Source organism: Callorhinus ursinus, unplaced genomic scaffold (genome assembly GCF_003265705.2).
Source record: "Callorhinus ursinus isolate GAN/ISIS: 27379988/994484 unplaced genomic scaffold, GSC_fseal_2.0 scaffold1, whole genome shotgun sequence".
Taxonomy (NCBI): domain Eukaryota; kingdom Metazoa; phylum Chordata; class Mammalia; order Carnivora; family Otariidae; genus Callorhinus; species Callorhinus ursinus.
In genome coordinates, this window is record NW_027397063.1 from 132,008,246 (window position 1) to 132,080,334 (window position 72,089).

The window sequence follows — 72,089 nt, forward strand, 5'->3', positions numbered from 1 at the left end:
TGTAAGGGACCACCACTGTTACTTGCCATCAACAGAAGGTATTTATAGAAATAAATACAAAGAGGAGCGAATAATGGCATTAGGCCCTAACTACATAATGTCTCCCCTCTTTTTGTGAAAATGGAGGTTGATAAGCATTTGGGAAGGTAAACACATACTGGCATCAATCTGAAACTTTCTACTTACCATAATCAGAATAATTTTATAGTATTGAAAAGGGAACACTATTCAGTAGGTGATTTAATGTCATTTAATGCCTTACCCAGGAACCAACCCCAGTTTTCTCATATGTCACAGAAGAGCATTTGCTGTGGCCTCAGCGATAGTTATCTACACTTTGGGAAATAAAGAACAAGAATGTTTTCAGGGCTCCTTCTGGTCCTTCAATTTTATGGAAAATTTTCCCACTTATGCCTTGAGAAAGCCACCTAATACCTAAATTAATGTACATTCAGGCGGTGCTCAGCCAGGCATGGGTGTGTCATAAACATTGGTAGTAGATTAAAAATATTTACCCCCGGGGTGCCTGGGTGGCTCAGTTGGTTAAGCGACTGCCTTCGGCTCAGGTCATGATCCTGGAGTCCCAGGATCGAGTCCCACATCGGGCTCCCCGCTCAGCGGGAGGTCTGCTTCTCCCTCTGACCCTACCCCCTCTTGGGCTCTCTCTCTCTCACTCTCTCTCTCTCTCTCTCTCTCTCTCTCAAATAAATAAATAAATAAATAAAAACTTAAAAAAAAATTTACCCCCCTTCGAAGGTACATCTGTGATCAGAACACAAGAAGGCAAGTTATCCAAGACACCTGTACATTTAACAGTTCCAGGGTCGCCTAGGTAGCTCAGTCGTTAAGCGTCTGCCTTCGGCTCAGGTCATAATCCCAGGGTCCTGGGATTGAGCCCCGCATCAGGCTCCCTGCTTGGTGGGAAGCCTGCTTCTCCCTCTCCAACTCCCCCTGTTTGTGTTCTCTCTCTCGCTGTCTTTCTCTCTGTCAAATAAATAAAATCTTAAAAAAAAAAAAATTTCCCTAAAGCTGAATATGTCTCCAGTGACTAGAAACAAACACTGGGGAAAAGCCTGCCTGTCAAAACAGAACACAGCTCACATCAGCTCAGAATAGTGTGAGGAAATTTTGCTGGCTATTTTCTACCAGATAAAGAGCACTATCACTTCACATCTGGAGTTTATCTGTGATGGTAAATTGCCTTCCAAATGTGCCTTTTTGCCTCCCCAAAATATTTTACTTATATAAAGAGATAAGACAGACAATTCCTAGGGAGAAGGAAGAAGATATGCTGAAAGATGTGTATATCTGCTTGTTCCTTGCTAGCTTTCCCCAAACTGTAAACATTAAAACAATGAATAATGTATTGGAAAAATAACAGCTGATTAGAAGTAAGACACCTTGATAAAAGTACTTGAGAAGTGTTCTCTGTTGACTGGCCTCACTAGGGTCAGCAGCAGCTCCCAGATACGCAAATACTGGTAATTTTCAAATGAAGGGGTCCTTTCCATTTCCAATTACCCTCCTGGGAAATTTCATTTGAAAAATTTACCAGATACAATTATCACCTCCATAAATTCTGCTGTCCGTTTCATAGACTTGAGAGTCCATGGAAAGCATGCATAAATGATTTAGTAAAGCAAGTGACCAAATGTCAGACTTAGTTTTAAGTTCTATTTGAAGATACCATACCAAGAAATCAGAAGGCGCTAATAGGAAGGTCAAGGAGAAAAATCCCTGCCAGGGAGTCCTTCATGTCCAGTGTGAGTATATATCATCTAAACTGGGATGGATTTATAAAATTAAGAAGAAATGTGTCAGTGAGGTAATAGAATGTTACAAACCACCCCAAGATTCATTGGCTTAGAAGAAAAATTATTTATTATTTCTCTTGAGTTTTTGCATTGGCTAGGGGTTGGCTGATCTAATTTGAGCTCGGCTGGGAGTAGCCCCTGCTTTGTGTGTCTCTCATTCTCCTCCTGGGTCCAACAGGCTTGTCTAGGCATGTCTTTCTCAAGGTCCATGGCAGAAATTCAAAGGTGTAAACTCAATAGTGTTCATGCTTTTTCAAACTTCTACTTAAATCAGTATTGCTATCATGCCACTGAGCCAAAGCAAGTCACATGGCTGAACCTAGAATCAAGGAATAGGGAAATACAGCCCCCTCTTTGGTGAGCAGAACCACAAACTCAAATGCCAAACAACACGGATGGATTGCATTGACTGCCCCAGTTGTTTAGGGAGAGAAGAGAAGCATTGGTGTCATAGACTCAATCTATCTCAGGATACAATTAATAAACCAAGACATCCTAAGTAATCTGCCTCAAAGTGGGTATATATAGAAAAAACACTTACAATAGAAAAAGATGCCCTTTGTCTTTCTGAAAAAGAAGCTTTCTGAAGTTTTCCAGTTAGAATATGCCAGAATATGAGTTATATGAGTTAGAATGCCAGAATATGAGTTACAGTCATGAAAATGACCCAAACTTGACAAGCGAAGATCTAATGCGCCTCCACACACACCCCCGCCCCCCCACCACCCAAACAGCACCCTGCCAAAGCAGCTACTGTCAGTAAGGGAAATGGGCTAAGGGAGGCTAAGATTGGTTACGGAGTTTACCCAAAGGTGTACAGGTAGTAACTGCAGACAGGAACAAGTTCAAAAACTTGTTCCACAAATAGCAGCCCAGGAGCCAGGTGTGCTGGCTTCTATCTAATCCTCTGATCTAAGTAAGTATCTAATCATGGAGAAGGCTTTTAACCTACAGATCCCCATCCAAAAGAATGGCATAATGAAATAGATCTTGAATACTCTATGATTGTCGACATCCAGTGTTAACTTAAGGCGGCATGGTTGGGGCAGACACTGTTGGTCACCTAACCAACAGTCATTTCCTACCTGTCTTCCTTACTGGCCGAGACCAACTTCCACTATAAAACCCAGTGAGATTGTCTGAGCTTCTCTTCCAGCTGGAGCATGATCGTGTGACCAAAACTTGGCCAAGAAGACCCAAGGAAAAGTATGCCATGGCATCTGGGAAAGATTTTTCCACCAGACAGTAAGAACGGTGTTTAAGGAAACGTCTCCTGGATCCCTTTCCCATCCTCTCCCTGCCTCCCTTGGACTCAGCTCCATGAACTATGGCAGCCATTTTGTACCAATGAGGCAACAAACTCAACACACTAAAAATAATGGAATGGATGGATGATAAAGAATTTTAGTTATTGGTGAAATCAATTACGGGATCACCTTTTCCTGATTTTGCATTATAGGAAACAATAAGAACCCTGTCTGTATATGTTATTAATGTTTTATGCTATTACTTGCAGCCCAAACATCTTACACAATACATAGATCTAGTAGAAACAATTGTGGATTCTAAACTAGCAGTCTTATACTTTATTTGCATATGAATCACCACAGAAGCCTGTTAAAATGCAGATTTCTGATGCAGTAGATCTGGGATGGGGCCTAAAATTCTGCATTTTTAACAGGCAAGTGATGTCGATGCTCCTGCTCTGCAGACGATCCACATCACACTTTGAACAGCAAAGTGCTAACTCACATGTGGCTATTGTATGACATCGATCAAGTCACCTCACTTCTCTAGGCCTCAATTTTCTCAAAGAATCTGATATCTTATGATTCTAAGTATTGGCAGAAGAAAATGTGATCGTTTCCTCTGCAAATGAAGATACACATGAAAAGTGAACTGAGAAAGCATACACACTGTGATTTATTTTAAACTTTCTGCTAAGTGGTCATTAATCTCATTACTTGATACAAATTGCAATCAGGATGAGGGCACATATGCCAGCGCTTGTTTCCATGACTGTCCAATGGCCCCACCTACATGGAAACATCATGGGAACAGAATATTAAACTGTGTTTGCAGCTGCTCCCTAGAACCTCATTATGAATAATATGTGTGCTAATCAGAAATTCAATTAATAGAGATTTGAAAAGATTTTGAGCAATACATCCTTTTCCCTGCCCCATTCTCTTGCCATGAGAGTGAAGAATGAATGTGGTTATTTTCATAACAAAAAAGCCATCTGCCTGTAAGGGTGATTGCAGCTTGGTACCCTCTGTCCCAGGTACTCTCCACAGCCCACTCCCAGCAGTGTTGGTCCAACACTGAAATCTGTCTGCTTTCACGTTTGAGCATTTTGTCTTTCTCTCCTAACCTCACTGCACTTACTTACACAACTGGTCGAAGATAACCTGCCCTCCCGTGGTACCCTTCCTACTAGAGTCTTGGACTCTAGCTCCTTTACTATACCCTGAGACGTGTCAGGTTCCAGGAAGCAGTGGAGCTCTGTTATACCATGAGCAGGCAGATGAGAGATTTCTTGTATTTTTTCTTATATATACTTTTTTCTTTTTAATAGACTATTAATTAGAACTGGTTTAGATTAGAGAAAAATTGAGAATATAGAGAGTTCCAGTTTCCCTCACATTAGTTTCCCTTATTATTAATGCCGTGCATGAATATGGCACAAATAATGAACCAATAGTGATACATTATGATTCACTAAAGTTCATAGTTTATTTAATTTACCTTGGTTTTTTACCTCATTGTCTTTTTCTGTCCAGGGTTCCATATTACAGTTATGTTATGTCCCTTTAGGGTCCTCTTGGCAGTGGTCATTTCTCAGACTTTGTTTAGATGACCTTGAGAGTTTTAAGGCGTACTGGTCTGGTATTTTGTAGGATGCTCCATTATTAGAATTCATCTGATATTTTTATCATGGTAAGACTGGGGCTATGGGCTACTGGAAAGAAGGTCAGACAGACAGACAAAGCGCTATTTTCATCAAACTCAATCAAGTGTATATACTAGCAATGTGATTTTGAATCATTGATGTTGGCCTTGACCACCTGGCTGAGGTAGTGTTTGTCAGATGTCTCCATAATTAAATTACTCTTTCCTCCCATTTGCATGCTGTGCATTTTGAAAAGAAATCCTTCTGGGCAGCCTACATTTAAGGAGTGAGGGTTTAGGCTCTAGCTCCTTGAAGTGGAGCTCCACATAAAATATTTGAAATTTTTGTGTGAGGCGGAATTTTCAATTCTTACCCATTATTAAACTATTCAATCATTAATTTATGTCATTTGGAATCATGTATACTTATTTTATACTTAGTTAAAGTCTAATGCTACTCTGTTTTTTCCCTTCAAGTTGTCCCATTTTTGGCCATTGGGAGCTCTTTTAGTTGGCTTTTATTTCCCTTTGGCATGTCTCCATTACTGTGCGCTGTGTGTGTATCTTCTTTTCTTTTCTTTTCTTTCTTTCTTTCTTTCTTTCTTTCTTTCTTTCTTTCTTTCTTTCTTTCTTTCTTTCTTTCTTTTTTTGAGTCCTTTTTTTTACTTTCTGGTGATAAAGATGATTCAAGCTCATCTTGTATATTTCTTCTCCAAGTCATAGAATCAGTCATTTCTCCAAATAGCCCTGGTTATTTGTTTTGGAGAACAGTGTTAGAAACCAAGGTCTGGGTTCCAGTGTGTTTATTGCTATTGGAGTGTTAATTCTTTTAGGCCCTCTCAGCTGACAGAAAAAAAAAAAAAGTGTGTTTATACTAATCCATGTATATACACATATCTGTAACTGTTTATGTATGTAAAAATATGTATCTATATGAAGCTAAACATAACTTCATTCTGATGCCCCCAACTCTAATCCATTGCCATATGGATCATTCTAGCCTCTTCTTCTTGCTTATCTGGAACCTCCCACTCCAATAGTGAAAGAACTGGCCCCCACTATCTGTTACCCATTCAATTAATTCTTCAATTCCAATATATATGCATGGCAGTATCAGAATTGTTAACCTGAATCCCCGTGGGAAACCACTTTATCAACTAGGGTACAATTTTTTTTTCTTTAGTCCTATAAACTCAACTCATTTCCAAAAATACTTAGGATGGCACCTTTTCCCCTCATTGGCTCCAGTGAGGTAGTTTCATACGTTGTAATATAGTTAGATTCTCTTGTCACTGTCTATATTCCTTCTTGAGGTCCCAAGATTCTTTATTTATATCTTTATATATTCAATGGTAATTTGGAGTTCAAAGTAAATAGTGTAGCTCAATGTTCCCCACTTCACAAACCTTTCCACACAATGATTCCTCTGTTTTTCATTTCATTTCATTAAAGAATTAAATTATAAAATCAGACTATATGACAACTATTAGGAGTCTCAGGGGTTTCCTCGCCTGTTTAGCCAAGGAATGGCAGGCCAAACAAATCATTTTGTTTGTCCAAGGACTAGGACGCAGCTCTCTTGGTTCCCAATCCAAAGCTATTTTCCTAACACTGCCTAATATACAGGGAGAAGAGTAATTTCTCTAAGGGAAATCAAGCTGTGGTTAGTTCTGCTATAGCTAACTTCCCGATTCCCAGTGAAATTGCAGACGGGGGCTTGTCACACTGTGGCTGTTTACACAGTGCATTTTCATGTGAGTTAACTATTCCTCTTGTCCCGTAAGAGCATTCAGGTCTACCCAGGCATAACATGGTCACTTCCAGGGTAGCCTCTAAGCTACCATTGGACTTGGATTGAATTTTCTTTCCAAATCTTGTGAAAAGGAAGGGAAGATGAAGTGTGGATCTTTTTGGAGTCAACAAAAATCATAAAACCTTAGTTCTCCTTGCTCAGAGCATCAGCTCCAGCTTTGCCTCTTTCTATAGCCTTCCCAGATTTCATCTCTCTCTGCCCCAGAGTATCTTTTCTCTGTGTTTCTATATCCTTTGTCACACTACCTTCTGTCATTAGACATGAACTCTTGAAGTTTGGGACCACGGTGTGTATGTCAATTCCCTCCACGGATGACTTTATATGTAGCAAATAAGATCTTTCGATTAATATTAGTTTAGGTAATTAGTAAAGGATGAATGGAATTAGAAACACCATTAAAAAGTTAGAAACATGAGTGAGATGGGAAAATGAGAAAGCCAATGCCAGCCACGAGAAAGACGAGAGAAGGATGAAAAAAGAGTAGGATTGGACTTGCATTAGCTACTCTAGGGCCTGGAGAAGAAAGGGCGTTCAAGCTACCTGGGAAGGAGCCCATACACTCCACAAAAACAGATAGGGGATGATCATGAATGTATAGTCCTTCTAGAATGCTAACCACTGTGACATCAGTAAGGATTCTTCTGTGTCTCCAAGGTAGAGGGTGATCATAGACTTATGACATTAAGGTTGGAAGAAATCTAAAAACAATCTTACCTACCTCTCTCTCACTCATTGCTCTACTTTGAACTGCCCAGCACTGTAAATGGAAGTCAGAGTATCACAGGTCCCCTCGTGCTGCATGAGAAGGGATTCTTGAGAGGACCAAAGTTCATGAAAGCCAAAGCTTCGTACCCCCATTTGAGGCACCTCTTAGCCAAGAGACAGAAACTTAACTTTGGGGTTCAAAGTCACAGGACCTCAAAGATCTTTCCATAACAGTGACTGGTGCCTTCATAGGGACATGGGGAGGGTGACAGAATTTGGACTAGGTTCAGATGAAAAAGCTGAAAAAAAAATGAGGTTTTTTTATCATTGATAATGGACCCTAGGGTAATCAAGAACTGAACAGAAGGATGAAGGGGACTACTAATTGAAATTGCTTCTGAAAAGTAAATAAAAGTAATAGATAATAGATAATAGCCAAAATGTCTACAGACATGAATGCAAATCTGGCCACTTCCACTCACTAACTGGGTGACTTTGGACATGTTACCTGTACTTCCCTAGCCTTATCCTCATTCCTTGTAAAATTAGGATAATGATATTTATCCGGTAAGCTTGTTATAAGGGTAAAGCGACAAAGAATCTGAAACACAGAGAAAGAGTAGTTGTCATTGTTACTATCACCATCATCACCATCAGCAATCACCAAATCAACAATCGCCAAAATTTACCAAGTATTTATTGCTTGCTAAATATTGTACTTGGTGTGTGACACGTAATTGTTACTGTTAGTATTATTGTTGACCAGTCAGTAATATCAGAGGCTTATGGATTTTCCTTGTTATAACTGACCATCAAATCAGACTGGTTTTCTTCTACCTTGAGGAATTTGTATGAAGCAGCCTAAAAGCAGGAGAATGGTAAGTGATCCCACCTGTCTTTTGCATTCTTTTGATTCAAAGTAAAATGAGATAACCAGGGCAAAGCGAGTTATGAGATAGATAGGAAGAAAGGCTGTGGCATTTATACATTTCCCAGTCTTCTGAGAGATAACCTTCAATGTCTAGTGCCCTATATCAGTTCAGAGAGCTAGTTTTATGAACTGATTTCTTCTTAGGCCCAGATAGCTGCAGCCTTGTGTCTCTTTAGAGTGAGGGCTGCATTTCTCAGTTACTGGTAACAATTTCTCTTAAGGAAAAGGAAAGCAAATTGCCACTTAAAAAAAAAAAAAAAACCCTGCATAAATTTAGGGAGCATTAATTACTATTGCCCTTGGGCTTCTGGGAACTCATGCTGTCTTTCCATGGTGATTATCATGATTACATGCTATTTTAATTTTATATTTAGGTCTCTACAGAAATTGCAGATATGTCTCAGCTTAGCTAGAGGAGTTTTCAATCAAAACGAGTTAACATGTTTTTCCTTCTTCTAGATTAAACTCAGTAGGGTTATGTTCATCTTAAATCCATGATCACTTCCTTGGGCTTTTCAATGAGAAATTCTGGAGAGATATCCAAACCTTGTTATCACCATCTGGAAAAACTTATGTGATCATTAGGTCGAGGTCCTGACCTTCAGGACTAGGCTAGTGAGGAAATGGCAAAAAGACCGGGCTGTCCCCTTCTCCCTCACTGACCTGGAATAACCTGAAGCTAGTGCCAGACTCCCACTGGTTCCCATTATCTTTGTCTGATACAACACAGTAAGAATTTCCTGGTCAAATAAAGGGACAAAGAATTCCTGATGAGCCTGGGAGCCAGGAGAGGCTCATGTTTAGGGCTTTGGTGACCCTGGTGTTCCTTTAAATGGAGATATGTGTTGTCAAAGCCAAGTAAGGAGCAGAGGATTATAACAGGTTCCTGATTCTGCAAGGGCCTATTTCTTCTCTACTGACTAGGGCTTTACTTCCCAAACTCAGAGAATTTTAGGGCTGAAGGACAAGAGTCTGTAGTAGCAGAGATGGGTCAATGGCAAAGCAGAGTGAAGAACGCATTTAAAAACAGTCATGACTAAACCCAGGAAAAGGCCTGATCCACTGACTGTTAAACCAGGACCTATGAGCTCATCAAGTGCTATGGGTTTCCCTTTCAGATCCATAATATGTTGCCAAAAGAGCAGGTTTTTTTTTAAGATTTTATTTATTCATTTTAGAGAGAGAGAGAGAGAGAGCAGGGGGAGGGGCAGATGGAGAGGGAGAGGCAGAGAATCTCAGGCAGACTCAGCACTGAGCCTGACACAGGGGTTGATCCCACGACCCCAAGATCATGACCCTATCCTAAACCAAGGGTTGGACGCTTAACCAATTGAGCCACCCAGGTGCCCCCACAACCACCTTTCTAAATAACACAGTCTAGGTACCCATTTCATCTGTGTCAGAAAATGAACATCCTACATAAGCATCAAATAATTTATGATTTAAGCCACAATGGCAAATACATTTCCCTAAACACCAAGAATTGTTTTATACCAACTTTTCAAAAATAAGTGAATTTTATTTATGTTTTCCTTCTTGAAGCTGGTGACAGAAAGTTCCATCTGCGAAATCTATATTGGTACTAACAAGTTGGCTACACAGCAACAGAGAGAATTTATGCTGGCTTTGGTCAAATCTACCTACAATTTGGGGACTTTTTGCCTTTAAAAGCCCACACAACAAATCAGACAATTTCCACAAGGTGCCAGATATTTGTCCAGGAAGAGGAAGGCCCGACATAGCTAGGAGACTTGTGTCTAATCCTGTCTTACCACTAACGGGACACACGTCCTTCAGGAAGACACAGCCTTCCTGGACTTCAAGTCCCCATCTGTGAAATAAAGTTTTTGGGCTAAGTCAGTATTTCTCAGCCCCGGACATATTTGAATCACTTGGCAAGATTTTTTAAAAAGTGATGCCCAGGCCTTACCCTAAACTAATTACATTACACTCGTCAGGGGGTGGAGCTATTTGTGTAAAGTTCCTCAGGCTGAGACCCATGACGCCAGATTCTCCCTGAGTCCACACGATGTGGACATTCTGTCACGTTCAGTTCCACATCACCTTGGAACTTTTGGTCACCTCTGAACTTTCTCTCCTGTGGAAGGCAGAATTCTAAGAAGACCATCAATGAGTTGTACCCTTGTTTCAACCCCTGTGAGTGAAGATGGAGCCTGTGGCTTGCTTCTGGCCAAGAGAATATGGCAAAGGTGAGGAGATAGTCAATCTCATGATTATGTCACCTCACGTATCGTGGACTGGACAGAGAGATTCTCCTGTGGGTTTTGAAGAAGTAAATGGCCATGTTGTGAAAGGGTCTCTGTCATGGACTGAATATTTGTGCTCCCTGCCTCCAAAATTCATATGTTGAAATCTAATCTTTATTGTGATAATATTTGGAGGTGGAGTCTTTGGGAGGTGATTAGAGCATGAGGGTGATCATGATCTAATGATCATGAATGAACCTTCATGAATGGCATTAGCACCATTATAAGAAGAGGCTAGAGAGCCTTACTCTCTTTCCATCATGTGAGGGCATAAGGAGAAGTTGGCAATCTGCAAAACTGGAAGAGGGCTGTTATCCAACTCTGCTGGCACCCTGATTTCAGACTTCCAGGCTCAAGAACTGTAAGAAATACATTTCTGTTGTTTATAAGCCACCCAGGCTATAGTACTTTGTCATAGCAGCCCGAACCAAATAAGACAACAACTGAGAGAGCCACACAACCAGGAACTGCTACACCTTCCCTCCAGTCCCTGGCTGAAAACCTGCAAGAAAGCAGGGACCTCAATCCTACAACTACAGAGCTGAATTCAGCCCCAAACCATGTGAGCTTGGAAGAGAATCCAGAATTCCAGAAAGGGACGGCCTACACCAAGACCCTGTAGGACCTGTGGGACCCTGAGCAGAGGACTGCAATCTTTCTCCGGTCTCCTGACCCACAGAAACTGTGAGATAATAAATGCATACTGTTTTAAGTGGCTAAATTTGTGGTAATTTGTTACACAGCAATAAAAAAAAACTAATATGTCTTCCAAATGGTGCACTTATGCTCAGCGTGACAGCTCCTGGTGGTATCTTACAGAAAGGTATGAGGTATATTTTGGAGAAACCTAACTTGTAAATGCTGAAAAGTAAATTGTAGAATTAAGATTTTCAAAAAAGGGAAATAAATACATGTTTGAAATTTAGGTTATATTTCCTCAAATTCAAATGCTTAAAAATTTATTTTAAAAATTTATTTATTTTTAAATCAGGACAGACTTATGTTAATGGATTTGCTATCACAAAACCAAATGCCTTAACACTTATTCTTCCCATGTCTTGGCCTCAGGTTTCCTACTGGTAAAATGAGGTGAGTAGAGAAGTTTCCCTTCAATATTTATGATCCTAGGCTCATTTATGATCCCCTCAGCACAACGAGGAAGGGTAAGCAGTCTGAAGTGAGCCTGATCTGAGTTCAAATTCTGGCTCCATTCCTTATCAGCTGTAGATTTTGGCAAGTGATTTATCCATCTTACTAAGCCTCAGTGTCCTCATCTATAAAATGGGGTTAATAAAATTCCTCAATCTTCTAGCTTTGTGGGTGGGTTTATTATATGAATCAGTGGATACAATGGGCTCAATGAAACAAAGGACTGAACACATAGTCATGACTCAAAAACGGTAGTGGTGGCAATGGTTGCTTTTGTTAGGAGCTCTTCGCTTGATGGCATTAGGGACAATTTGTTTATTTTTAGCATCTGTTATGATCTGTCCTAGGAAATCGTTCAACAAGGCGCATTTGAGAACGTGGAGTTGAGGAGAGAATACAATGGTGGTACAAAGTCTGCAGAGGAGGGCAGTGTCCTGCTCCAAAACCAGCAGGGAGAGGCAACCTCTCTTATCCCCCTCCTCTATTTTCATTGCTTCTTGCTTCAACAGTGCTAAGGGCCAGCACCAAGAGGATGGACATGACAGAGATTAACAATACATTCTTAGTAGTTTATCTAGGTTGAAGAACAAAAACTTGAATTTATTCCCCATTCTTTAATTTGTCCCTGATGTTTTATTTCCCTTTTTGCTAGTAAAGCAGGTCTTTTCCAGGCAATATTCTGACCTACTTTCAGAAAGCAGATGTAGGTCTTTTGAAATCAGAGGATGGGTGGCTGCTTGACAGACTTAAAAGGTCTTCAAATATTACTGTGTTTGAGCTGCATCATCTAGGAAGACCATAGCCAAAAAAGGTACTCTTTGCTCAAGCAGAGCTGTTAAATAAATTCCCAAGTTTGCTTTTGAGAGTCTCACCCTAAATGTGGAGAAGAGAACTACAAAGTTGGGCCCCAAGAGAGACTTTCTACTTGGCTGACAAGAGTTTTCAAGAAAGTGGCCTGAAAATCCCCAGAGCCCACATTTATTTGGCAAAGAATGGTTTGCTTTTCAAAGGAGAAAGAAATCACTAAAATAAGAGATAACTTCCCTTTCATGGAAAAAAAAATTAACAGAGAAACAAAAGAAATTCTTAGAGGATAAGTACATGAAATACTAAAATATATTGAAAGATTCATTACCAGAAATTGCGTATGAGCTAAAAACAAAGGAGGTTAGATAAATTCATGGATATGAGAACCATAAGGAATCATCAGTTTCAAATCAGAGGTCTTGAAGGTGTTCAGAGTCTAAAATACATGTCAAAAACATCAAGCACAGCATCCCACAAAAGGTTCCTTGATGATGCCATCAGAAAAGCAATTCATCATGGATTGGTCCCTCTATTGCATTCTTATTTTCTTGGACACACAAAGGAATAAGAAAGAAGAAGACAAATGATAGGCTTTTTTTTTTTTTTCAAGATGCTTTTATCTAAAGCATACATACTTTAAATACATACTATGGTTTGTTTATTTGAGGGGCAATCTGAACAAAATTTGCCTTGTTCAGTCAGTGTAATTGCTGTAAGCTTTATGATAAAAATCAGAAGAAAATAGCCCAGGAGAACCATGTTCAGATGTACAATTGGCCCTTGAACACACAAAATAGAACATGACTGCTGGCCTCCAGAGATCGTCTCTGGTTCAGTCTGCAGATGCAAGGCTGAAAATCGAGTTGTCTGGAAGCCTAAGTGTTGGGGAAGGTCATAGAAAAGATGTGACCACCCATTGACCCATGAACTGGACCCAGGCCATTGGTGGCTCCACACGCCCTCCTCTGTCCTTGAAATGTGGGTTCTGCTTGCCTTTCCTACTCTCAGAGGCTGCTCCAAGCACGTAGGACACAACCTTAAGATGGTGATGTGGTGTTGAGAACACCTGCACAGTTTATATGACTGAACCCAGTTAAGGCCTCTATGTAAACTTTTAAGGTTTGGTAGGTGGGTGCAGGAGTCCCCTGTCTTGCTGCTGTCCAAGACAACCCTCATACATAAGCTCCCTTTGCTTATTAAACCTGCCTCCTGCCCACCTGGAATGCCCTGGCTCCTTCTTCTGTCTCTCCCTGCCCTCCACACACGGGGGCCTGTTTCAGATGGTACCCAGGAAGCTCCCAAGGAGGTTATGAACCAACACTAAGGAGGGAGAGATTACAAGGAGGAAAGAAAGACAAAAACAATTTGGAATTTGTGCTCAAGATGGCTTCTTGTCAACTCTTGCCATCATCAACTTCCTTGGGAAAAAAATGAATTTTAGGATATACCATTCACCTACAAATTCCGGTGGAGGGATCTCTCCACACTTGAACCAAAGGCATAGATCCAAAAGGCTGAATCAAGCAACACCAGGTGCAAGGAGGTTATGAAAATGATGTTCCAAGTTTTCCAAATGCACATCAACACTTTTTTCAGTATTTTTTCAAGACTGATATTTCTCCAACCAGTTAGAGAATCATTTTTTAAAACTTAATCATGTCTTGCACCAACACTGAATTTAAAAGAATAACATTAAGCATCTCCTTTCCTTCCTCGACTGCAGAAGACTTGGGATTTGCACTGAACTCCCACCATCAAGCCAAATGTGTGTTCAACAAATGCACTTAAACATTTGCTTTTGCCTTTCAACAAGGTCAGGTGAAACTTGTCCATAAATTTCTCCCATAATTCACAAAAGTGAGGGCCAAATGGATGTTTTCTGGATACATTATGATATATAGGAATTTAAAAATTTTATAAATCTATTATGAAGAGTCAAGCTGAAGAGCAAGAAGCAAAATGACCAACATACATATGAAAATCATTTAACCTTATTTATAATTTAAAAAAGTGGAAATGACATTAGGATAGCATCTTTCTCATAAAATTGGTAAAAAAAAATGAAAATATCACTGATGGTAAGGATCATGGACAATGATCGTATTCATATACCGCTGAGAGGACAAAGTGGTACAACCTGTCTGGGGGGAGATGTGGAATTCAGCAATATTTATCAAATGCTTAAAAAATTCACATACCCAGGGCCCCACCTGGGTGGCTCAGTTGGTTAGGCGTCCGACTCTTGGTTCAGTTCAGGTCCTGATCTCAGGGTCTCGGGATGGAGCCCTGCATCAGGCTCCAGGCTCAGGGGAGAATCTGCTTCAGATTCTTTCTCCCTCTCCCTCTGCCCCTCCCACTTGTGTGTGCTCTCTCTTTTTCTCTCTCTCTCTAAAACAAATAAATAAATCTTTAAAAAATTCACTTACCCTTTGGATCCCAAATTCCATTTCTATGACTATATCCTAAGAAAATAATTAAGGATGCATGCAAGCATTCAGCTTCAAGAATATACAGCACAGTATTTTTTTTATAATAGCAGAAAAGCAAAATCTAAGTTTTTACAATTTCCCCGTTTAGCAAAATATTGTATACCCATATAATGGAATAGGATTTTGGACCATTGAAAACTACACTGCAGATTTTTTTTATTGATATAGATACTTGTAGCATATTTTCCATTAAAAAAAGAGGTTACAAAAATGATGGCTTTATTATGGTAAAAAAGTGTAAAAGGTGAAAAGGTGCATAGGATTCTGACAGTGTTAAGTATTAACTGGGTCAGAGAACTCAGGAACACGGGGCTTTTGCCCTGGCAAGTTTCCCAATTTCTTTCAGCTTTTCCAAAGAAGAGAAATTCAAGGAAAAATTTCAAATAGTAAACAGAGAACCAATTTATTAACTGGGTCAGTGCCTGAGATGATCGTAAGACTTCTCAGTTAAAAGTGAACTGGTGGGAGGGGGTGGGAGGCGCCTGGGTGGCTCAGTCAGTTAAGTGTCTGACTCTTGATTTCTGCTCTGGTCATGACCTCACGGTTGTGAGATCAAACCCTGCATGGAGCTCTGTGCTGGGCATGTAGCCTGTTTGGGTTTCTCTCTTTCCTTCTCCTTAAGCCCCCCCACCCCCAGAAAGAAGAAAGAAAGAAAGAGAAGGAAGGAAGGAAGGAAGGGAGGAAGGGAGGAAGGAAGGAAGGAAGGAAGGAAGGAAGGAAGGAAGGAAGGAAGGAAGGAAGGAAGGAAGGAAGGAAGGAAGATGAACTGGGAACCTCTGTGGGGCCTCTGCCTCCCCACCACAGCCAAAAAGCAGGGATTTCACTTGGGCATGCATCCAGACAGAGAGGAGAGTCAGACCTGACTTAGCTTATTGATCTCACTGCAAGGAATGAGAGGACCCAGTGAGGGGAGCCTGGGTGGCTCATTTGGTTAAGCATGTGCCTTCGGCTCGGGTCATGATCCTCGGGTCCTGGGATAGTGCCCCACGTTGGGCTCCCTGCTCAGCGGAGAGCCTGCTTTTTCCTCTCCCTCTGTCTGCTGCTCTGCCTACTTGTGCTCTTTCTCTATCTCTCTGTCAAATAAATAAATAAAATCTTTAATTAAAAAAAAAGAAAAGTCAATGAAAGTAAACTACTGGGACCCACCCTTTAATGACAGTGAAGCGGCCCATTAGCAAACATGACCTCATGATTAACATAGAATTTCATCAGTAGAATTACCTTCCCTAGGTTGGAGGAGTAGGGAAGGAGGTGTGTGTGCACGTGGGATAAAAGGCAGACCCAGAGCCACAAAGTCCTGCCCATAAGACGTGGTTTCAGTAATCTTCTGCTGCATAACAAACCACTCCAAAATGCAACTGCTTAAAAACATGATTGCTCACAATGCTGTGGGTTGATGGGGCTCTGATGTACGGTTCTGCCCCATACAGTGGACCTGTGCTTACTCATGCAGCTGCATTCAGCTAAGAGCTCAGCTAATGCCAAAGCCTCCAAGTGGACTCCAGGGTCTCACCAGTCATTCAAGAGTGTTGCCCGAACCTTTTTATGCACAATGACTAGCTTTAAAGTAAAAGCATTCTAGGAAAATAAACCCTGTTCTAAAAATGTGCCTGGGATCCGTCTGACATCCAGTGGGACATTCAGACAGAAATGACTGTCATGAAGGAAGAGATCTATCAAGATCCCTAGAAACAAGGGCAGGAGGAACACTGGCTTGGTGTATGATGTAGACTAAAAAGAGTTGGAATTGGGCACCCTGGATTGGTTGGTTTGTGTTGTGCATCAAAGACGCATTCACAGGGAAGTCATTTACTATCTCCAGATATTCGAGAGCCTGGGAGGGGTAGTGTCTCTAGGATCAAAGCCCCAAATAGCAGGGCATCAAGAATAAGAAAATACAGTTCGTAACAACCCCAACAGGCAAGCTAAGCTCTTGCCAAGCTTCTGTTTGCGTCATGTTTGCTAGGATCCCATTGACAAAAGCAAATCACAAGATCAAGGCAATAGGAGGGGACGGAACAAGGGCACGGACGTGGGAGATATTGCCATTGAGGGCCATCACTGTAACAGCTCCTGCATAAATAATTCCAAGTGAAAGGATATTTGCCATGGTCAACAATGGTCACCCTTGGAGTCTAGACTTACACACTGTTTTGTCCTTTTCATCCTATGGATTTTCCTATTTTCAACAATGAATATGCATTATTTTTGTAATAAGAACAAAGCCAAAATTCATTAACAAATAAATACTACTGTCTTACATAACCTTCCCCAGAAACTGAAGCTTAAGAAGAGGATTCTTGTGCAAGTGATTTAGTGCCCCCATGAGGAAACCAACCATAAGGGAGTGAGAAAAGCAGGTTAGGGCAGGCGAAGGAGCTGAGCAAGAATGTGATCTCAGCCAAGGTTTAGCCTCAGCCTGAGACCCCAAGGAGCTCTGCAGGATGAAAGGTGCTGCGGAGCTGTCTCACCATGAGGCAATGATACAGGCTTTTGTACTCCATTTCAGTTAGCCATCAGCTGTGGCTAACCCCAGGCAGGAAGGCGTAATCTCTTGGGCATCTCCTGGAAATACAGATCCCATAGGGAAGACAAGTTGCTGAAGAAGGGTGCTGCTTTTGGTCCTTATTAGGTAAGCTCAGAGCAGTTGAGGGACACGTGCACCCACTCCATAAATGGGCCCAAAATATCTACTACAGCTACTCCAGCTTATTCTAAAGGGCTGTCTCTGTAACGCCTTACATAACTGCCTCCAATGTCTGTCATACACTCCAACTATGCTCTCTAAACAGAAAACAGACATCAAGTAATATATATTGGATGAATCAAGGGTAAATATGTGAAACACAACATTTCCTTTTTGTGTGTATACCATGTATCCTTAAATATGACTTCAGAAAGTGGGAATCTAGAGAGTATACCAGGAGATTATAGAGAAGATATCACTCTTTCTCTTTGCATAGCTCTACAACTGTGATGATAAGGCAGATTTTGCTACACTTTCAAACAAAATTCTCCTCTGGGCTAAAATCATGCATGAGAAGTTTTAAGGGGGAAGGATCATTTTTTCTAAAGGTTACAGGCCTAAATTATAAACTCAAGTCAATAAGTTAGACGTCTAAAAATTCTAAAAACAGGGGCAGATAATAAGAGTGCTTTCTCAACCAAAACCACAACCTTCCCTCTGCCACACTCAGAGAAAGCAGCAGAAACTAATCTTTCTCCCCAAGTGGAAAAATGGGTAATAGAAATCTACCAGCTGCCTTGAATTCTGTGCACTGACAGTATATTTCCATCAATCTCATTTATTTTTGTCTGAAGTCTTATTTTCAGGCCATTACATTCAAATACCGAATCAGGCCATATTCACCAAGATGCTCTGGGAGGAGGAAATGCCTTTCATTAGCAGGTATGCTTATTTTCTGGGTTTTACCATCAATGATGACATGTCTCCACTGAAGGAGGGAGGGATGATGGTTCATAGAATCTTAGGTAAGAAATTTGATAGAGGTTCATAGAAACATGGAGATGTCTAGAGGTCTCTGCTAGGTGAACTATGGACATGACAGAGAAGGACCTTGTCACAAGGGTTCCAACATCACTAAATGGAGAAATGGACCAGAGAGAGAGAGAGAGACAAGCATTCCAGCCTGTTATAGTCCAAGTGAGATGGGGTGGGAAGCCAAAGTCCCGCCCACCTACCTTCTTCCCAAACCCTACCCACCTTCAACAACTAACCTATATAACTGACCAGAAAGAAAACAATTGAGGCCCAGAAAGAAAAAAAGGAAAGGCACACAGCTCTACAGCTAGCTCGAGACAGCCAAAACTGTAATACAGAAATATTATGACCTTTCCACATCATTGCTCTCAACCATTGATTAAACATAATTTTATTCTTTTCAATATAGGTGAGATGTTTTAGACTTTTTTAGAATTTTTTCCATATAAAGCAATGCACAGAACAATAGATTAATAAATCTTTTAACAAATTGTTTCTTGTTTGAAATTTGGATAATTCAACTGCCCTCATTTTTCTCAGGTAAGATTTGCGGGGGGCATATATCTAGCAAACTAATTTTCTGTTTCCAAGCTTCTGGTTCCAATTCCTTCTCTCCACCCTCACTCTTTCTCCTTCTTCTTTCTCTCTTTCCTTCAATTCCCCTCTCCCCCGCCCCCACTTCTCACACTTCAATTAAAAGCTTGACAGATCAGTCCCTTCCCCTTCTCGCAGGGGCTCACCACAGGCCATCTGGTCCTGCGATTGCCAAAAGGGGCTGGTGACATCTCTGTGAGATTCTGTGGGATACGAGGAGCCTTTTGAAGATGGGCTGCTCTTCCTATGCCTGGGAAGTTGAGGGAGATAGCACTGCACACTGACACTCCCTCCCCCTGAGAAGCTGTCTTTAGAAGAGGGGTGAGATCAGCAGGGGTCCCCTGATGGGGATCTGCAAGCTGACTCCACCCGGCGGGGGGCAAGGAAGGGAGAGTATTCAAAGCCCTGGGGGCTCCTCCCCTGGGTGTTGCCCATCATCCAGCTGGCAGGATGCAGCAGCTGCCAATGGACAGGAAGAACATAGTCTAGTTTCTACTCCAAAACCAGAAGTTTCAAGCCAGTTCTAGCTACTTCACTCAGAATACTTTAGGAGAAATCCCATTTAATGGTGCATATCTGACTGCTCTGACCTACAAAATGGACAAACCTAATCTCATAGGGGTCTACCTAATCTACCCTGTATAATGTCTCTGAATGACAAGGAAATCATGACAGAAAAAGAAAATCTTTGGAAGACCTCCATTCATCATTTTGACTGCATCAAAATAGTGATTCAGTGTATCACTATTAACTCCGTGATAAAGTTTACACTCATCACAGGGGCAAGCAAAGCCCTCTGCAAGTCCTCCGCCTAATTGTCAGTAGTATTCCTTCCTATTTCCCAGCACGCACCCACCCACCCTGTCCTCTCAACCTTTTCAAACCTTTCTCTTCCTCTGCCTCTTGAAGTTTCAGTGTTAAGTCATAGAAGTTTTCTTCTAACCTATCTCTAATTTATTTGCACATTGCATTTAACTCGTTAGTCTTCTTAAAAACAAACGATAACGTAAGACGTAAGAGTCATAATCAAATAGGATGAAGTTGGTATTTATTTCCAGAACTGAATGTTCATTTAAAATTGACATCACAAATTTAAAAGACAATTCTGAGTTTCCGTTCAAACAGTAATACCTTGCTTGTTCTTCAACCAGTGAAAGGAGAGCTATGTCGGGAATAAATTTCAATGTAGTGCGCTCTTCCATAGGGTTAAAAAAACTGACAATTATGCATTTTCCAGGGTAATACCACACAGAATCCCTGAGAGGAAAAAACAAATGTTTGCCAGTACCTTCAGTGGGGGTACTCATGTTGGATTTTCCTCCAGGAGTTAATCGGGTGATTGGTTTTACAGAAAATTGGTGTTTCTGGCACTGTGTCCTTCCATAATAGTGAAGAACTATTTGAATCATGAGCAAATCAGAGCCCACCTGACCTCCTTGCTAATACTAACATTACAAGGTTATTGGGGCTTGTTAGGAACTGCAAACATGTCCACTACAGAGGCCCGGTGTCCTTGACTGTATCCCTTCCCAGAGCTTCTATAGACCACATGTCCTATGTCACACTCTGACCCTGAAATGATTTATTTCCTGGGCATATGATATGGGATTATTTTCTGGGACATTACTAATAAGGACCACCATCTATCATATATTCCCTTCTATCAGAATGTGTACCCCTTCTTCTTTGCACATATCTCTTCTCTTACTTTTTTTCTAATAAACGCTTCCCCCCCCCTTTTTTTTTAACTTTTAGAAAGGCTGAATCAGGGATTGATGAAAACCTGTTTTAGTTTGAGTTCCCCCAGACACATGATTCATGCCTTCCTCCTCCCCAAGACATAGATTCGAGAGCAAGTAGTTTATCTGGGAGGTGATCCCAACAAACATTCATAAGGCAGTGGAGAAGTGAGACAGGTAAGGAAAGAGCCAGAAAGTGTTCGATATCAATGAAGAGATCCTATGGGCAATTGGAGCTTAAATTGCTGAGGACCTCTGGGAGCAGTGTAGGACACATGCTTCAGAGTTACCCTACCTGAGGGGTGCAAAGGAAAGGGAATCTATACACTTATCTCCTCAGTCATTGGGGGAGTGGTAAATTCCACAGAAGTTCTGCCTACCTGGCAGAGGAAGACATTAAGCAAAATAACTGCTGGCAGTTGGAAGTTAAGGGGATGAGGGCCAGGAGTTGAGAGAGGAGTACGGACAATGTCTGCTACAAAGCTAAAACTCACTTAAGGGAAAAAGAAAAGCAAATGCATCAGGTAAAACAAAGTGAGAAAGATTAATCAGGAAAAAAAAAAAAAGCTCTGTTACAGAATCCAGAAGTCTAGTTAATCCATTCCTAATTTCCAACATAGAGCATCCACAAATTATACCAAAATGGTACTTGTGGAAAAAGAGGCACTATCCTCCACGTTCTGGTTGAAAATGTGAGCCTTCATCCCAGTCTTTCACAGTTTTAGTTCCCATCACCTTCCAATTCACACCTCTTTTCTTTTTTTTTTAATGTTATTTTATTATGTTATGTTAGTCACCATACAATACGTCATTAGTTTTCCATGTCGTGATCCACGCATCATTGTTTTCGTATAACACTCCCACACCTCTTTTCTTCAGGTAGGCCCATCTCCTTCCTGTCCAGTGCGCTCATACCAAGCTCATTGTAACCATCATGCCTTCGCTCATGCTGCCCAGGCTGCCTGCACTCCTCTCCACATCATGAAAACCTCCCCATCTTTAAGACCCAACTCAAACCTTCCTCTGCCCGATGAAGTCTTATCAACACTGATTGCTTGCTCCCTCCTCTGCTCTCCTTGCTAGTTGTGGTAGGCAGAATAATGGCCCCCAAGAAGTCCATATCTTAATTCCTAAAATCTGTGAATATGTTACTTGGCAGAGGGACTTTGTAGATGTGATTAACCAAGGATTTTGAGATGGGGAGATTATTTTGGATTAGCCAAGTGGACCTAATGTATAATCAAAAGTGGCTTTAAGAGACAGAAGAGTGAGAGTCAAAACCAAAACAAAACAAAACAAAACAAAAAAGCCTGAGGATGTGACCCAATTTGGAAACAGGGTCATGGGTCCTAAACTCAACGAGACCGGTGTCCTTCTAAGATGAGGAGAGACACACAGGGAGAATACCATTTGATGATGGGGGCAGAGATTGAAAGGATGCATGTAAAAACCAAGTAATGCCAAAGATTGTCAACAACACCAGAAGCTAAGAGAAAGGTGTGGAATGGATTGTCCCCTATAGCCTTCAGAGAAATCATGGCCTTGCCAACACCTTGATTTTGGACTTCCAGCCTGCAGAATTGTGAGAGAATGCACTTCTATTGTTTTAATTCACTTCATTTGTACTTTTGCTAACAGCAGCCCTAGGAAACAAATCCACTACGTTATGGATTTGCTGGGAAGATTAAATGTAATAGTAGATGTAAAGTCCTTAGACCAGACCCTTGGCATATTGGAAGTGTTAAATAAAGATCAGTTATCATCACTGCTCCATAATTTTTAGCCTTATTATCATTGATTTCAAAAACATTAGTAGAGAGACTATTGGCACTATCTCTTAAGCATCTCATGTGCAAAGATCACTTCTTATACCTCCTCACTGATAATAAATCTTTTTAAAGTTTCCAGTTTTAACTTCTAATATGAGAGACATATAGAGCTATAGCTCACATAAACAGAGGCTCTTAAGGGTTCTCAATAATATTTTAAAAATGTAAGCGGTCTTGAGAGCAAAATGCTTGAGAAATTCTAGAAGAGACTCTAAAATTAGAGGCTTTATTTATTTTTAATTATCCAGGCCCTTGGTCTTCCATATGTAGTTTTCACACAAAATCGATGGTGTCAGCCCTCTGGGGGGGTTGGATTTGGATAGTGATACTCTAAAAAATTATTTTATGCTTTCTTACTACTGGCTGAGGTAAGAGTATCTAAGTGTATCTTTGTACATTTGTGTGTATAGTTGGGCACAACAATTCCACCACTAAATGACATCCCAGTTGAGACTTGAAGAATGAGCAAGGGGAAAAATAAGAGTCCAACATGCGCATGTGTCAGAGAAAGTTGAGTTGCAGGGGAAGGAATAGAAATGACATTCACTACAAAGAGTCATGACCCTTGCAGACAAGCCAGTAACAGAGAGATTCATTCTGAAATTCTCTAACTTCTTTCCCTCTTTTTTTTTTGGTTATTTTAGGAGGCATCAAAATCACTTTTAACATTTTGTACAATCCCCAAATCCAGGCAAAACTATCCAGGCAAACATGCCATTGCTTGGACCATGGCAGGGATTTTCTTTTTTGCTCAAGATACCCAGATAAGAATCCAGAAAGGCAGGTATGGTATCTGAATCTAGTATTCCTCAGCAGAAGGCAAGCCCCGTCATTTTAGAAGAGACTCCAGGGTATCCTATGCTATGTTGCTCACCATTCACATCCAACCTGAGTCTTTAGAAACCCAAAAAGAGGAGCCCACTTGAACACAGCTAGGCTGTCAAGCAGACAGCTTCTGAATGCTGACCCAATTCTGACCATTGTGTTTCAGCAGATTAATTTCCCAATAGCCTGAGAACCCCTGGGTAAATGGGGACAAGACACAGCATTCTTTACTTCATGAAGAAAGTCATTTTGTGCATTCTTAATTCTTTCTTCATGGAAGAACAGAATTTATTATTAGTTGACTCACCCACTTTCTTGCCAGAGAAGAGAGGACACACGAGCTCTACTAATCCCCAAGCTAATTCCTTGCAGATGTGTTCTCAAAAAGGCCTGAAATATGGACCCTGATTGTCCCTGAGGATTGCCACAGTAACCTGAGAACTCTACTCAGAGAGCTGGACACTGGAAGGAAGGCTGGAACGGGGGCAGGGGGGAGCCATCTTCATGCAACACCGTAATTTATCATTTTCTTTTTTTTTTTTTTTTTAAGATTTCATCCATTCTTTTGACAGAGGGAGACACAAAGAGAGTGGGAACACAAGCAGGGGGAGTGGGAGAGGGAGAAGCAGGCCTCAAGCAATAGTTCCGCTTTAGCCTCCCTAAACCTCATATTATCATCCCTTTGGCAAGAGAGGCTTTGCCCCTAAATTCAATGGTTTTGATGAGGATGAGGAAAATGATGATTAGCTTATTGATCCGTGAAGTATTGTATTTTGCATCGTATTTTTTCTCAACCACTTTTCCATCCTTTAATACTAGGAAGATTCTACAATTTTATGATCACTTTCAGTTATTATAAGTCTAGATCTAGGACAGTTCAGTGTCTTCAGCTTAATCAGATGTCTCATCCATTTTCCTCTATATGAAATATTCCTTCATGCCCCCCTCTTTGTTTAGGACTCTCTCTCCTATTCTTTTTTTTAAGGTTTTACTTATTTATTTGACAGAGAGAGCGCACACACAAGAAGGGGGAGTGGCAGGCAACGGGAGAGGGAGAAGCAGACTCCCCGAGGAGCAGGGAGCCTGATGCAGGACTCCATCCTAGGACCCTGGGATCATGACATGAGCCAAAAGCAGATGCTTAACCCACTGAGCCACCCAGGCGCCCCTCTCTCCCCTATTCTACAGAAAAAAACAAACAAAAAACATGCAACATAGCCCACTAAGCTAAAGATATTTTTATAACGTAAAGGTTTCTTCCCCAGTCTCTTGATTTTTCATTTGTGTCTAATTTATTCACTGCTGGCTCCCAGGCACCTAGTACAGTACCTGCCAGAGATGGTGCTCAACAGATATTTACTGAACCAGTAATTGACTGAATGTCCCAGACCAGCAAAAGAATGTGGCCGGGGAACGGAGGAGGTTAGCAGAGCCAGTGTGGTAGCCCACACTTAGTAAGCCCTGGAAGGAGTGTCAGCCCACCAATTCTTTTTCAGCTTCACTTGGATTATGGGGCCAGTAACAACCCCACCCCCCATGTTATTTTACCTTTTTTCCCTCAGTCTTAGGTTCTAGTTTCTAATCATAGGGAAAGTCAGGCTGAATATTCCATTACAATAATGCACTTACAATAGCAACTCCTACTGTTTGCTCAGCCCCCCTGGCCCCCGGACATTGTTTCTGTTTTACCTTCATTTCTTACCACTACCCTTGCAAGACAAGGATTATAGCCTCCATTTTCCAGTGAAGAAACTGAGTCAGAGAGAGTTTAAGGAATGTGTTCAAGGTCACAGCTAGGAAGTAGAAGAGTTGAGAAATTCAGAAAAATTATGTCTCAACCTTTGGTGTGTCATTAGTTCTCAAAGTGACTACATGTGGAAATGAAAAAGGCCATGGAAATTAATGAATAACTTAAATACATATTTTTATCCATGCTTTTCATTTTACCTTATTCCTTTCTGCACAGCCTTCATAACCACCTTGTTTGTCCTAAAAAAACAAAACCAAATAAATTAATATGTATAAATAAGCTTCAATACTTTTGAAACATAATGGCTGTGTTTATTTCTCTCTCTCTCTCTCCCTCCCTCCCTCCCTCTCTCCTTTTTCTCCCCTTCTCCTTCTCCCTTTTTCCCTATCTTTTAGTTGAGAAGGTTTAGTTTAAACATAATTTATGATTCATGAAACATGACCATCATTGATCCACCCATGGTCCTCTTTTGGTATTATATTTATTATTTTCTAAATATCATCTAATATAACACCTACGAACTCAGAATCTAATAATGTAAAAACTAGAAGAGCACCTATAACTAGCATCTACTTATATGTTTTTGCTCTTTCTATATCCCAACACTCTATCAATCATATTTCAACTTTCAAAATGGTAACTCCATCCTAAAACTTGTGACCATCACCCCCTTGCTTTTTGTTTCTTGTTTTTGGCTGCATTCTCCAACAATGAAATGAAAACAGAATACATCTTTCTACTTACTTTGTTGGTCTTCAAAACAATGAATTCACTGGCCTAGTAAATAACTATTTCCAGCCTTTCCAGCCTATTCCAGTCTCCAGAACCATACTGTTCTTTAAGGTTAGAAATAACCAAACTTTAAAATATCCAGCTAGTCTTCCATAAAGCAAGAAAAAAAAATCACAGTGGCCTAGGCTCAAAATCTTAACGATATCTCTGACTTCAACCTCTCTCTCACCTCCAAATTCTATTTTGACTCTTTATTAGTATACACGTAGACTTGGAGCAACTTAACTTGAATTTATTATCCAAATTCTACCAGGCTTCAGATTAATTTTCTGAGGGATCTTCGTAAGTTACAAATTCTCTATGTAAGTACAAAACTGCAAAGACCCATCTTTGGTTTCCATAAGCCAAAACCTTCTGAACTAACACACCAGGGACTCCCTGTATGGGACAGAACAATTGGACCTCTAATAGTCCCAGGGCAGAAACCAAAGCAACCACACCCTCCAAGTGATCAGGCCTTTCAAGATTATATACACAAAAAGGCAACTATTTAAGGAACCACTTTGGGTCTCCCTCCAGGGTCACAGCAGTAAATACTTCGATGGACTGATAAATTTTTTATAACCTATCTAAATAATAATAAACACCCTACTAATATTAATCCTTTCAGAATCCTGGGGTAATTTCATCTGTAGGGAAACAACCAGGATTTGAAATGAGTAACCTTTAATGATTAAGAATTAAATGCAATTTAATTAAATTCTTTCTTTAAGGAATGATGGAGTGCTGGACTAGACAGAGCACTCCTGAAGACTAAGACTCATTCTCAAGAGTACTGTCTTAGGTCAGTTTTCCTAATTGGAGTCTGAGAGGGGTGTTTGGCTGTAAACAATTAACTGAGAAGGCATTCTTAAGGGAAAAACTTTAAGACAATGAGGGAAGCAAAGCAGGGAAGGGGATGGATTGAAGCACGGGATTCAGGTAAAGTGAAGCTTTGGTCTGACCACTGCCACCCATAGGCAGGGGAGGGCTCTAGATAAGAGGATACACGGTATCTCAGCAATGTCCCCCCTGACAATCAAGCTAATTAACATATGCATCATCTCAATTAGGCATTGGGGGGGGTAAGAACAATTTGGATCAACTCTTAGCAAATGTCAAGTATACAATACAGTATTATAAAACTAGAGTTACCATGCTGTACATTAGATCTCCAGAACTTACTCATCCCACATAACTGAAACTTTGTACCCTTTGACTAACATCTCCCCATTTCCTCAGCTTCTTAGCCTATGGAAACAACCATCAACCATTCTAGTCTCTGCTTTTATGAGTTCAACTTCTTTAGGTTCAGCATAGAAGTGAGGTTATGTAGTAGTATGTGCATGTCTTGTTTAGCATAATGTCCTTCAGGTGTATCCATGTTGTTAAAAATGGCAGGATTTCCTGAATGACATTCCAGTGTGTGTACGTGTGTGTGTAGATAAATAGATCTATATAACTCACATACTATTATCCACTCATCCTTTGACAGATACTTAGGTTGTTTCCATATCTTGGCTATTGAGAATAATGCTGCAGTAAACTTGGGGGGGGTGGGTGTGGAGAAGGAAATCCTTGTGTACTGCTGGTAAGAATGAAAATTGGTATAGCCATTGTGGAAAACAGCATGGAGGTTCTTTAAAACATTTAAAATAGGAAAATGCTCTTTTAAAAGTGCTCAGCCTTTGATCCAGCATTTCCACTTCTCAGAGTTTGCCTTCAATAAGCAATTAAGAGGGGTGCCTGGGTGATTCCGTCGTTAAGCATCTGCCTTCGCCTCAGGTCTCTCGAGCCCCACATCCAGCTCCCTGCTCTGCGGGAAGCCTGCTTCTCCCTCTCCCACTCCCCCCTGCTTATGTTCCCTCTCTCACTGTGTCTCTCTCTGTCAAATAAATAAATAAAATCTTTTAAAAAAAAAGAAGCAATTAAGAATATGATCAAAGATTGAGCTACAAGATTTGCACATTAGTATTGTTTATAATGGCAAAAATTTGGAAAAATCTAAAGCCCAACCAGAAGGGATTTATTAACTAAATCGTAGCCCATTCACAGAAAGGAACACTAAGTAGCCATTAAATGTTGTAGAGCAATATGAACTCACTTTAAGGAGCAATGTTTAAGTTAATTTTTTCAAGCAGGTTACAATAAAGAATAGTATGATATAATATCATTTTCCTAAAAGAAATTGATAATGTACAATAAATAATATATTGGCAAACCATATGTACCATATGTATTTAATACATGATATTAGATTATTCACCAGACACGTGGGTGGACCAATCGCTCAGTAAATAGACAGGTAGATAGCTCTGCAGCAAGCTAGAGAGCCCAGAAGGAAGTAAACGAAATTGTCACAGTGATCTTTTCTGGGATGCTGGAATTAATACAAGTGATAGTAATCTTTACCTTTTGTTTATCTGTGTTTTCTAAAGTGAACTTCTTTTACTTTTATAAAAAGAAAAATGAACTTGCCAAAAATGTATATTCCTAATAAGATGTGTCTATCAAATATGAAGGTAGTCCTAAAAAATTGGCCCCATGATAGCTACCACTCAGAGCCACTGCTCCTTCAAGTCACCCTCCGGAGAGGGGGTAGTTGCCACGGACTCGCACAACCTGTGTTGAGGCTTCTATCACGTGGCCATTTCCAAGTCACTGCTTACAGATCTTCAAGCCTTGGTAGAGCTTGCAACTTCCCCACTCTTCTCTTCATTTACATATGTAAGGATTGTTCACCCCAATAGCCCTCAGGCCACTTTGTTAATTTGCTGCACGGTCTTCAGCTTCCAGGTTACCTGGCACAAAAGCACAACATCAGAACTTGTCAAAGTGGCAAAGCCAAGGCTGGAGGATTCACGTTGTAGGCAATAAATTGTCCATCCCCAGGGACCTCTTTCAATACTTTCTGCCCTTGAAACTCCACATATTTACATTTCTGAATGGTACCATACTGCAGGAAATGCTATATTATGATTTGATTGGCAATAGCCCTCATGAGGAAGAATTATTCAACTCATGATAGATTTGTAGATGTGAAAGATGAAAAGGAAAGGCTTATTTAAGTATGTATGTTATCATGATCTCATCATGTTTTTTTTTAACTAGTAATAGGGAGAATATGAAAACAAATGATAGCACTTCAAAGCATTAAAACATTGAGTTACCCTGGCATTCACGAAATTAAATCCATATGGTCGTGATCTATTACTGAATTCCATCTGCCGGGTGCCTGGGTGGCTCAGTTGGCTAAGCGACTGCCTTCGGCTCAGGTCATGATCCCAGAGTCCTGGGATCGAGTCCCACATCGGGCTCCCGGCTCAGCAGGGAGCCTGCTTCTCCCTCTGACCCTCTCCCCTCTCATGCTGTTTCTCTCTCGCTTGCTCTCTAATAAATAAATAAATAAATAAATAAATAAATAAATAAATAAAAGCTTCAAAAATAAATAAATAAATAAATTCCATCTGCGGTTATTTTAGTAGGATTTTTGAATCATTATTTGCGAGATTAATCTCTTCTTTTCCTGCTGTCCTATTCAAGATACTTTTTTTTCTCTTTTCTGTTTAATTGATGATTATTACTTTGTGGGGAAAAAATAGAAAGCTTTTTTCTTTAAATCACAGAAGCAAAGACTGAAACAAAGATCCTGTGCAACCTATTTATTGAGAGATTTCTTCCAGAAGAAACCAGTGAGGCAGGGATGGAAGCAGGATAGGGCAGATGAAGAAATCATGCCACAGCCTCTATCTAATCCCATAGGGAGCTCCAGCATGTAAATGGTGCCACAGAGCTGGGCCACCTTGAGGCAGGGGGACTAGGGTTTGTCCCTTCACCATAGGGCGTCATTTGCTGTGGGATCCTCCAGGGAAATGAGCAGAACCTCTCAGGTATTTCTGGGTGAGGTGGCTCCCAGAGGCAGGCGCAGTTCTCCTGTGCAGGGTGCAAGTGTGAGCCATTAGCAGTCAATAGTCACACCAGCTCAAAAATGGATACTCTGGACTATGAAAAGAGATCAAGGTGAGACGCCAAAAGTATCTACTAAGTTTCCTTATTTTTCTGTGCTCTGGAATATTTAAGATATACTCCAAATAATCCATCACTTAAGGGACTGAAGAATTTATTAATGGACAGAGTATGAGATAGGTATTTACTGACTGGAAAATTCTTTGACCACATCCCCAGTTGTGTCCTTGACAACTGGTCTTCTTGGATTTTCTTTTTCTTCCAAAGTCAGCTTTAATTATTTGTATTTTCTTTTCTTTTTTTTTTAATTATGTTCAAGTAGCCAACATATAGGACATCATTAGTTTTTGATGTAGTGTTCAATGATTCATTAGTTTACATAACCATTACTTCACCCAGATTTTTAAACTGTTTATAATAAAGTTGCACAATGTAAATTACCATAATTTTTTTATTTGTTTCTTTAGTTGGGCCAGTCCTCAAGTTATGGTGGCTGCAGTATGGCACCTTTCCTTCTGGTAATTTCTGTCCACAAAATTGAGAGATTGTCTGCTCCCTTTGGGGATAATCTTTTGATCCTGAAAGAAGTGTCTACTTGATTCCACTTCTGGAATTCATTTCCAAGTCCTCTTTTTTTTCCTTCGCCAATTCTACTATATTCATTCTGCGGTAAAGTGAGCAGAAAAGAAATGCCCTCTCCCTGAGTCTTGATTAGCAGTGATGCTTGCATGTCAATGTGTAACAAAATGGACTGAATCCATTGTTCCAGTGTTTACTATAATTCTCTCTTTCCCAAGGCCTCTATTAGGCTGGAACTAGCGTCAATTAACAGCCTTCTTACTGTGCTCAGAAGCCTCCTAGGGCTTTATTAAAAGAGGCAATGACTTGATGCTGTGTCAATTTATCTAAACCCAAACAACATTTCCCCAAATTCCCTGCCTATGTGGTTCTAGATTAGGACTGGCCACAGAGAAATTTCATTGAGATTTGAGAAGTGGAACTGTATCCATAGTCATTTTGTTAAGCTCTTGAAAGTAGGTGTGTGGCCAGCCACTGATGCCGCTCATACACATTGTCATTGGTCTCCTGGCTGACTTGGATGGTGAGGGGCAGCAGCTGGGCTTGCAGCTCATTCAGGTTCTACCAGATCTTCTCCTTCAGCTTCTCTCTACACCTGGACCAGGTGTGTTTTCAGCTCCATGGGGAGGGGCACCAGCATCTTCTGTAGGCCACCTCTTCATTGGAATTTTATGAAGTGAGGGATAGACATGGGTATCAGCTCATCCTTGCAGGTTTCATTTTGCCCTTGGTCTCTGCCACTACATTCGATCTTCCCTTCCCAACTGTCTATCTAAGACCAGACACAAAGGCACCAGCCTTCCATAGACACTTAATAGGCTCCAAGACAGTTTAAGGTCTAATCCTATAGAATTTAGAGTAGGTTTTTTTCTTCTGCTTGATCTCTAAGTGATACAAATGGTCAAGCTCATTAGGCCTGGCTCCTTCTTACCAAAAAATAAATTTTTGTCTAGAAGCTACCGTAGAGCCCCTGAAAATCTACTTCTTTAGGGAGAATCTATAAATTTGTCAGATGCTGAGTCCCACAGCAGAGCCACTCTAGGTTTAAGCTGAGATCTCCTTGCTATGTACATTGTTTCAACTAAAAATCGTAACATTGTGGGACGCTTGGGTGGCTCAGTCGGTTAAGCGGCTGACTTAGGCTCAGGTCATGATCTCAGGGTGCTGGGATCGAGGCCCATGTCAGACTCCCCACTCAGTGGGAGTCTGCTTGTCCTTCTCCCTCTCCTTCTGCCCCTACCCCCCTGCTTGTGTGCGTGCTGTCTCTCTCTCTCAAATAACTAAATAAAAATCTTTAAAATAAATAAATAAAAATAAAATTCATGACATTGCAATGTAGATATTATTTTTCAACTTTATAGATATTAAAAAAACAAAGCTCAGAGGTATGTATCTGGCTTAAAGTGACACGGTTGATAGGTTACAGAGTAGGTCCATTTGAATCTAGGCAGGGGCTGTATCTTCCATGTTATGTCCCAAATCAGTCAAGACAGCCAAGGCAAGGCAATCAAAGACAATAGTCCAAAAACCCACTGGCCATAGAGACTCCCCGTCTTCAGTTTACTTCTTTGAAGCTTCAGCCTCCTCTATCCTGCCTTTCCTCCCAACTCCTAACATCTCCCTTTTGGGGGTGTGAGCCTTAAAAATACCTTAAATGTGCAGGCAACCAGGGTTTGGGAAATGTGGCCTGCTAGTTTTAGACACCTCCTTGCCTGAAAGAGTGCTAACTGGAAGTTCTAACTACCATCTTTCAACTCCACGCGGGCTCCAGTTGGTTCCTTGGTCCTTGTTCGTGTATTTTAAGTCCTACCTCCCTAATCTGTCTTTTGACTATTATACAGTTTTAGTACAGGAGGTGACCTTAGAGATAATTTTATAGAAAAACCTCTTTTTACAGGTAAGAATACTGAACTCAGAGAAGGAAAGTGATTCTTTCAAGATCACACTTTATGATATGCCATGAATATTGAAGGGAAACCCATTGTCTAATTATGATTAGAAGCTAAGGGAAGTGCCAAGGACCACAGCCACTTGACATGCGCTAGGCACATGAAAAGCTAGCTTATCCTACTTATTCTTCTGAAAAGAAGAACATCAAGTACCTTCAGGCCTTTATATTGACTAAACAGAACATTTTGCTGTTATACTTGGTTTAATCCCCCTGCCTCTAAAACCCATAAGAAGTCCATTTTTCCCCAGTGTCACAGCCAGCTCTGCTCTAACATTGCAGCAAATTAAAAAGTAATTACCTCAATAATGGGTTAGTTGCTGAATTTAATCACTCTGAAAAAGTACTTGACTTTTCCATTTATGGAATAATAAAATGTTGCATTTCTGTGTGGTCCATCATTTACAGGTCCCTAAGAATTTTATGCTTTGGTGACATCGACTGACATTAACGACAGAAACAAGTGGATGGATGGATGGAGCGAGAGTATCTACAAGAGTGGAAGAAGGCTGGGAACCAACAGGATCTAGGGAGCTAATTTTACACTTACCAAGGTAAGGGGTAATAACAAACAGAAAAACAAATCTCACATCCTGGGGTTCTCCAATAGACAAAATCAAATGAAGAGGATATAATCAGTATTTTTATAAATTTTATAAACTTATAAAATATGATTTTATAAATCATAGCCACATCCTCTCTCTTTCCATCTACTAGGTTTTATCCAATTTCTCCATTTTTGCCTAACCGTAGTGAAACTCCTGGCTAATTCAACTGAGTTTTACCTGATACAGAAAGTCAGGTTTTCCCTTTATGCCCCATTCTGCACAGGATTTCCAAGTCCCCTACCTTTTCTCCATAAGGCTTGTAAGTATCCAAAATCACTAAAACATCAGGTCATTTGGTGGCAGGTATATCTGTTAACCATGGCCATAATAGTGTTATGAAGCAAACAACCCCCAAAATCCATGCTTTAGGACAACAATGGTGTATTCTTATAGATCTGAGGGAACTGCAAAGTCACATGGCAGAGGACATGAATAAAGGTTGGGGTAAATAATTGGGACACAATCTATGATAGCAGGATTTTAAGCTTCCTATCCTAGAATCCCTTCCATTCTATTCTTTGCACTATAAGAGGGAAATTCTTCATTCTCACTCGTACTCCAATGACTCTTTTTTTCTCTCCAGATCACCCTATTTTTAGTTCTATCCTTTCTCTCTCCCTTCTCCCAAAGCAGGTTCATCTAAAACTCCCACAGGGAAAAGCCAACTTCATGAGGCTGCCCCTGAAAATTCAAGTTGGAAGCATCTTGAGCATTCATTTTGATTCATTAACTAGCTTTAGGTCTGGGCTTTTTATCTCTCTCCATCTTATCAGCCCTGCTTCTCTCTATGTGGCTTTATTCTTTACACAGCCTCCTTCCACGTAGCAGGCAAGAGGGCTGCCAGGAGCTCAAAACTAACATTCTCCAAACCCAACACCCCTTCTTCCAAAGTGTATACATTAACCCAACTCTGTTTGGGTCACTTGCTTATGCTTGTATCAATCACTATAACTAAGACAAAAGAATAATCTTATTAGCCAATCCTGATCATGTTCTCACCCTTGCAAAGGGTAGTAGGGGATTTTGCTATTACGACACCAGTAGGACCACATGGCATGGGAGAGGGATTATTCAAATGAACCAAAAGGATATTAGAAAAGCAAGCTGGCCAGACAAAAACTTTAGCTAGTGTAGTACATTAAAACTAAAGATTACAACACCTTTTTGGACCTATATACTACTCACTCCAAATATAATGGATCTTGCAGGATGGCTACTATTAATGCAAGGAATACCCCCCTCTCTTTCCCAGTTTCTGTATCCAATTATCTTCCATTTGCATGCATGAAAACTTTTTTTTTATGTAACTGGGAGAAGATAGAGGAAACTATGAGAGAAGAAGAAGAATATGAAGAAGAAAAAAAATGATACATGAGATGGGTTAATAGAAGTTCATTCCCCACTGATTTCTTCTCATTGATTTTAGAGTCCTTTTGGTGAGAGAAGTCATTAAAAGGGAAGTGGATCAAAGAGGACTTTTGATATTCTGGGTCCAAAGAAAAGTTCTTTGGGGTCCAATTGATGTGGAACACCTTTAGAAAGAAGGTTCATTTACATGCCTCTTTATGGAATAAAACACCATCTTTAGCATCCCAAGGACGAGAGGTAGTAGAAGCATCCAGAACCATTGCCATCCTCATTTTGCTGGGTTGGCAATGGAGGCTACTTGAAGCAGCTTATCAGGTCAGATGTGGCAAGGGGAAGCCAAAGTAAGATCAAAAGGTACTTGTGAGGCACTCTTCTGAGACTGCAGAAAATAATATCCAGTTTGAAGAATTATTCAAATACTAAACTAAGTCATTTAATGTTATTGAAATCTTTAAGTTAAAAGAATATTCAAAGTAGGATAACCAAAAGATTAATGGTGGCACTTGTTATAAACTATTGTTCTTTCATTCATTTTTAAAACATTCTTATTAAGAAATAGTTAACATACATCACTGTGTAAGTATAGGGCATACAGCATGATGGTTTGATTTACATATATCGTGAAATGATTATTACAATAGATTCAGCTAACAACCATCTCATATGGATACAATAAAAAGCAAAAAAATTCTCCTTGTGATAAGAACTCATATGATTTACTCTCTTTATAACCTTCCTATATACCATGCAGCAATGTTCGCTATAGTCAACATGTTGTACCTTATATCCCTAGTATTTATTTATCTTATAACTGGAAATTTGTACCTGTTGACCACCTTTCTCCAGTTTCCTCTCCCCCTACCCTCCATTTCTGCCCATCACAAGTCTGATCTCTTTTCCTATGAGTTTCTTTTTTGATTTTATTTATTTTTTTAGATTCCGCATGTAAGTGAGATCATACGGTATTTGCCTTTAGTTCATTTCTGCCAATAGAAACAAAAGGATAAATAGAGAATGAAATTTAAGAACATTAACTGTAGGGGCACCTGGGTGGCTCAGTCGGTTAAGCATCTGATTCTTGATTTTGGCTCAGGTCCTGACCTCAGGGTTGTGAGATTGAGCCCCATGGGGGTTCCACACTGGGCATGGAGTCTGCTTAAGATTCTCTCTCCCTCTCCCTTTGCCTCTCCCCCTCTCTCCCACTTTAAAAAACAAAACAAAACAAAACAAAAGAAAAAAACATTAACTGTATAATACACGTAATCATTAACTGTATAATATTGGTAATCACAAATATCTTATTTAAGGTAAGGTCATTACAAAACCAAAAAATACACATTTGAAAATGAAAAGAGCTTTTCTCTGCATATTTCTTCTTACATTCATTGCTTAATATGACAGATTATATTTTCATATTATTTAATATATCTCTATTGCAAATAGTAAGATCAGATGTAAATATAGCCATAATAAAAGCAGCAAAGCTTTTGTTTCCTCCCAGAGTCCAACATAAAAACAGAGCACCTAGATAGCAAAAGCCACAAACAACACCTACAACAAAACTAAGTGGCAAGATCTCCCTCAAATACAGCCAGGAAAACAAAGAAAAACAAAGAAAAGAATGATGAGCCTGGTGACAAGGACTATCCCTAGCACGCAGGGTGTTGATCAGACCAAGAAATGTATGAGACGAGCCTAGAAACTCCTACCATATAGTAAAGAAGATATCAAAGACCAACTGGTTCATGCGGAAACGCATTTGTGAGCCAAAATGAAGAAGCTCCCAATGGCCAAACTGGGTACAGACTGAGCTTCAGTAAAGATAAAAATTGCAAACTCCTCAGACACATCAAACCGTGAATTAATAATGACATAAAAATTGGTTACTTTCAAAGGATTACAGAAAACAAATTCATTAAAAACTGGCAACTAAATAAAGTTGCCTTTCTTATGTGAACTGTACCACTGAGCGACCAAACAGCAGATGAAAGGAAATATCTCTTAATAAAATGATTCTAGATCATAAATGCAAATAAAATGTTAGACTTAGAATATCACCATTTTGCCACCCCCAAGTAGTTAATGGATCGAAGCATCAACTCCTGCTAAGATAAGTGAATATGTCCCACGGGATAAAAGAACACATTACCTAGACTCTGGCCAAAGGGAATGAAGCTGAATCTGATAAAACTTCATTTTATTGTAAATTTACAGGAGATACAGAGGGACATAACTGAACCCCACCATCATTTTACAATCTGTAAAACCCAGAATGTGCAAAACTCTACAGGTCAAATGGCCTAGGTCAGTTAGCAGATAAAATATATGGAAAAGAAAAGGATAAAAGAGGAAATCTATAGATTTAAGAGGAGATTTTTTTTTTAATTTTTAGGTTATTAAACTTGGGTAAGTTTAAACTCCTATATTAAAGAATAAACCTTTGAGAGATGAAACCATCAATAAATGAAAGAAAATTATTATTCAAGAGTTAAGATGGGGCTTACTTTTGAAAAGAGGGAAGGCCTGCAGTTGGGAGAAGCACCTGGAAGCTTCCTGGGGTGCCAGCAACACCGTCTTTGTTGACCTGGCTGGTGATTTCATGGGTGCTCACTTTATAATATTTCACCAACTTGTACATTTGTTTTCTGTGGTTGCCTTTATCTGTATTTTCTTTTAAAATAAGAAGCACACATTACAAAATAATGAAGGGCAAAGAATAGAAATGGAAAATAATATAGAAAGGTTACCTTAAATTCAAGGCCGTCTTTTAATTGGAACAAACCAGAGGCAATCATCTTGGGGCAGAAAAAAGGAGACAGACTGTCAGTCCCTGCCAGAGATGAGACCCTTGAGACAGCCAAGGGTCAGAGAAGCTGCTTCAGAAATCTACAACTTCTACCAGGTAAAACACACTGACATTCCAATCCCCAGACAAACAAAGAAAGTAATCACAAAGATACTTTCAAAAATAAATTATCAATGAATATAGTCAAGGCAAGGGGTTGAGAGGATTTTACCCTCACTATAGAGATCATATTCATAAAATGGGAAATAGAATCCACTAAAGGCAAATGCACTTTGTTACCAACTTTTCCAGAACAGCTCTGTTGTGGGAGCCTTGGGCCGCATTTTGTCAGTCCTCTTAACAGAAGCTATCAAACTTTGTCATATACTTCTGAGCAATAGTGACTCCTTAGTAAGCCAATATAAACTGAGTAACCTAAACGGGCAATTCAACTTGTCTACCCCCTCCAGGATAGAAGGCATTCATACATTACCCTTTCTTTTTTTAATTGAAATATATCTGACCTATAATATTGTATCGATTTAAGGTATACAACATGCTGATTTGATACATTTATGTATTGTAATAGGATAGCACCTCTAGCATGTGACATAATTATCATTTCTTTTTTTGGGTTGCCCTTTTTTGAAGTAATTTATTCTCCATGTTAAGTCAGCTAAAAGGAATGTAACTGGAGTTCTTGCCCCAATGGGGCAAGCAGTTCTGTCCAGTCTTCCTACCTTGACACTTCCCAAGGCAAAAGACAAAAAGCTTAGACCAGGCTTAGTTGGGACAGATCGAGTTAGTGGCGCCATTTCTTTACCCACCGGCGTATCCACATCCTTTGCCGGGTAAACGAATAGTGCTTCCTCCCAGAGGCGTTCTCCCTACTTTCCTTCCCTCTTTTCATGTTGGTCTTGGCCAAGAGAATGGCCAAGACTGGATGTGGACAAGAGTGGCAACATGCCAATTCCAAGCTCAGGGCTTAAAAGGCATCACCTGTTTCCTTTTTCCTTCTTGCACTTCTGCCATTAACATGAGAGTTTCCCCAGGTCACCTCTGCCTTCTTATCTCAGACCCCAGGATGGCTAGACACAAAGGAGACCTGCGCCCAGTATGCAGTGAGAAGCTAAGCCCAGTGACATCCACAACTTGCAACAGAGCTGTCACCAAGCCGGCTTGACCAGCTGACCAACAGACACGTGAATAAGAATAAATGCTTGCTGCTTTAAGCCCTGGAGTTTGGGGTGGTGTGGTATGTAACAACAAGTAGCTGACACACCCACTATGCTGGTGATGTGTGTGATCATTCACACCTTCCTTAGAATGTCAGCCTTCGCCAGACTTGTTCCATAACTAAAAAGCAAAAGTGTGCCATTTTCCATATTTTGTTCTCTTATTTTGTCTTCTCCTTCAATTCTTGATTACACACTAAAAGAGAGGATAATGCGGGGCGTCTGGGTGGCTCAGTTGATTAAGCGTCTGTTTTCGGCTCAGGTCATGATCTTAGGGTCCTGGGATCGAGCCCCACATTGGGCTCCCTGCTCAGCAGGGAGTCTGCTTCTTCCTCTGTCCCTCACTCACTCCACACTCATGCTCTCTCTCACTCTCTCGCTCTCAAATTAATAAATAAAATCTTTAAAGAGAGGATAATGCAATCCAAGCTTCAGCAATACAATCCATGTATAAAATTCAGTACTATGTATATATATTCATCTTAGCCTTCATCCCTGGCCTCACCCTTGCTTTCTTTGCTCTCCTCCCAATGGTGTGATTGTATCCCTCGCATGGCCTGCAGGAGTGGAGTACACGTATTCCCCCATTGTCTTTTGCCTCTATTCCTAGATCAGGGTTGGAAAGTGGGGTGGAGGGAAGAAAGCAAAGGGAGAGGAAAGCCTTGTTCCTGTTCATGTTCCATTTTAAACTGCATCCCACCTACAGCCCATTTTGTCATTTTTGAACCATCACTCTTACCTATGATTCATTTTTGCATGTTTTGTCATTCCCAATTTTGCAATTTCAAGACACTACAAAGAAATATGCCAGGCGATAAAGAAGATTTTCAGAAGGAGAAAACCGATGCTGTCTTCCCCCACCAGACACATTACAAGGATGGAGCGAAATTTCCAACGATCCTCCTGGAGGCAAACAAAGTGCCACAAAAAGACATCCTCATAGGTCTCCCTTTCATGCTGTGAGTCAGGATGAAGTAACAGATGCCTCACATTCCTCCTGGGAGTGTGGGGCTCTTCCCCAGAGAGCAGCATCTGGCCAGACAGGGCTGGATGACCAGGCATCACCACCGAGAAAGAGAGTGACCATGACGATTGGTGCCACCTTCCCCTGGAAGTTTCTCTCCTTCGGGCTGGGTTACAGCCTGGTAGCTGCCATGGCTGGAGTTCACATTCCTGATGCTCCAGAGTACTGAACTCTTCTATGCGGAATATCCTAGACCTTGGAGGCAGGGAATATTTTGGATGATCACTTTTTCACAAAACCTGAACAAAAAGTTGCATGACTATGTCAACACAATTAGGAACTGCCAAAGAACACTTGTACGCCAAAGTCTTCGGTTACCCCAGAAATACCTACTGAGGGAATGAAGCTGAACATTGAATGTGCACCATTTGCCAAGTACTTTATATACCTTATGCTTTACTCAGTTCTCATAACATCCCTATAAAATATCTATTTTTATTCCCATTCTACTGACAATGAGGGCCAAGGAAATTCAGTTACCTTACTTAAGGTTAGACAGTTGATAAAAGATGAAACTACTCGTGGGAAAAACAGGACATCTTAACAATTTCGCAGAGTTGTTGTAAAGAGAAGATGCATTTTTTATATGACGTCACATGGTACTTAGGTGTGCAAGAAAGGCTCATGTCTTCCTCCTTACCCCCCAGTGCCCACTCAACATATAGCACTCTCCTCATTCACCCATTCACTCATTATTTCAACAAATTCATACCGAGTACCTTCTCTGTCAGAGACTGTGCCAAGCACCGGGATGTCCAGCCCTCAAAGATAGATACAGAGATTAAAAAAAAGAGGGGGGTTATTCTCAGATTACACACTATATACTCAGTCCATTTTGCAGGAAACCTTTTGATTAATAGGAGCTTCACTCTTGTTAAAGTAACCAGATTAAACCCAAGATGGAGTCACTCATGCTAAGTTCCAAACATCCTCAAACTAAACTTAACAAATTTCTAGGCTCAGATATACCAGAAAAGGAGGCTCTATTTCATCCAATAGGTGCTTGCCTGCTGGCACAAGGTACCTCACCCAGCTGCAGGACTTCCCTTTGCTCCCTGTAAAGAAAGCAACCCTGCTTCAACCAATGAGCAAATGCACAGTCTAACTTGCTTGTCCTTGCCCTCTGTGGTCTATCACCTTGCTTAGGCCTTCGGAGCTCCTTTCTTATCTGCTAGATCGGATGCTGCCCGACTCATGAATTGCTGAATAAAAGCCTAGTAGATCAGTAAATTGTCTGTGGAGGATTTTCCTTCAGCACTCTAAATATGGCAGCAGCATCTGCCAGACCATTCTGCCACCCAGGATTCCTGATCATCCCCAATGTGGGAGCCAAGCCCTGCTTTATTTCCTTAGGCCTCCAGAAGCTGTTTTCTCCTGGGAGAAGGTTAATGTGTGTTTGGAAAAAGGATAGATGGGCTCCAATCAAATCTCCACAGTCATCAGTTCATTATGTCATCTTGACTTGGAAACTTTCATTTAAATTCACCTCTCATCCACAATAATGATGATGGGATGCAATCAAGCCAAATATTAGCTCAAATCAGGGGTTTGTTAACTTCCTAATTAGCTCATTGTGGCTGCTGTGTATATAACAGGCAGACCCTAATGACAACCATTTAAACTTCCCTTTGTCTTACTCACTCTTGAGTATTTGGGTCTTTCTGTATTCACCTCCATAGCAAATCCTGCTGAAGCCTAGCATGGGCTCTGAACCAGAAGACTGATTTTCAACTACTCAGGTTATACTGCCCATATCCAGCACGGGGTTGCAACCATGCTCTTCTCTCTTTCAAAGCTCTGAGAGGCAACCTCTGCCCCAATGTACTCTGACACAACCTCAGGCCCATAGCCACCTCTCATTCATTCAATGAGTCGATGAACGAGTCTTTCAGGGCATCCACTGGGTGTCAGCTCTGCGCTAGACTGTGAGTAGGAAGGATGCACTCCTGTCCTCAAGGAACAGGTAATATCATTAGGGAGGCAAAGGTCACCAGGCACTTGCCATTCAATGTGACAGGAACCATGGTAGGGAGAGTAAGGTGCTGCAAGGGCCTGCAGGAGGGGGACCTAACCCAGCGCAGGGAGAGCAGAGTAGGCTTTCTTGAGGAAGTGACATTCTTCTCCTGAAGGAATTTCAGATTAAGCAGACAAAAGGAGTGTTTTGGGGGCAAGAGGGACATGAGTGAAAATGGAGAATGGGGAGAATATTTCAGGCAAAGGATGACGTGTATGCAAAAGCTTCAAAGGTGAAAAAGAGAATGGTCCTCTGTAGAATTTTTTTTTAACTTCAATATTTTTTAATAGAAGTTCTATCACAGGAGGAGAGTGGACAAGGTAACTTTAGGAGATAAGGACACTTATTCAGATCTCCTTGCTCCATGTGAAAGAATACAGACATAATTACGAGCCAGGATCCCCCTGTAGAGCATGCTAGAATAACAATGATTATCTATGCTCTACTTTTGGAAGCCTGGTTCATCGCCCTCTGTCCATATGTCCAAAGCCAGTTCAAATGGGAGGTTATTTCTAAAGATTTCAATTGAGGTCTTTATTAACCTCCTCTGCTAATATCATAACTGTTATCCCTGCCTTCATCCCCTCTATATTCTATTCCAGTGACACCTCCACCCTCAAAGAGCTACCCACTCTAGTGGGGTAGAGGAGATACATGTTCTCTGTAACCCTTATGAGCCCAGATACTTGTGTGGTCCAGTCTCAGGGTAATGCCATGATTAAAGAAACAGAGTGAAGTAATTAAAATAAATTTCATCACAAGTCAAAGTGCTTCTTGACTTAAATGTTACAACTAAAGTTTCTTAAATACTGAAAACAAGATCCAAAGACAAAGTATATGAAAAAACTTATTAAAATCCTCCCTTTCTTGACCGTCCACTTGATTTCATGTGCCATAGCTGATTCTCTCTTTAAACACCACCCTCCTGCTCCCCTTCCACCCATAGTTTCTAGTTTTCTTCTCTTCTCCAAGAAAAATACTTCTTCCAGATCTAGACCACATGTCTCTTGTCCTCTGTAACCTTCCCTCTTCTTCTCTCTCCCTGTTTTAGCTCTGTATCTGTTTAGATGCTTTGGGCTGTGAGTAGCAGAAAACCCGACTAAAATTGGTTTAAACAATGGGATCTTTATTATCCATAACAGAGACCAGTAGGTTTATTTCAAAAAATTTCCCCTATTTTTGGCTCACAGCTAAACTATGTCTCCAGGCTCCCTGTGGTTAGATGGGGCTGTCAATTTTTAAGTTCTCTCCAACTGAATATGAGTGGTAGTAAGAGGTCACTCTTCTGATTCTGGGCTCATAAAACCTCCTTAACGTACATTTTTTCCATGCTCTTTCTCTTTCCAGTGGCTTAATACAAAGGAGAAAGCAGAGCAACAAGATGGAAGAAACCTGGGTCCCTGAATGACTATAAGGAAAATGATTATCCCCACTGGCTTGAATATCATTATATGAGCAAGAAATAAATTGCCTTAAGTTGTTGAATTTAGGGGGTTTGATTTTTTTATAGAAACTTCGACTACCCTAATAAATTATTTTACTATATGAAAGAGAAGAAAAGAGATAGAAGGAAAAGAAATAGGTTTGAGTTGGCATCTCAATGATAACATCAAGGACTTGGGCTCTTCCTACTTTCTCTGTTCTTCTCTGCTCTGCCCAGTTTGTTGGCAAAATCTCCCACCACAGCTGCAGGATATCCACTGCTGCAAGCATCACACTCTCACCCAAATGGTCCAGAAGAAAAAAATGAAAGGATTTCTCATATATGTCTCTTTTATCAGGAAGTAAAATTTTCTCTAGAACCCCTCAGCAAACTTCCCTTTATTTCTCACTGGCCAGAACTGGGTCATACCCCTCAGTCATTAGCAAAGGAGTTGAGAACACCATGACTAGAGAGAGCTAACTGATTCATCCCCTAAGACTGGAAAGGGGCCCCTACCCTCTTAACTGATTGGTTAGCTACATGCCTGATACCTGACCAAAATTGGGCTCTGTTAGCAAAGAAGAATGAACTGGTGTTGTATAGGAAACCAACAGGGTGGCCACTTGTCCCTTCCCAACCTCCAAATTCTACATTAATAAGGCCCAATATATAGTCCATCAATGACAGAATCCTATCAGGAATTGGGAAATGTAGATGGGCAAAGTCAAAGTCTCTTTAGTGGAATGGGACAAAAGGGTGGGAACTTTTTAAGAGTTTACAATGTTTGTTGATAAGCAGGGCAGACAGTGTGGAGTGGTGTGCAAGAAACATGAATAAAGAACTGCAGGAAATTAGAAGCAGGAGAGAAAAACTACAATTGAAGAGACCGAATGAGCCATTTGGAACAGACCTTCAGGGTTAACGATACTGGAGGAAAATATGGGGATTAAATTAAAATGAAAGGAAAAACATAATCAAGCGCACAGAAGAGAAAATTCTAGGGAGACAGGAGAGCGAAGTCACAGAGAGGTCTAATTTCACATGTACCAGGAAGGCCGGGAGAGTGAGCATACAGAGAGCACTAAGAGGGAGGTTTCTACTTTGCAGCATATATTCAAAGCTCCTCAGCCAGAATATTATGAATCTGTGACACCTGACTTTACCTCAACTCTTGAGACTTCATTAGACAGATGTTCCCTGACAACACCAAACAAACCGGCGTTCCAACCCTCTCTCAGACCTAAAGAAGGTTCACTTCCCCCTCCCTTGCCACCTGGTATCTGCTATGATTCCTCTGCCAGGAAGGCCTCCTGACCCCTCACTTTAATTCTCTAATAAAAATGATGTGTGTTGTTTATAGATCAACTTTGCATTGAGCCCCAATGCTATGTAGTATTGTGCCATGGTCTCTAGCTACCTTATTTCATTTTATCTCATCCCAGTCTTAGGAGAGAGACACTAATATCTCCATTTTACAGGTAAGGAAATTTAGACTCCAGAAAGTTAAATAATTGGCCCATAATCATAGAGTTAGTATGTGGTAGAGCCAGGACTCAAAGCTAGATGTTGTCTCACTCCAAAGTTAATGATCTTTCCAGAACTCCACACATCTTTGTTGAGACAATGACTGTGCTACATTTTGTCGAAGAGATTTTCTTTTTCTCTAACTTTATTCTAAGTCTCCATGAAGATCATATAAACGTCAGATGTCCCAGCAGGCAGCAAGTCATAGGAACCTTTTAAAGCAGAGAAGAAACAAGAAAGAAAAAAAGGAGTTTGGCAGTGTCTTAGGGAGGGCTTGTAAAGATACAAGGAACAGAAACCCATTTAAAGAAATTCAGGAAAATGGAATTTCTATAAGGCTCCATAAGAATCTCATGGAATCCAATTGCAAAAAAGTGGAGCTGGACTCTTGGGAACTGGACCGTCCCCAGATCGTTAGTCTCTCCTTGTCGCTTTTCTTGTGCCCTCACTATCTTTAGCTCCAGGCTCGCATTGCCTATATGCTTCATTCTTCTCTTCTCTTCTGCAGAAAAACATCTGTGCTCACTCATGAACATACTAAGATGACAGAGTCTTTGTGTCAGCCTGACATTCAAAATCAGCTCCTCAGAAATAACTGACTTTATTCATCCTTTTTCCAAAGTCTCCATAAAGAAAATCTTTGTGGCCCATCTTGGTTTGATACTCTCCCCTAGGCTATTCACTGTGGCCTCATGAGTTGCAGGGCTCCCTTCTGGGACTTCAGGCAATGTAGATTCTCTAAGAGGCAGGTATGGCGGGCGGTGGGTGTGTTAGGGTAGTAAGGACAAGTCATAGTGTGGGGAAAATTATTTTGATGCCTTAGACTCTCCAGAAGGCTGCCACAACCACAGACAAAGACAAAGGGCTCAGAAATCTACATGGAAAAAAAGCAAACTACTTCAAGTTATAACTATATAGGGTTAGGACTGTTTTTTTTAACGATTTTATTTATTTATTTGAGAGAGAGAGAATGAGAGATAGAGAGCACGAGAGGGAAGAGGGTCAGAGGGAGAAGCAGACTCCCTGCTAGGCATGGAGCCCGATGTGGGACTCAATCCCGGGACTCCAGGATCATGACCTGAGCCGAAGGCAGTCGCTTAACCAACTGAGCCACCCAGGCACCCCAGTCACTATTTTTAAGTGAAAGAATACTTTTTATAATTTATGAAAGATGTTTAAAATGTGTTTTAAAGCATTGGGTAATATATAGGGCTCCTGGGTGGCTCAGTCAGTTAAGCGTCTAACTCTTGGTTTTGGTTCAAGTCATGATCTCAGGGTTGTGAGACTGAGCCCCACAGTGCAGAGTCCACTTGAGATTCTCTCTCTCCCTCTCCCTTTGCCCCTCTCCCCACTCTACACGTGCTCTCTCTCTATCTCTCTCTCAAATAAATAAATCTTTATAAAGGATTGGGTAATATAGAGCAGGGATCAGTTAACTAAGGCCCATGGCAGTCACTTGTTTTTGTAAATAAACTTTTCTTAGAACACAACTATGTCCATTTGTTTAAGCATGGTCTGTGGCTGCTCTCCTGCTACAACAGCAGAATTGAGTAGTTGTCAAAGAGACCCTATGGCCCACAAAGCCTAAAACATTTACTATCTGACCCTTTAAGAGAAAGTGTGTCAACTCCTGATATAATTATGCTGCTCTGTATAGGATCACAATTTTCAGTAGGTAATTTACAAAGTCATTTTTAACTTTTGGAAGGACCACATAAAAGAGACTTCCATTCTGGAACAGCAAGATGAGTCTGTTAGAGTACCATAGGCCTTTTGTAGAAAATGGCCTTATCAGGGTTAGTGTTGGGGACCTAAGTTAGGTCTGGTCTCAGGAAAGATAGAATTCACTACCACATGCCAGCACCTCTTCTATTTTTCACAGTACCTAAGGAGATATTTTGTGGGTTGGAGATAGATGATAAAAGCCTTCAATTGAAACATAATCTATTCCTCATTTTGTCTGTGTGTGTGGTTAGTATATCCATACAAGGTGTCACTTAACAAATTATCATTTTAATTCCTGAGGTATCCATAAATACCTATATCCTGAGCTTGAAACTACAGTATTTAATGTTAGAGTCCTTGCTCATCCTCTGACAATCCTAAAGTGTATCAGAGTTTCCCATCTGCAAAATGCAGGACTTTTATTGGCATTAAGTGTGATAAAAAATGTGAAAGTGTTTCCTTTTAAGCAGCTAGGTGCAATATAAAATAAGATGTTCTTAGGGCTGCTTATTTAACATTCCAGCCAATCTTTAATAGAGCCCTGGACAGTGACAAAACCCATTCTTACTACACCACACAGGGAGAGCACAAATGTTTACTGGGCAGCCCCTCTATGCTATTTCTGTTGAACACACTACCTCATGAAATCCTTATAACTACCTGATGAATAATCCACCCTGTGAAGTAGGTACTATTATCTCTATTTTACAGAAAAGGAGACAAACGTGAAATATGTTTCTCAGGGTCAATGAGGGTGACCAACTTATCCTCATTTGTTTGAGACTTTCCCGGTCTTAGCACTGAAAGTCCCACATCATGAGAAACCCCTCAGTCCTAGAAGAGCCACAACACTGGGTCACCGTAAGCACAAATAGAAGCCCCAGGCTTAAAACCCAGTTGCTAAGTGTCTATACTTAATGATCTTAATAGCTCACCTATCTACGCACTCACTAGTCCTCACTGAGTTTATCTTATTATGCTGTCTACATTGGAGGTATGTAGGCAGTAACCAAGAACATGTTCACCCACATGATGGGTTTCTAACCACTTCATAAAAATGGTCCTTTGTTCACAAATGCTAAACCACAACAGAGGAGGACCCTAGACAGCGCAATCCCCCCTGTGTGTTTGCTGTTGATTATCACTGGTTCAAGTGGCAATAGGATTAGCCCTCCTACCACTCCTGTTATCCCTCAGCAAAGGCCTAGAGAGATCAGAAGGCAGCCAGAACACGGACTGGAAGTGGCCAGAAGACAGAAGGCTGGACAGCAGTGAGCTTGAAATAAGTCTGGTTGTCCTATGTTCATTCCCTTCCTAGATGTATTCACTTCCCTTCTTCCCAGCGACTTCATGCTTTTCACTTTACCCTCCTGGAAACATGCTCCTAAATACGAAGCTAAAAGCAATCACTCTAAGGTAGAAAGAGAACTTGAAATCCTAAATATTACCTCTAGAAGGAGTCTTACATTCTAGCACAAACTGATCATATGAAAATATGAAAAATGAAAACACTAAGGACTATAGAGAACAATAGATTTTGCACTACAGTCATCTCTCACACTTACATCTTCAGGCCAAATCTTTCCCCTGAACTCCAGACTCATATATCCTACTACTTAGCAGACATCTCTGTTTGAATCTATAGTAAGTACCTCAGACTTCACATGTCCCAAACCAAATTCTCAGTTTTCCCTTTTGTACTGTATGATACAGGTCCCCAAGACCACCCTCAGGCTTAAGGATTCACTAGACGGATTCACAGGAATCAGAAGAGCTGTTATACTCACAGTTATGGTTTATTACAGTGAAAGGATACAGATTAAAATCAGCAAGTGAGGAAAGGTACATGGGATGTAGTTCAGAAGAAACCATATGTAAGCTTTTAGGAATCCTTCCCAGTGGAGTCCTATGGGGGCACAATTAGTTCACTCAGGATGGGGAAATTGATATATGACAACACATACACAGTATTGGCAACCAAGGAAGCTCACCCAAGTTTTGGTATTTGAGGATTTTGGAAAGGGGATGTTAATCATGTAAACATTCAGTGACCACATGACTGACCTCAGTTACTCAGCCTCCAGCCCCTGAGAGTAAACAGTCATTCACTGCAATAATAGTTTTAGGATAATCTTGTCTCTATTTTTGGTCTATTTTGGTCACATTGGTATAGCTGGTCCAACCAAACTTTTAGACATACAAAAGGGCTCTTATCAGGCAGAATATCCCAGGGGCTCAGAGGTTATCTCGAAGGAGCTGGCCAAAGACCAGTCCTGAAGACTAGCTTCTCAGCAGTGTGCAGGGTTTGAGCAGCTCAAACCTTCTGGGTTAACCCTTTCCTGCACACCTTACTTCCCCCTGTCTTCTTTGTGCCAATAGAACTTCATTTTTCCAGATATCCAAGCCAAAGCGGGAGTAAGTTTTGACTCATCAAATCCACTGGTAAATCTTGTTAGCTCTACCTACATAAGTTGTTCAGAATTTCAACCACTCCTCCCAACCTTGGTCCAAACTACCATTATATATCCCCCAGGTTATTGCAATAGCCTCTGGCCTATTCTCTATACCTCCATCCTTACTGGACTGCAATCCTTCCTCAGCACAGCAGCCAGAGTAGATCTTTTATGATGGAAGTCAGGTCAGGTTCCCCCTCTAATCAAACTCTCCACTGGCTTCCCATTTCAATGTCCTAGAGACCTCACACCTCCCATTCTCTTCTATGATTATTCCTCATCAAGCCATAGTGGTCACTTCATTGTTTTTTAAATATATATACCACACTCCTGCCTCAGGACCTTTTGGACTTGCTGTTTTGCTTACCTAAAATACTCTCCAGATATCGACAAAGATGAGTCATTCTTTCAGGTTGGTGCTCAAATGTCAGTATATTGGTAAATTCTACCTTGACCATTGTATGTAAAATGATAGTCCCACCATAAACTCATCACAGTAGCCCTTATCCTGTCTTGAATTTTTTAATGTTACTTGTTGGGGCCAAGGGTGAGCTCCTTCAAAATGTGCCACTCTGGCATATTGATTATTTTATATAAAAGTTACTTAAGAAACAGCCAATGCAAAAAGAACACTCTAACCGCCCCCACCACCTTTGTCTCCAGAAAGCAAGAAATAAATCTATCATGAGAAAGGCACTCTTCCTGTACCAGGAAGCAAAGAGATCCTTATGATCAGAGATAGGAAACTGAGAGCTGAGAAGGCTGTATAAACAATCCTTGTAACTTTTTACTAGTTTACTGCTTCAGCCCAAGTTCTGCTTAGATTTTTTACTCATTGAAACTCTCAAAGTTAAGTTCTCTTTGTCCTGCCAATTGCTCACAGATATATTGTCTCTTTGCCTAAAAAAGTATAAAAACTGTCTGCCCTGGTCATTTCTTTAGGTCTTAATTTCATTATTGGGCCTCCCTGTGTACATAATAAAACTTTGGGTTTTTCTACTGGAAAAACCTTAGACAGAGGAAGAACCTTAGACAGGGAAATTTCTTCCTCCCCCACATACTTATCATGCTACATCTTTATGTTACTATATATTTACTTGTTTATTTGTTTATTGCCATCTCTTACAACTAGATACAGACCTTATGAAGACAAGAATTTTGCTTTGCTCACTACTATGACCCATGTCTAGATAAATGCTGGATACATGGTTTCATAGAAATCCACAAAATAAATGAATGTGATCCCCAGACCAGCAGCAGCATCACTAGGGAGCCAATAAGAAATGTAAATTATCAAACTCCACCCCAGACCTACTAAATCAAACTCTGAGGGTGAAGGCTAGCAATCAATATTCCACCAGTCTTCCAGGCGATTCTAATGCAAATAATGTTTGAAAACCACGGCTCCTGTTAATACCTTACACACGTTATATACAGATAATGAAGTCGGGAAAAACAAAATTACTCCCTGGGGTGACACCCCTGGATTTTAACTGCGAGTGTGTCTGATTCCTGAGGCTGCCCACTTAATCACAATATGTGATGGTTGCATATGAGATTACTTACCTCTCAGAGAAGTTTTTACATTTCCCTCATTGGAAAGAGGCTACCTGCACTATTTCCTACTCTGAAGGCAAAGTATGCTCTTCCAAACAGTTGCCAGAATGAGGCAAAGACTAAGACCATGTCAGAAGCTACCTCCCTGGAGGCACAATTATTTTTTGGAACTCCTGTCTGGCCCCAAGATGTGCTTTGCATTTTCAAACAGCCAACAGAAAGTCCCCACCTGCCAGTTCCTCCAGCACACCTAACTGGGCGGCTCTCATCACCAACCAAGCACAACCACCACAGCCTCCTGGACATTGGTTGTTAAGAGAAATGAATAAAAGGAGCTCTGTGAACTTGTGAAAGGCTTTGGTGATAAAGCAGACCCACGGCTTCGATGATCTCCTCCTGTCTCAGCTCTCAGGCAGAAATGCCTACTGCTGGTGCAGGGAGAAGTGGTTGCTTAGATTACCTGCAAAAGTGCTCTAGGAAAGCAAGAAGCCTCTCCTGCAATCTGTGGCCTCCCAGCTGCCAGTGGTCAGCATGGCTCATCCCGCACAGGTGCTTTCTGACAGTTTAATCCTCCTTGGCTCCTCACTGTCCTCCATCTCTCTGCCACCCTTCCACCTTCATCTCCAGCCATAGGCTCTATTCCTGGTGAATTTTAGTAAGAAGAGGCAGCCTAATGTGCATAGCTTCTCCCTGGTGATTCAAGAACCAGAAGGACATATAAAGTTCATGTTCCACCCTGTTGCTCTCACACAAGCCACTTGCTTCATTTCCTCCTTAAAATTCAGTCTCACTTGGAATGTTTTCTGTCACATCAGGCAATCTTCGAAGGTTTCAAAATGCCAAGAGGAAATTGGCTGCACAGACCCAGGAACCTAATTCCTTTTATTTATCTAAATGCTAAGGACCACAGCTCAGCAGATCAGGAGAGGAGAAGGCAGGTGGGGGTGCTGCTCGTCTCGACTATGGTCAGGCCCCAGCTAGAAGTGGCAAAGGTGTCTACTCTTCAGCCCTGAGCATCATGGCTGTCAACTCAGCATCTGTTTCTGAGAGTGTGGCCACAAGGAAAACCTGTGACAAGAGCCAGGGAAGCCTCCATACGGTTAAATGTGCCATTTGGGGTCCTGGGGGCATATGGGAAATATCCATTGACCAAGGAACATGCATCCTACAACCAACTGGGTTTCAACCAAAGCAGTACTATGACTGCCTTTTGCCATGGATCCTTTCTAGAAAACCGGCCACATAAGAAATGGAATGAAATGAAATGAAAAAGTAAAATTAGTTAACATAAATAGTGTGCCAAATGCTTTAAATATATTAGCTCTTTATGTCATGCTCTTCAATTTCCTGAGAGGTGGAGACATGGAAGCAAATGAGCATTACCTTGGACACGAACAGATTTGCTTTCCAGTGTTAGCTCCAAAACTTACTCTTGGTAAGTCGGTTACACTTACTGGACCTCCCCTTGCAGGTGGCCAAAGGGGCCTCTGTGAGCACTGAAATGCCCTGGGGAGCTCAGAACATACCAAGGTCTTGCTCTGGGATGTAGCCTGGTCATTGGGACTTGTTACCAACTTTCCCAAGGGATTCTCATGCACTGGAGTGGGAGTGCGGAGATTTTAAGACATAAATGAGATTATGGACGTCAGACCCTGCCAGCTGCTTATTTAATGCCTCCACTACCGTCTTTGCTGCTCGTCATCCCTTGCAGCAGAGAGAGAGCCCAGAAGGAGAGCAGAAACACTCTAATTGTCTGACCATCAGACGTGCGGCATTGTCACATCCGGGCAGAAACATTATTTACATTTTTTCTAGGTCATCGGCCATATCCTGTGACAAGGCAACTGGCGGTAACTATCTTCAGCAGGAGAGTGTGTTATTGGACTTCGAGGTGATGTCAATGAGAGAACCAGAAAGGATGATATACATGGAAGGAATTGTTATTAGACCCCATAAGGAATTGGGGATGTGGATTCCCCCTTGTGGGAGCGCTGCAGATTCACGCCTCTAAAATTAGACATTGAATTAGCTCAAGAAATAAGAAGTTTAAATCCAGCCATGATAACTCCTTACTTATCTCCCAGCTGATATCATCCAATTATAATATTCTTCAGGTTGGGATAACTGCTCCCTAATTATAGAATCCTAAAAGGGTTTGAACTATTACTCCTGCTCTGAGAGCTGCCACCTGAAATTCTTCATTTTCTGTTCCAGCCTACACCAATTCTTGATTCCTGGCTTCTCAGGTCTCCATCAAATTTTATATTCATTTTGAAAAACAAACCAAACCAAAAAAAAAAAAAAGGTAACCTGAACATCACAGCATTGTGGTCACCTGGACTCTTCCTAACTTGATGGCTTTCAAACAGAGGGACAAATAAATTGGTAATGATGACTAGGAATAAGAAATAAACTTAGTTTTCAAAACCCAGCTGTGAATAGGTTGAGCATAAGAAAGCATTAGTCATACGTTAATTTGAAAATGCATCATTTACACTGCACTTTGGTAATGTTCAATGTGTTTGTGATTTTTAATTGGATGAACTAATTTATGTTTGGTAATTGTAAGGAGATATGTATTTTAGTTCTCTATGACAGCACATCTGTGTGGATGATGCCCCCAGCTTGGTTCGCTTCACGGATAATCCCCCAGGGCTCTGTGTGTCTAGTGATAACAGGCAGGGGAGGGAGGACACAGAACAAATAAAGATAGAAGATGAGTCCTGCAGACGGGGGGACAAAAAGTTAAGAGCCCCTACGGTAGCTCCGTGAACCAGGATAATACAAAACAAGTCTGTCCGAGAGCAGACCGGGAGAGAAAGCCTGGGAGGAACTAGATGGTAAAGGAGAATTCAGCCAGGTCCATGGAGGTATTAATAAGCTGAAATGGACAATAATGTAGAGAAATCCTAAAGGAATACTAATAGTAAGGACACACACACATACAAAAGCCCAAAATGAATTCTACCCAGTGCCTGCAGAATTAAGGAATGAATCATGTCTTTCTAATGGACACATACTGCTCTTCTTCCCTCTTCTGGTAATCCTAGTTCAGGAAGGATTGGGAATGGAATGCCCTGGGATTTCAGCAGCAAGGGATGTATGAACACACATGCCAGGACTAAATGGGAAAGGTCAGAGCCGGTAGGCCTAGCCCCCAAAGGCAGGCCCATGAGAGTCAGTTGAGTTGTAATAAAAATAATATTCATGATAACAGGTGATGTGCATCAGCTATGTGCTTAGTACTTTAAATGCTTTATTCTCATTTAGCGCTGTCAATAACTCTACATATAAGTTAAGATTCTTTTGGCCAGGGGTACCTGTGTGGCTCAGTTGATTAAGCACCCAACCCTTGATTTCAGCTCAGGTCAGATTTCAAGGTTGTGAGATCGAACCCAGTGTGGAACCTGCTTAAGATTCCCTTTCTCCCTCTGTCCCACCCCTACTCTCTAAATAAATAAATAAATAAATAGATAGATAGATAAATAAATAAATAAGGTTCTTTTGGCCAAAAGAAATAACACCTCTTACTCCAACAGACTTAACTAGAAAGTAAATCTATTCTCTCTGTAAGAGGATATCCAGTGGAAGGGCAGACTAGGTTGATCCAGCTTTTTAACTGTGTCATGCAAATACTAGGTATCTACCTGTTTCCATGCTCTTCCATCCTCAGTGTTGGTTGCATCCTCAGAGTGTAGCAAGATGGCTACAGCAGCTCTGGGTTGTCACGTCCAATATCTAGCTGGAAAAGTAACTTTCCTCGTGGCTCTCTCTTAAGAGTCGGGGAACTGGTCACCAGCAGATTTCCCCTCAATTCTCTGTGAACATTAATAGGCCATGTGCCCATTCATGAAGCAAGGATGCAAAGTTCACTCTCCCTGAGGGTCTGTGGAGGAAGGACGGAGACCCGGATGAAGCTGGAGTTCAGTTAGAAAGAAACAACAAAACTATGTCTACTACACAGAAACTGTTTTTATCCTCTGAAGGAGAAAATGAAGCCCAAGGAAAATTGAATAACTCTCCCAAGGTCACAAAGCTATCAAGGGAAAGAACCAGGAAATATTCTAGGGTAGTCTGACTTCAAAGCCCCTACTTCAGACTTTGAGCCACACTGCTGTGCGGATGAGACAGAAGAGGAAAGTTGAAGCCAAAAGAAACTACCCACGGATATCTAGCAGTAACACAGGAAAGCCAACACTTAATGCCATAGAGTTTCTCAGCATTTGGTCCCTTGTCATCTAGGATTCAAGCCAGTAGCTGGGTCAAAGGGAGCAAATCCAACCTCCTCAAAGAATTGGGCAAAAAGTAAGGCAGAGTATGAGGATTCCAGACATGGGCACAGGCTGAGACCCTGCAGGAGGGCACAGTGAGTGCCCAGGAAGAGAACCCAACACCAAGGGCCCCATGCCTGACTCTAGGCCCTACCGAAGGAAGCCCAAGGGAAAGTGAGACATGGCCCAAGGACCTGGGGTGCCAGAAGCTGACTGGGGAAGGCAGGGACTGATTCAAGGTTCTCAGCCCTTGTCCGTGTTAACACTAGCCACATGGGGGAATCCACAGTCCCAAATGGACCCTGCAATTCTTTAACACTTGTTCAGTGCACAACAAGCCACAGTCGCCATCTCTCACCTGTGACAACCCCTAATCAGAGACAACCTATTAAGCAGGAAAACACCTACAGTTGGAGGAGTAATGGAAACAGAAGTTAAGAAATAATAATAATGAGTTCAATGCAGGATTTTCTTTTCCTAGTAGAAAGGCTGATAATTGCTCAAACTCTATCCCATACCTCAATTAAAGATGCAAAGGTTTCCTTTAAGAATATACTAGAGACTAACAAGCATTGTCTTTGAAAACCACGGACAATATATTTATTCCATCTAAGGCCCCTGTTGGCTTCTGAATGCTCTTTTTCTCACTGCTTTTCTTAGCCATAAGGGCCCTCCTCAAATTCTCTCTGTCCCTGGGTAGGAGATGCCTCAGTGACCAGCCTTAAAACAACTTCTGAAGAGGCAAAGGCAAAGACCCAAGGCTGCTTTCCAAGAACACTATTCCTATAGAAAAGTTCTACACATTGCTTTTTTTGGGTAAAATCATTTATATTCAAATCACAATGAAGCAACACCTGAAATGGGAAGCTGAGCAAGAATCTGGCTAACCTAAGGTAACAAGGCCCCAATTTCTCTTTAATTCTGTGGACCCTTGGCAAACCTCAGGGGTGGGTGGGAGGTGATCTAAATTCTCTACCTAGCAAGGTAAAAAGTTTTCAATTAACCTACGCAAGATTCTCCTGAGGTTCTGTTCACTGCTGTCCTGTCCCAGCGTGCACATGGCAACAAGGACCTCCTGTTCTATATGCTCCCCTCCAGGGAGGGTTGCCGCAGAGAAAAAGAAAAGGTGGTGGCACAGCCTTGAACTTCAACATGCACTTCTGAGGTCCTTGGCAAAGACAGCTGCTTTTAAAAGGAAAGGCTTTCTTTGTGAGAACCTGGCTATTTTGAGTAGCAAAAGAAAAAAACACTTTATGATCAATAATAGATTTCAGGATGAAAAGCTGGCTACCCCCATTCCATTTTAGAGCATCTAGGGGTGGGGGTGGGGAAGAATAGACCAGGAAGAGATTGGGGGGTGGGGCAGAGGGCACATGGAACGTTGTGTAGAGAAGCTGGAAGGGACCATGTAACCAGGAACAGAGTTAGTGTCACAAGATTCCTCAGCATCTGCCTGCACGAGGAGGTCAGGTGGTAGCACCAGGGAGTTCTCAGGACTTGTCAATGTTTGGAGACCCTCTAGCATGTACCAACTGTCCTTCTCAGGTCATCAATAAACAACATTCACCCACAGCGGCCAGTGATGAGCCTGTGGGTCCTCCAGCAACAGTGGTCTCATTGGACCCCTCACCAAATGTGCTCAGTCTACATGAATGACGACACGAGTCGAATGACCCTTGTCAATGATTCAGGGCAAATCAGGAGCCCCACGAGTCTGAGGATAGGGGCCTGGATGCCTAGAAAGTTGCCGACAGCAAAGATGGAAAAGGCTATCCTGGGATGGAAGATCAGACTGGTTTGAGATGTCCTTTCAAGCCCCTCCAAGGGTGCAAGTCCCTGCCTTCCCTCTCCAGCAGGGTTGGTTTATAGCATTGGCCTATCGAGGTCAAGTTCACAATATCAGTTAGAAACCCAAAATGTATTAACAATCTCTCAGGAATGTCATAATAAACTGCCTTCAGCTCACACAAGTGCTCCCAGGATTTGACCCAAAAGACTGAGAGTCCTCCTGTTCCAACACAAGTAGCAAGATGGAGACCCAACTTTCCAACTAAAGTCTCAGTGCAGCTCAGCACACCACAGCCTGGGAAACTCCTTGTGAACTCTTGAGGCCTCACCTGTCAGTGAAACAACGACTTCACCCCACAGCCTCAGTTTCCCCTCTGTAAAACGAAAGGGATGGGCCAGATGGTCACTACAGTCCCAGATTCTATGATTTCCAGAGTCCTTGACTGGGACTCCAACAGAAATCTTTCGTTTTTATTTATTCTTGTCTCCAAGACTAAAAGCTGCAAAGCTAACGGGCAATCAACAACAACAACAAAACTCGAGAAATGCGGAGGGAAAGAAAACCACATCCATTCCAACTGCCTGATTCCTCATCTGTCACTATTAAAGAGGCTGCCAACAGCTGGAGTTCCACCGACATCGGCTTTCCCTAGCCTTGGAGACCCTGCCATCCTCCACCTAATGGATGGGCCCTACGAGAAACAGAGAAAACAGGAATATAGAGACGATCATCCTTTGCCAAGCTGTCACCGTAGGGCTGACAGATGAGTTTCCTTCTTGAATGTAGGCTATGCCTCAAATGTGAGATGAGCTCTTACTTCTGACTCTCCTTGGCTTGGGGCTCATCTACGATTCCTTAGCGACTCTGGCAAATGATGTGACATCCCGAGGGTTTCTAAAACCAGAGGTCATAAACAGACTGCCTAAGGACATGCTTTACATGCTAAACAGCCCACCTGGAGCCTTAATATGCTTTTTTAATTAATTGCCAAAGTTTGCAAAAGAGAGTAGGACCTGGCAAGTTCACTGGAGCCCAGCAGTAGCTGCCGCCTTTGGGGACATGTGGCTGCATTCTCCTCAGCCCCCGCCCTGCTCAGTTGCTGCCTGCCCCTTTAGGCATTTGAGTTTGTACACCCTGGTGTGAAATCACAGCCACAGAACAAAACCCACCTCCACCAGAGTCCTAGAGGATTCTAGACACTCGCAAAATATGGTTAATCAAATTTCTGGAAAGTTCGGCAGCTTCTCCATGACCGAGATGAAACTCCATTTAAGTGGTAGGTGAAGCTCTGTTGCGCAAGGACAGTTGCCAGCTTGTCTTAGATTCCTCAGAATATTTGGCCAAAAAAAAAAAAAAAAAAAAATGAGCTCAGTGCAGAGGGAAGCAAAGATTCCAAAGTGAGACTTTCCTGCAAGGACTTTACAGTGTCTCCAACCTCCTGTGAACTCTCACCCCACTTTCTCCACAACCCCTCCCTCCAACATGTTTTATACATCCACAGATTGTAGCTCTGATTACACTGTATTCTAATGATTTGATTAAAAATCAATCAACTCTGGGGGCGCCTGGGTGGCTCAGTCGGTTAAGCGTCTGTCTTCGGCTCAGGTTGTGATCCCTGGGTCCTGGGATTGAGCCCCACATCGGGTTCCCTGCTCCATGGGGAGCCTGCTTCTCTCTTCCCCCTCCCCACCCCGCTAGTGCTATCTCTCTCTCTCTCGAATAAAAAAATAAACAAAATTAAAAAAAAAATCATTCAACTTTGCTAACCTGGGGACTTCAGAGGAAGAAAACACTGCATCCTAAATACTTAGCCTAGTACTTGGCACATAACAAGTGGTCAGGATTTGGGTTCTCAGACCATCTGGGAGCTGTTTGGGCATCTACCATACTCAGTGCCAAACGCTGAGGCGTGTCCAAGGACAGAGCCCTGATCCACACTGCAGCACGTACACGTGTACCCGTGCCTGTGTGCGCAGTCACAGCTGGCCGTGTTCCTTGTCTCTGAGGTGGTAAATCATTAGAAATGAAAGAAAGCACAGCCAGATTAGATGCTGGTGCTTCCCGAGGAGCTCCCCTCCCAGTTGGCACCTTCCAAAGTTAGAATGTCAATGGCAGCCCCAATTCAACATCCCAGTTCCCGAGCACCGACCGCTCAGTCCTGTCGCCCTCAGACTTAGCCTCTGTGGTCAACACGTCACCCATGAGATAGTTCAAATTGCTTGGCAGACATCCAAGAACCCTCACAATCTCGCTCCAGCTGTCTAAACTCCTGCCACCTGTCCAGCTTATCTCTTCTCTATTCGCAGCTCTTAGGAATCCTCGACACTCCAGCATGCCCAAGCACCATGGCACATTGCCCAGAAGGACCATGTTTCTGCACCCCCAAGTCTTTGGTCCTGCTGTCTCTTCTGCCAGGAAGGCCCTCTCCCTGTTTCACCATCTGGCTGCAGCAGCACGCCGACCTCAGGCCCGGCCCTCTGGCATGGCGGTGGGGCTGTGGGAGCAGGGCTTGAACAGGTGGGCTTGGGTGCAGTGAACCGCATGCCGCCACTTCTGCAGGCAATGAAGAAGTAATCAAGGCTGTTCTGACAGTGGTGGACAGGGATGGCTCCAACACGCAGAATCATATGGCAGCAACAGTACCAATGACAGCCAAATGACAGGCCTGCTCGTTCCTGACCAGACTCTCCAATTTCTTCTGCCTGGTGCTTGAAATCAATAGTGCCCACATTGGACACAGATAACCCCCAAAGTTCTAGGAAATTCTGCAAGTGAAGTGGGAAGAGCTTACATAAAGATGTACTATTTCTTACTCCGATGGATCGGGAAGAGCTCAAGTGAGAAATGTGTGGAATATACTCTATGGAGCTAGATCTGTGGCCCACTCATGTGAATGTTCTCTCAACATGAAACATACCTGCTCCTTGCCTCTTCCTGGGAAAAATGACATGGGACTCAGCAAATACTCAAGCCAAACTGGAGATGCCCTATGGGGTGCAGACGGGGAAAATCCATGAAATAATGAAGTTTGCATTTTAGAGCATTTGTTATATGCTCAGCAGTTTGCTAAGAACATTATGGGCATGATCCCACTTAAAACTCACAACACAGCATAAAGCATGCCCGTTCTTAAAGTGGTTGGAGAGACACTTGTGTATCTGTGACCTGCAGAATTTTCTTTGGGTCGGGCAAAGCCAGGGCCAGCGCTAAGTCCCCTCTGATACAACTCTATGAAAAGGACTGTTTTCTCCTTTTTGGCCAGTCCAAGCCTCTCCCAGAGGGAGAGAGAAGAGAAGGTCTTGATAGTGCAGTCATCTTGCTGCTTCCCATTCAAAATCTGAAACCAAAGCCTCCAGGTGAGGCCATTGTGCCTGGGCGTGGGGTAGTATTTTCGTTGAAGGGAAGAGTCAGAAGGAGAGAACATGGAGTCATAAGGCCTTCCTGAAAGGAATCAGGGCCCATTCAGGACATTCCCTCTGTGATGTGGGCCTGCCTGCTCTACCCGGAAACATACAGCCTTGGGTCTCTCTGTCTGCTCGTATTAGCCCGGCAGCTTTGCAATCTCTAAAATGGAGGAAGGGCAGCAGGAAGGAAGAAAGCCCATGTTTATTGCACATACCATGTGCCAGGCACACCAGGAGGCATTGCCATGTGGGTTGTTTTGCTTGATGTCACAACTCTGTTAGGAGTTCATTGGACACTCAGGTAGTCAGGGCCAGGGTCCCCAGCAAGAAAGCAAAACAGCCAGGCCAGCTGAAACAAAACCGCACTAGCATTGTGTTTTACAGCTTAGATAAGACCCCAATAGCAAACTGTCTAGCAGCGTCTGCAAGAGTGATTTTTGCAAAATATCTTGAAACAGAACAATTAACCATAAAACACTGGTCACTATCACAAGTTGAGGCAATTAGTCTCCCGATGTCAGCCCAAAAGACAATCAACACATGAACAATATCCCAATGGGTAGACAGGTGCATGATCAAAGCCCTGACTGGCACACCTTTACAGCCAATCTGCAGGGGGTCCACAGTCAGGATGCTCAAGATAGTTCTGCAAAAGAGCTTATAAAAAACCCTAGATTTAAACACCCAAAAGGCAACCCTCTCAGGTCCCCTCCCTCTCCAGGAGCTTTATACTATTGCTCAATAAACTTTGTTTTGCTGCCCACCACTCTTCATATGGTCTACCTCTTCATTCTTCCAAGCGGCATGACCAAGAACAGGGGGTGCTAAGGGAACACAGATCCTATAACAACCCTACCAGGGACAGAGTGTTGTGCCCATTTTACAGATGAGCAGACTGTAATTCAAAGAGAGCCTCTGTCCTTTCCCTGCGTTAGGACTTTCAGAAGCTCGGCTGAGGGCAGTGGGGGGTACCTCCCTCTGTTTCTCACTCTGCTCCCAAAACTAGTCAAAGGAGAGGGAATTAGGAAAAGGGCAGCCGTGTGTCCCTGCCCCGGTAGAGATTTTATTCTAGCAGGCTCTGCATCTTGGGACATCACTATGGATTCTCAGAGGCTCTTCCTTCCGAGGCCATCACTGTAGGTGGGCAGTTCATCTCCTCCAGCCACCTGCTTCCATGCTACATCGGCGCCTGAAGAGATCTCTCCAGTATCTTGGAGGAAGAGTTCGGGCAGCGCTCTTTGAAAATGAGCTCCGGCCAGCTCCCTCCAATGAATCTACTTGCCTCCAGTGAGCACAGCCTTCTTCTTAGTCTTGTGCTTTGCGCTTCCTCCAGGAAAAGTGTTCCAGCCTTTTCTCTTCACTTCAGGTCCTTCCCGGGAGGATTTTACATCCCAGGCCTTATGTTGTACAAATTCCAAGGGGTGTGCACCAAGCTTTTGGAGAAGGTTCCCTGAAGTTCTTTCACTCGGCTTGAGGTGAGGGGAAGCGCCCCCCTCCTAACTCCCGAAGGAGTGGAGAGAAGACAAAGCCACAGTGCTCCACTTTCTTCAAGAAATGCTCCTCTCTGGGCCATTTCAACTTTCACCTTTCACAGATTACGTATCTGTGCTGACTGATACTAACTGCCCGTGGCTTATTGAGCCCTGGAAATGTGACTAGTTCAAAGTGAGATGTGCTATAAATGTCAAATTCACACCAGATGGGGAACGCTTCATTTTCTCGGTGACAAACAAAACAAAGCAAGCAAACAAAACACAGTTAAAAAAAGCTTCTTAATAATTTTTATATTGAAGACATGTTGAAATGATCATATTTGGGGAACACATTGGATCCGGTGAAAGATATTATTAAAATTAGTTTTTTAAACTTTTTCATAGGACTACTAGAACTTAAAATTACATAGGTAGCCCACATGATATTTCTGTTGGGTAGCACTGTTTTGGATGAATGATCTGGCTACACTGGAGGACTGGTTTCGTAGTCTCTTAGCCTGTCCTGCACAGACGGTCTTGCAACTCAGCTGAGAGGAAGCAGGATATGACTTCTTTTGTATTGTTCTAGGCTTTGGGGGGCCTAGAGATGCATTTTACATATGCATTTCTCTGGCGACCCCTGCAGCAGCTTTCACAAGATTCTTTAGGGGTCTGTCAGGCTGTCTCTCAAAAAAAAAAAAAAAAGTTAAGAATTCTTATTTAGTATATTTCTAATATATTCCAGGGACTAATGCGTCATCAAGCATTGAAACCAGGAAATAAGAGAAACACGGCAGATCCTTGGTCAGCAAGGCCAGTGTAAATCCCAAGAGCTTTAAGATATGCAAATAAACAGTTGCCTGAGGTCCATATATGGTGTCCCAGGACTGGGACTCTATTTTTTACTCTCATTCCGTATATTTCAGAGTCTACTGTCTTCAGGTTCTAGGTTTCATTTCTTTTTTTATTATTTTTTGTTGCATTTTCCCCCACTAAAATGGTAACAGAGCTACAAATCCAAAAGAAAGACAAACAGAGAAGAAAAGAGGAGGGGAAAAGAGCATTATTCTGGCCCTTGGAGTTAAAAAAACCTGGGTTCATTTTGGGGATCTTCCTCTTGGTTTCTATATAAACTTGACTGAAACGTTTGGTCTCTCTGAGGCCTTTTCCCACATCTCTGAAATGTAGAAAACCATGCTACATCGGGGAATGTTTTTGAGAATTAAAAAAAAATAATAAATTGGAAGAACTTCCAAGATGTTATTTTCCTCATTTTGATCTCATCAACCAAACACATACACTGGTGATATTTTTGTATATTTCCCTCCAAATAATTTTCCAATAAACAAAAATTTGACGGTAACGAACAGAATACAGATTGACTTTTTGGCATGCTTTCTAAACTTCTAATTTGAAATATCTTTAGACCTACAAGAAATTGCAAAAATTGTAGAGTCCCTGTACACCATGCCTCGAGATTTCCCTATTGTCAACATCTTACATAACCATAGCACATACACTAACATTTGTACAAGACTGAGCGAAACTACAGATTTTATTTGGATTTTTGCTAGGCTTTTAACTAATGTCCTTTTTGCTTATTTCAGGATCCAGCTCAGAATCCCACACTGCAATTTGTTATCATGTTTCCTTAGTCTCCTTCAAATTGGTAACAGTTTTCAGTCCTTCCTTGTCTGTCATGAATTTGACACTTTTGGAGAACACCAAACTATCCTTCATATGGGGTCCGCAGGGTGCTTTCTCATTAGTAGACTGAAGTTATGCATTTGGGGCAAGAATATCGCATAGGTGATGTGCCCTTCTCACTGGATCAATATGTCTCCTTACTGATAAAGTTACTACTATTTACTTTGCTGCTGATACATGTCTCCAGGCAGATACTTTGAGACTATGCAAATATTCCATCTCTCTTCAATCTTCTTTCATTCATTCTAACAACCCTCAGTGGATCTCTTCTTGCCTGCAACAATGATTACTAAGATGTTCTAATGGTGATTATCTATTTTCTTCATTATTTCTACATTTCTTTATTGGAATTACTCTGTAAAGGGGAGAGATGCCTTCCCCCCCCATATTGATTCATTCAGTGTTATTATATCACTATGGACTCATGGATCTTCTGTTAATTATATATCCTTGTTAATTATTGTATTGTTCAAATTGTTTCAGCTTTGGATATTGGGAGTTCAGTTTGACTCTTGTGACCTTTTAACATACCCTCATCCTTTTTTGAACATTTTCTTACTCCCGGGCACTACAACAGGTTTCCAGCTCACATTGTAGCCCTCCTCCTTCCCCTTCCCCAGGGCTTAAGGTGTTTTATTTAATTTGTTTTCTATTCCCTTGCCCCAGCTACAAGGGCTTTTGCCAGTGCCCCAGGGCAATGATTTCTGTTCCTCCCCCTCCAGACTAAGGATTTTATTCTGTAGGAGAAATAGGAAGAGAGCGGGGTCTTATAGGAATCTTATGACTCTCCTACAGCAACTGCTTTTAGTCTCCCCTGGGTCTGCACCAAGCGGAGGTTTTCTTGGGAACCTTCCGGGTCTTCCCTGTGAGCACATGATAGGTTTAGAGAAAAGCCTGCAAGAGCTCCCTGTTGTAACAGGATTTGTGTCCCCTTAGTGCCTGTGGTTCTTGGTCACGCCGCTTGGAAGAATGAAGAGGTAGACCAAAGAGTGGTGGGCAGCAAAGCGAAGTTTACTGAGCAAGAGTACAAAGCTCTTGGGGAGAGAGGGGGGCCCGAGAGGGTTGCCCACAGTTTCTAAGTGTAGGAGTTTTTATGAGCTCTTTTGAGGAACTATCTTAAGCAATCAGGATGTGCTGAGTCGGGCCAATCAGGGCTTTGGTCACGTGTCTGTCTACCTATTAGGTTAATGCCCACATGCTGATGGTCTTGTTTTTTCTTTTTTTTTTCTGACATCTGGGGGCTTCAGTCTGAACTACCCCTTGGCCGTGATGTTGACAAATGCTTTTGTGGTTAATTGTCTCATTTTAGGACATTTTGCAGAAGTCATTTCTGCAAAGGCTGCCAAGCAGAATGCTAGTGCGGTCCTGTCTAAGCTGCAAAACAGGATGTTAGCTGTTTTATCTTAGTGTCCTGACTCCATACTTTGTTATTGAGGACCCTGACTCTGACTACTTTCACTGTCCAACTGACTCCTACCTAATGCTGTGTCTGCAGCCCCCAAGAGCTTCATTCTATTCCACCAGCCCAGACTTATTTTCCACTATTTTGTCGACTATTCCAGATGATTCTTGCAGGTGCCTGTCTCACCTCAGATGTTAGGTAAATTGGTTCCTCTTTGACAGGTTCCAGAAAAGCCAGGGCCTTGCATTCTATGTGCCTGCATTCTCGTTGTAGGGGTGGAAGGGAGGCTCTTCCTGACTCCATGCCTAGTGGAACCTAGAGACCCAGCCTGACTAGGAGCTTACACCTGTTCTTTTTTTTTTTTTTTTTTTTTTTTTACACCTGTTCTTGTTAGCAAGTTTCCTTCCTCCCTGGCCATCCTCATGAGCCTAACCTTCCTGCTTAGTAATCATCACACAAACATGCACAGCCCCCCAAGTGCTATTAGGTCAAACTTTTTGTAATTACAAATTTGCTTAGCCTTTGGACGCCCCCTGTGATTCTTCAGTAACTGCTTCTTGTTATGCCAGTTGAAGTCCAGGGAATCTTAGCATAACATTGCTAGCTCTCAGAGAAAGTGCTCGTGCAAATGGGAGCAGGAAGGAAAGTGCTGATGCATCCATCATGCCAGGATAGAGCTGGAAGCGGAGAAGGGTGAGTCGATCCCAAACAGTTGAGTTCAATAAATATTGGGGGGCTGCTATGTGTGACAGGGGCACACTGAGCAAGGAGGCCACATGGATTAGAATGACACAGATCTTGCCTCCTCCACCTCACAGTCTAACACATAAACGACTAATTGCACTAAATTGTGATAAATGCTACACCAAAGGGATGTACAAATGTTATAGGAAAATAGGTAGGAAAGCAGCACCTCCCCCCCCCGGGGAGTTCTCAGAAAGCCAGAGGGTAAGGAACGCAGGACCTAAGATAAGGATGTGAAGGTAAGTAATTTTGGAGGTGAATCCGAGAACCACAGGTGGAGAAGTGGGAGGAGAGTAAGGAAAGGGGAAGCAACAAGGGGCATTTTATCAAGATCTTCAGCCGGAGAACCTGGGAGGCCCCAGACAATGTGCACCTGGAGTCCTTCCGCCCCACCAGCAATCCTACTGGTTACTGGGGAGAGCTGCTGAGTCCGGGAATGGGGACGGGGGCTCTGAGTTAGTTCTCCTGTGCTAGCAGCCAGTCTGGCCCACAGGCGGGATGTGGCCAGAGACAGCTCTCCGGCAGAGTCACGGCGGCCGGACGTTGGAAGTCAGGTTGACATGCACCAAAAAAAAGGTGCTGAGGGGACATGGGTGGGCTGCTGGCAGCACTGGCTGCAAGACATGGCATTTGAGCTGAACCTTGAAGGGCTGAGTGGCTCCAGGGCCGGGGTGGGGGGTGGATCCCGCATCAGGGAGATGGAATGGCAGCCACAGAGCGTGAGAGACAAGCATGTTACAATGTGCTCAAGAAAATAGTTTAGAGGGGGTAGGATCAATGGAAACCAGGTGGGAAAAGGCAGTGTGTGGAGGACTTGGGATTTACTCTGTAGGCAGCAAGAACCAGCGGGAAAGAGCAGGTGGGGGAGAGATAGGAGAGCTGAGGAAAGGGGGGGGCATGATCAGTGTCTGTTGTGATGTTCTCCCCCCACCCCCTCCTTCTCTCTCTGTCTCCCCCAGATCTACTCCCACATACATTTTCAGATCACCTATGTGTTGTGTCTGACCGCATGCCAGGGCTTGGATTTCAAAGGAAGAAGGTAGGCAAGGTCTGGTCCTCGAGGAGCTGATGCCACTGAGCTTTTCCGCTCCTCCCAACTTGGAAGAAGAAAGTGATTGTTCTTCCCTTCTTCCCTCCCAGAGAGCCTGCAGCACACTGGGCTCAGACGAGACCCTCCATATCTATTTGTGAGGGAATGAATTAAAGTGGGTCATCACCCCTCAGCAAGCCAGAGAGGAAGAGCACCAGGGCCCAAATTTCAGGCCTAACTCTGGTATCCACTAGTTACAGGGAAATAATTAATGATAAGAACAGCTGACAGTCATGGTGTTAGCATGTATAAGGAACTGCTTTGAACATCTTATAAACATTAAAAGAATTAAAACTCAAAATGCCCCTGTGAGTAACGCATTGCTATTCTTATCCTACAAACTTGGAAACTGAGGCACAGACAGGTTAAGGGGCTTGCTTCAGTGACAGAGTTGGGATTTGAACCCAAGTAGACCGGATCCGGCACCCACACATTTGACTGCTGTTTCTACTGCCTTTCTAACAAACGAGACGATGCCTGTGATCATGAGTTTCCCTGAGGCAAACCGTAAAACAAACCCACCCTACAGTCCGGCTGGTGATTCCCATGAGGCCCCTCCCACTCAGCTGTCTTCTCTCTCCATGGCAGCCCAGGTCCTCGTCCTAGACCTTGACCAACCTGTCAAAACAGATCGACCTTATTTGCCATTCCCTTAAGATGCTATTTTTTAAAATAAGGGTAGCGAATTTAATAAACCACCTGTGCTTTCTCTCCACCAGCTAATATCCCTGTTCAGACATTCGTCATGGATCTTTCCACCTAGAAAGAACCTTAGAGGCCACACAGAATACAACTTGTATTTTACAAATGAGGACACTAGGCTTAGAAAAGTTGAGTACTTTGCCAAAAGTCGCACAACAAGGAGGCAGTTACTAGAAACTTTTTTTTCCCCCCTGATTCAGTTTTCTCAGTTCAGAATGTTCTTGTCCACATTCTCTGCCTGTCTGGATCCTACTTCTCTTCGATGTCAAGCTCAAATCCTACTGCCTCTTTGATGCCTTCTCAAATGCTTCATCAGAATTAACCTCCCTCTCTTGGGGCTCCCACATTGTGTCATTCCCACAGCATGGCCATTGGTAAAGCACCTGTGTGAACGACGGATGCTGGCTGGAAACTCTTGGGGTCGGTGGGTGGGCGCTGGTAAGAGGGGGTCTGGGAAGACTCACTCCTGATGCGATGCTTAAAAGAGGTGAGGAAGTGAGCTGTGACCCTAGGAGAGAAGCATTCCGGGTAGGTGACCTGCAAGTGCAAATGACAGAGGTGGAATCACGTGTGGTGTGTTCAAGGCAAGCTGAGGAGGCCAGTGTGGATGAAGTGGAGTAAGCCAGGCAGGAGAGATGCAGGAGATACGGAGAGGGAGAAGGAGTTGTGGTCAGATAGGGCCTTGTAAAGATTTCCGCCTTCACTCTGAAGAAGATGGAAACCTTTGGGGAATTTTGAGCAGACAAGTGACATGATCCAATTGGTGTTTTATAAAGATCACCCTGACCACCTTGTGGACACTCTGGTGGGTGGTAGCAGTGGGACGTGAAAGCAGATGACCAGTGGAAGCTGTTGCAATAATTCAGGTGAGAGATGGCAGTGGCTTGAGCCAGGACAGTAGAGGTGGACGTGATGCTATAACATCTGATTCTGGATATATTTTGAAAGTGCAGCCAGCAGGATTTGGTGAAGGGGCTCAGCTATGGGATGTGAGAAAAAGAAAAGAGTGAAAGATTACTAAAAAAGTTTTAGTTTGGGAAGCCTAAAGAATGGAGGTGATGGGAAAGACTTTGAGAGGAGGAAGTGTGAGAGGCAGAAAAGCAAGGTAACAGTAAGGCACATGGAATATTTGAGAAACACAGTAAATATTGGCACGGAGGTTATCAGTTGTACACAGGAGCTTCAAGCTCAGAGGAGAGGCTCAGGCTGGATGCAAATTCAGGAGTCAACAATATACAGGCTTACAGGTGGTATTTAAAGCAGGATGTGAGTGTAGACAGACCAGAGAAGTTCTTGGAGCCCCAGGCACTCCAACATTCAGAGATCAGGGGAGCAAGGAAGAACCGGCTGAGGAGATGGAGAAAGAGTGAACAAAACAGTTAGAAAGAAAATCAGAAGACCATGAAATTCCAGAATCCAAGTGAACGGAATGCTTCAGCCATGACAGAGTGATCCACAGGAAAGAGTCATTGCATTTAGCAGCATGGAAATCACTGGTGGCCTTGACAAGAACAGTTTTGTCGGCCTAATAGAGATGAGAGCCTGAGGGGAGTGGGTTTAAGAAGGAATGGGACGAGAGAAAATAGAGACAGTGACGATGGACAACTTTCTCAAGAATTTTTCCACTAGAGGAACACGAATGATTTGGTAGCTGGAGGATGAGTACAAGTAAAGGGTGTTTTTTAATATTTTTTTTTGAAACAGAAGGAATCATAGCACGTTTATATGCATGGAATAATCCAGAAGAAAAGAAAAGCAAATGATAGAGAAGAAAAAGAAGACAGTTTCCTGGAACAGTGTCTTTGAACACATGCAAGGAGGTGGATGCAGTGGGTAAGGAAGGGGTTGGCTTTAAGAACAAGGGTAGTTTCACCCTGGGAGGCGGAGGGAAGGCGGATTGAGAGGCACGGAGGCTAGAGTTGGGGTAGATAACATAGTGTGAGCAAGTGAAAGAGCTTCTAGCTGCCTAGTGGAAGACTAAGCAAGGTCGTCAGTCAGAGCAAAGATGGTGGAGAAGGTGCTGAAAGTTTGAAAGAGTAAAAATAAATGATAATAAGAGTGAACTAAGCAAAAATAGTAGCAACAGGAGTTAGTTAGAGCAGAGGCCCTAGAACAATAGGGCGGTACTGCTGAGCGGCTCTGAGGGTCCAGCTGACAGGACTGGGTGCCCTACTCTGACCAGCTTCAGTGTCATTTGTGGAAATGTGTTGTGGGATGACAGTTTCCTGTAATCAGGGAAGGAGTTTGCCAGGTAATAAAGTTGATCATGAATTCAAGGAAGCAATTGTAATAATGAACCATAGGATCTATACCGGATAGAGGGGGGAATAAGGGTATGAGGAACATAAAGGATGGTAACAATGTGGCAGGATCAATTGATTGTAGGACCAGTGAGGTCAGAGAAATGTTGAAAAGGGAGGAGTTTCACAGCACCCCAAAATTCAGTGGCTTCAAACAACAATAATTATTCTCACCCATTCGGCTGAGGTTGGCTGGGCCTGCCTCCAAGTTACAGACTGAGCCAGACTGGCTTCCTATGTTGCTCATTCTCCTCAGACGGGAAGGCTGGTCAAGGCATGTTTTTCTCACGGAAATGGCCAAAGCACAAGAGCTGGGTCCCATCACACAAGTACTCCTGCTTGCTACAACTGTGGTTAGTATCTGCGACCAAGATAAGTCACGTGATGGGGCCAACAGCAATGAGGCGAGGGAACCACAAGTAAAGAGCTTGACCCAGTGATATCTCACATCCAACAAACCGGGAGGCTTAGGAAGTTACACATTATTTTTGCACAGGCTTAACTTGTCCTCGGGATAATTGTCAAAGAAGAGAACATTCCCTCTGAAACTAGACTGAGCTTGAGAGCACCCAGTTATTTTTCATGTCTCTGCTTTGTATGTAACATAGTAACTCCGCTGCCCAGTAAGAAACACTAGACTGACAGTTGTGCCTTCTCTAAGAATAAGGTTTGTGAAGAGACGGAAGAAAACGCAGCAGGGCCCTGGAAACCCAAACCCAGAATATGGCGTCATGGTCAGCAAAGCAGCAGCATAAAGTCACACAGGTTACGCACTGCACACACCCGCTCACGGGGATGACTATATGCGTGGAGCCTCTGACAGTGAGGGTGCGTTCATGGTGGCCTTGAATAGGAGTGGGTTATAAAATGGGAGGTGTGGAGAATCCTGCCAGATTTTCACCAACCCTATGGAAGATCAATTGTAGTTTTTACATAAACTTTTCAGTCCATTATTGCATTTGCTCCTTATGACAACCCATTTTAGTGGTGACCAAAACAGACTTCAGGGAAGGGAGGCAGAGAAACAAAGCAAGTAAGTGGCAGCGTTGGGATATAATCCAGGCCTGTCTGTTTCTAAAGCCCAGACACTTATCAATAGGCCATAGTTTCTTCCACAACCTCTCCATATTTCAATGGAAAGTCACCAACAAACAGTAACAGCTCAACAAGCAAGCAAACAGACCAAATGCCCCGGACAAGCTCCAGTCTCGGGAGCCCACAGCAGTGAGCCTCAGACCTGGAGTAGCCACAAAAGCTTTCCTATCTGCCTGCTCACCCACCATCTCTCCTGGGGAGTGGACTCAGACAAGCAACGATATTTGTAGAAGCAACTGTAGGGTCAACATGGGGACAGCCGCTACACGGCATCCCAAATTCCTCATAGCTCAACATTCTTAATGGACAGTCTGTCTGCAAGAATTCAAGGAGAAGCATTTACGTCCTTTGGGCAAGCAAAGCCCTTCTTTATAAAGCAAAAAAAAAAAAAATAATAAATGATTTCTCAAGCAATTCCTAATGAAATAGGACTTGTCTTTGTCTGTATTTGGTAAAAAAGAAAAGAAAAAAGTTCTCTCCAGTCTAAAAAAACCTTCACAGCTTCCCAGAAGCAACCTCAGCCTGTTGAATAAACAGAAAACATTGGAATTAACATTTCTTAGCTCCCTTAGCAGACAATAGTTGTTTTTTTTTTTTTGACTAAGAATGAAAAACAATTTTAATTTGATGATGTAATCCTTGGCTTCAGCAGCCCATGTTTCTTTATTCTCTCAACTGGATTGTGGAAGGAAATTCAAGGAAGTAAGGAGCAGGGCTGAGGTTGATCTGAAATTGTACTTTTCAAACTTTAATGTGCATAAGAATTACCTGGAGATCTTATTAAAATGCAGGTTATGATTCCATAGGTCTGGATTATGGCATGAAACTCTGCATTTCTAACAAACTCAGATGACGCCATTGCTGCTGGTCCACGGACCACAGTTTGAGTAACAATGGGCTAACATTTAGACTCAAGGATTCAGCGTGGCCTCAGGATGAGCCCTGGGTTTTGCCTTTTCTCTGTCACTTCACTGCCATTGAATAAGTTCATGCATATAGGTAGTGTCTACCCCATCAATGCATTGATAATTCCAAAGTCTCAGTGTCCAGTCCAAAATTTGGACTCCCTCCATGGATGTCTCTCAGTTTGGCATGCGCTTTCTCCCTACCACTTCCTATGTTTGTTCCTCTCCCTTACTAGCTCCTCATGGTCAATGGCAACACCGCTCAACTATTCAAGCCAGACACTCATGAGTCCAGATTCTTTCCTTCCACTTCTTTATCACTTATGTATCTTGTTTTTTTTTTATTAATCAACTTTACTAAGGTGTAACTTACATATAATAAAATACACCTACTCTATTCTTTAAATACAGTCCAATAAATTTTGACAAATTATACAATTATGTTACCACCATCACAATCAAAACATAGATGTTCATCACTTCAGAGAGTTATCCTGTGTCTCTTTGCAATTAATGGAACCCCACCCCAAACCCCTGATAACCACTGATCTATTATCTATTACTATATCACCTTTTCTAGAATTTCATATAAATGGAATCATTATAGTTTGTACTTTTCTCTGCCTGGCTTTTTTCAGTTAACATAATGTTTTTGAGATCCATCCATGTTGTTGTGTGTATCAGTAGTTTGGTCAGAATTTCATTGTATGACTCTAGGTGTACTGGTAGCCACTGGATGGCAGAGAGTTAGCTCTTTATTTCTATTGGCTCAGAAAAGAAAGCAAGCAATGGAGCTGCTTGCCCCACGATTTAACAGCAGTGCAAGGTTGTCCCACACATAGCAAAAAATCACATACAAAATCACACAGAGCACATACAAAATCAAATCAATTTTTTTGAGTGGGATCTTCCACATTAATATCAGGTGTGTGTGTGTGTGTGTGTACAGCTGTATGTAAGTGTATGTGAACACACATGCTTTTAGAGCTATAGGAAGAGACTGACAAATGAAGTGATGGGAAATAGTCCCCATCATTTTCTGCTCTCTACCTTAGTCTCCTCCCTGCATCCTAGGGAAAGATGGCAGACACCATCCATGAGATGCCCAGCATACATCAGGTT

General features: G+C 42.1%; 1 long non-coding RNA gene across 1 annotated transcript; it reads left to right on the forward strand.

Annotated features, from left to right (window-relative positions):
* Positions 1-7,191: 7,191 nt before the first annotated feature.
* LOC112823057 (uncharacterized) lies at positions 7,192-42,872 on the forward strand. Its single transcript, XR_012375989.1, has 5 exons — positions 7,192-8,102; positions 18,189-18,276; positions 32,779-32,924; positions 38,208-38,386; positions 42,752-42,872. It is a non-coding gene; the product is annotated as an uncharacterized lncRNA (long non-coding RNA).
* The last annotated feature ends 29,217 nt before the right edge of the window (positions 42,873-72,089 follow it).